The sequence below is a fragment of the Zingiber officinale genome, chromosome 8B (assembly GCF_018446385.1).
Source record: "Zingiber officinale cultivar Zhangliang chromosome 8B, Zo_v1.1, whole genome shotgun sequence".
NCBI lineage: Eukaryota > Viridiplantae > Streptophyta > Magnoliopsida > Zingiberales > Zingiberaceae > Zingiber > Zingiber officinale.
The window spans coordinates 20,855,364-20,926,591 of record NC_056001.1 but is presented as its reverse complement, the minus strand read 5'-3'; the positions used below and the strand labels follow the sequence as shown (position 1 = coordinate 20,926,591).

The 71,228-nt window shown below is 40.1% G+C and overlaps 4 protein-coding genes across 8 annotated transcripts; all 4 read left to right on the top strand.

Annotated features, from left to right (window-relative positions):
- The first annotated feature begins 11,040 nt into the window (after positions 1–11,040).
- Positions 11,041–17,586, top strand: LOC122014589 (epoxide hydrolase A-like). Of its 3 annotated transcripts, none has more exons than XM_042570875.1 (5): positions 11,041–11,177; positions 11,289–11,408; positions 11,509–11,691; positions 16,562–16,803; positions 17,176–17,586. In XM_042570875.1, the coding sequence occupies exons 1-5, from the start codon at positions 11,127–11,129 to the stop codon at positions 17,420–17,422; spliced, it is 843 nt and encodes a 280-aa protein (XP_042426809.1). In that variant the 5' UTR covers positions 11,041–11,126; the 3' UTR covers positions 17,423–17,586. The 3 variants fall into 3 exon arrangements, with proteins under 3 accessions (XP_042426809.1, XP_042426808.1, XP_042426806.1); XM_042570874.1 differs by having other exon boundaries at positions 11,042–11,408; positions 17,176–17,453; positions 17,524–17,586; XM_042570872.1 differs by having other exon boundaries at positions 11,042–11,408.
- Positions 17,587–17,723: 137 nt separating this feature from the next.
- LOC122014590 (protein RGF1 INDUCIBLE TRANSCRIPTION FACTOR 1-like) lies at positions 17,724–22,721 on the top strand. Of its 2 annotated transcripts, none has more exons than XM_042570877.1 (5): positions 17,724–21,218; positions 21,318–21,509; positions 21,574–21,648; positions 21,722–21,862; positions 21,941–22,721. In XM_042570877.1, the coding sequence occupies exons 1-5, from the start codon at positions 21,162–21,164 to the stop codon at positions 22,229–22,231; spliced, it is 756 nt and encodes a 251-aa protein (XP_042426811.1). In that variant the 5' UTR covers positions 17,724–21,161; the 3' UTR covers positions 22,232–22,721. The 2 variants fall into 2 exon arrangements, with proteins under 2 accessions (XP_042426811.1, XP_042426810.1); XM_042570876.1 differs by having other exon boundaries at positions 21,315–21,509.
- Positions 22,722–37,674: 14,953 nt separating this feature from the next.
- On the top strand, positions 37,675–48,854 carry LOC122014677. 2 transcript variants are annotated; one of them, XM_042571032.1, is made up of 8 exons: positions 37,675–37,904; positions 37,990–39,120; positions 43,424–43,536; positions 44,589–45,179; positions 45,262–45,571; positions 47,579–47,744; positions 48,247–48,349; positions 48,430–48,854. In XM_042571032.1, the coding sequence occupies exons 2-8, from the start codon at positions 38,005–38,007 to the stop codon at positions 48,545–48,547; spliced, it is 2,517 nt and encodes an 838-aa protein (XP_042426966.1). In that variant the 5' UTR covers positions 37,675–37,904; positions 37,990–38,004; the 3' UTR covers positions 48,548–48,854. The 2 variants fall into 2 exon arrangements, with proteins under 2 accessions (XP_042426966.1, XP_042426965.1); XM_042571031.1 differs by having other exon boundaries at positions 37,678–39,120.
- Positions 48,855–49,872: 1,018 nt separating this feature from the next.
- On the top strand, positions 49,873–59,708 carry LOC122014369 (clathrin light chain 2-like). The gene is made up of 3 exons (XM_042570585.1): positions 49,873–50,488; positions 58,898–59,051; positions 59,131–59,708. The coding sequence occupies exons 1-3, from the start codon at positions 49,998–50,000 to the stop codon at positions 59,548–59,550; spliced, it is 1,065 nt and encodes a 354-aa protein (XP_042426519.1). The 5' UTR covers positions 49,873–49,997; the 3' UTR covers positions 59,551–59,708.
- The last annotated feature ends 11,520 nt before the right edge of the window (positions 59,709–71,228 follow it).

Below are 71,228 nucleotides of genomic sequence, written 5' to 3'. Positions count from 1 at the left end.
CTTGATTATGAGTTTGATTATGGGTTTTGTCAAACATCAAAAAGGGGGAGATTGTTGGTGCAACCTTAGGTCAAGGTTGACCTGGTTGACCCGACTCGAGTTGACCTGACTCGAGTTGTATTTTGATGTTTGACGAGAACATGATGGGAGATTGTTGGTGCAACCTTAGGTCAAGGTTGACCTGGTTGACCAGACTCGAGTTGACTTGACTCGAGTTATATTTTGATGTTTGACGAGAACAAACTTGGGAGATTGTGGGTGCAACCCGTGGTCAAGGTTGACCTGGTTGACCCGAGGTGAGTTGACCTGACTCGGAAAAGTCCAAGCAGGGAGCTTGGCATGGGAAAAGTCCAAGCGGGGAGTTTGGCATGGTGAAAAGTCCAAGCAGGGAGCTTGGCACGGGAAAAGTCCAAGTATGGAGACTTGGCACGGAGAAGTCCAAGTATGGAAGCTTGGCACATGGGAAGTCGGAGAGGGCTCGGTAACTCGTTCTCCGGACTGTGGTCAGAGAGGGCTCGGGAGCTCGTTCTCTGGACCGGATGGAAGTCGGAGAGGGCTCGGTAGCTCGTTATCTGGACTGTGGTCAGAGAGGGCTCGGGAGCTCGTTCTCTGGACCGGATGGAAGTCGGAGAGGGCTCGGTAGCTCATTCTCCGGACTGTGGTCAGAGAGGGCTCGGGAGCTCGTTCTCTGGACTGGATGTGGAAAGTCCTGGTGAGTGAAGCCAGGCAGACGGAAAAGTCCTGGTGAGTGAAGCCAGGCAGACTGGAAATCCTGGTGAGTGAAGCCAGGTGAAAACCCTAGTGAGTGAAGGTAGGTGAAAGTCCTGGTGAGTGAAGCCGGGCAAGGGAAAATCCAGATGGATCAAGGGTGATCGGACATCTGGTGTTGAGAAGGTCAAGTAGGTCAAGGGAGTGACCGGATACTTGACACGAAGAGAAAAGTCCAAGTGGGTCAAAGGGATTGACTGGACACTTGGTGGGGAGTCTTAGCAGGTCAAGGGAGTGACCGGATGCTAAGCATGATGTACCAACAGGTCAAGGTTGACCAGATGTTGGTTTGGAAGGTTTGGGACTTGGTTTGGACAAAAATCAAGCTCTGGATCGATCAATGGATCAATCCAGTGATACACTGGGTATCTGGATCGGTCTGGTGAACGATCAGTAACCAAACAGTAGCCTACTGAGTGTTATCTGATCGGTCTGCAGACCGATCAGGAAACAACGATCAGAAGGCAAGAAGTTCGGGAGAAAAGCATGCTGATCGGTCCCTGGACCGATCAGAGGAAGCTCTGATCGGTCCCCGGGATCGATCAGGGTCTTCCTGGACCGATCAGGAGATGTTCTGATCGGTCCAGCCCTAGCCGTTGGCTGACAACGGCTAGTCTTCTGTCTTCTGTTCTTCGCAGGTGAGTGTAGGTTATAAAAGGAGTTCAAGGGCTACAGTGGCAGCTCACTCTTCTTCTTCCTTCTTGAGCTGCTGTTCTTCTGAAAGCTGTGCTTGAGCTTTGCTGAGCTCCGAAGCTTCGGGGGAGCTTCTTTGACTGAGTTGCTTGTTGGCATTCGTCCGTGAAGTTGGTGCTTCATCCGGGACTTCAGTCGACGAGAAGGCAAGCGAGTATTTATACATTCATTGTGTATTTTGTTCTTGCTCTTCTTTGTATCTCCTGTATTGCTTTTGTAAAACATTGTGGCGAGGTTTCTCCACCCATAAGGAGTGTTACATTAGCCGGTTTTCCGGGGACTCATCCACCGACGGATTGATAGGCTTCGTCCACCTTACGGACACGCCGAGGAGTAGGAGTTTCATCTCCGAACCTCGTTACATCGACGAGTTTGAGGTTTGCTATTCTCCGCTTTCATTTCTATTTAGTTATTTCCGCTGCGCTAACCCTAATCGTAGGAAGAAACGAGCAATTTGGGGTCGGCTATTCACACCCCCCCTCTCTAGCCACGATCATCGATCCTAACAACTTGGACTAGTCACCTCTTGTGAGGTGGATACCAAGTAAAATCCTATTGTTAGCATTGTTGTAGTTTGTTTCTTTGTATTCCGCTGCGCATCACTTTGAAGAAACAAGCAACAAAGCACGACGAGCACACGCGAAGCTATTCCCCCCCCCCCCCCCCTCTAGCTACTTTTCGGTCCTAACAAGTGGTATCAGAGCGAGGTCGCTCTTCACCGGAATCATCGCCGGAAGGGTCAAGCAAAACAAGAAAAGCTAGAGGGTGAAGAAGTTGGAGAAAATTCTTCAAGTTCAAGATTTTATCAAGCTCAACTTCAAGATGCAATTCCAAGATGGACTTGGATTTGATACAAGGGTGGCTCTACCATACACATCCACAAGCTTCGATTCTTGGAAATCAAGAATCGAAAATTTTCTTATGATGGAGATAGAGCAATGGTTCGCTCTTATGGAAGGCTTCAAGGCTCCAACAAACTCCAAGGGCAAGCTTCTCAAGAAAAGCAAATGGAGCTCGGAGCAAGTCCAAAGGTGTGAGGCAAATGACAAAGTGACCAAGCTTTTGGTAAATTTATTGCCAAGCACCATCCTTTGCAAAATTGGAGAAGTTGAAGATGCAAAGGAATTATGGAGTAAATTGACCAAGCTTCTTGAAGAAATCCCCTCCACTGTACAAGAGCAAGAAGTATCCAGAGAGGGTGACTCTTTGGAGCAAGACCAAAAGGAGCACTCCGAGGTTGAGAGATGCTCAACCTCCGAAGAAGAAGTCCAAGAAGAAGCTTCATCCTCAAGGGAATGCATCGAAGGGAACAAGGAGGGAGCATACTCCTTGTTTCATATTCAAGATGATGAAGCCTCCACCTCTAGGATTGAGGGGGAGCGATCCTTGGTGACGCCGGATCAAGAAGAAGGAGAAGCCTCCACATCCGGGTCAAGAGACGAAGAAGAGGAAGAAGATTCTACCTCCACAAGTCAAAAAAAATCAAATGGAGGGGAATCAAGGTCCGATCAAGAGGAAGTTTCCACCTCCGGATCCAAAGGAAAAGATGTCACCCCTACAAGCAAAGGTATAAATATTTCAATTAATAATAAAAATCATATTATATGCTTTGAATGTAGGGAACATGGGCACTACAAAAGCAAGTGCCCTAAATTGGCCAAGAAGAAGGGCCAAGTGGCACCAAAGGGCAAGGAGAAGCCAAAGGAGACCATCCCCGGAACAAAGAAGAGCAAGGAGCACATTGTGTGTTTCTCTTGCAATCAAAAGGGGCATTACCGGAGTCAATGCCTTAAGGGGAAGAAGATGGTCAAGGCTCAAGGAGGAAGCTTAAGTCAAGGGGGAGCCTCTAAGGTAAAAAGGAAGGTAACTTTTATTGAGCCTACCCCTTTACATTATGGTAAAAAGCATGATAGTTCTAATTTTTATCATTTTAATGCAATTTACCATAAGAATAGAAAGCATAAGGGCTTTAAGGAAAAGCATGTGGCCCTACATGCCAAAACTACCCAACCTAAGGTTAGGAAGGTAGATAGACACTTGGGCGGGAACACTAAGGATAATAGATACATGCCCAAGAACAAAAATGCTCATAGACTAAAACCTAAGGATTTAATGATAGAAAATCAAGTCTTGAGGTCAAGACTTGATAAAATGGAAAAGACCCTAAAAAGGATGAAAAATATCCTACAAGGGCAAAATGAGCAATACCTAGGGCTAGGAAAATCAAAGCCATCAAATGGCCATAGAGGGTTGGGATACAAACCAAAGGCTAAGAAGGATGTGCCCTCTTACCATAGGGTTCCATATAGTTATGGAACCAACCCTAGGTCTAGTGATCAAGCCAAAAATACAAGGGAAGTTATCCCTAAGAGTATTTTTACAACAAATGTGACTAAGACTTCTAAGAAGTCTAAGAAAGTCACAAAGAAGGTTACAAGGGAAGCAATCCCTAGAGTTGACCTAGAAAAAGTGACCAAGACTTCTAAGAAGCCAAACAAGGTCACTAGGAAGGTATCTAGGGAAGTTATCCCTAGTGAATACCTAGAGCATCCAAGGAGCACCAATAGTTTTGGGTTCCTAGGAGCATTTTCTCTATCCCATAAATGGGTTAGAGAGTGTCAACTCTGAGAAGAAGGGTAGTTAACCCAACTTTGAAGAAATTAACACTCAAGGAGCATTTTCGAGGTTTTTGTTAACCTTTGAAAATGAAATGGATTTATTGTTACTCTTGGAAAGAGTAAAATGTGCTATAAAGGAAGAAATTTGAGATGACTTTAAATGACACAAGAAATCAAGTGTTAAGAAATACCAAATTGGGACTTTGGTATTGTCTTAGGAATTTAAGGCAAATCTAAGCCTTAGTTAAAGTGATTACTCTTATGGGAAAATGAAATATACCAACATTTGAGGAATGTTTTAAATTCTTAATTGGCATAATTAATTCAAGAGATTAAAGAAATGTCAAGTTGGGTTTTGACATTTTCTTAAGGAAATTGGGCGATCTAGGGTATATGCTTTTTGATTTAGCTAAGTGGTTAAGGATACTTAGATAGGTAATCTAGGTATATTTTATTTATGCTAAACCTTATCATGATTGTTTGCCCATCATATGCCATGACATCATGTCTATTTTTGCATTCATGTTTTATTATGAAAAATCCAAAAATACCATGTCATGACATTCATACATCATGTAGTTATAGGATATTTTCTTTTGAAAAATTATTTCCTTTTGATGTATGCCATAACATAATCATGCATTAAGTTTAATTCCTTGTAATTAAGGACAAATGACATTTAACAACACTTATTAACAAGTGACATCCTAGGTGGATGTCTAATATCTCTAAAATGCCTAGATAGATATGCATGATCCCTAGAATATGGCAAAACCAAAATCTCACATCTCACAAGGACTATAAGGTGACTTGTATGTGTTTTAGTGCACATTAAATACAAGTGAGATGTTAGGATGATGAACAAAACTCAAGATGTTGATTTAGTGCATTCGTTTGAGTTTTTAAGTTCATCAAAACACATAATTATGTGTTTTCCTATCATTGGGAAAGCTAATGTACAATTCATGTGCATTAAGCCCAAGGAACATGGTGGGATATTGGTTTGAAAATGTTTTCAAAATGATTTTGGAAAACCTTGGTGAAGACTATCTTTTGATAGTAATCACCATTGAATAGTTAGACACAAACTTAAAGAAAACACTAAAGTTTTTACAAGTTTTCAAGTTTGTGTCAATCTTTGAAAATATGAAGTATTTTCATAGAAAACTATTTTTACTTGATAGTAAATGCCCTAAATAATGCCTACACGAAATTTCGTGATTTTTGGATTTTTGTAGAATTTTTTAGGGATTTCTGAAGTTGGCTGATTTTGAAATTCAGCAACTATCAGAGCTCCGATCGATCCATGGATCGATTGGAGTGCCTGAATCGATCCATGGATTGATTCAGAAGGCAAGTCTCCCGCGAGCAGAAGCTCGCTGGATCGATCAGCCGATCGATCCAGGAAGTCTGAATCGATCAGTGGATCGATTCAGAAATGTCCAATCGATTGGAACCCAACTCCAATCGATTCAAGTTGCTGATTTTGGCTGGGAAAGCCTGATTTCAGCATCTTTAAACCTAGTTTAGTCTAGGTAACCATTCCAAACCCCTCAAAATACATTTGTATACATAAAAAGTGTGTTTTCGTGTTGAAAACAAGGATGGATTGGTTAAGGAAGACTATATTGAAGTCTAGGGTGAGGTTTGTTTCAAATTTTGAATATTTGAACCTCAAAGCTTCTAAATTTGGGTTTCATAAAGGATTAGGGATTCCAAGTCATTGTTGGTGCAATGACAGAAGTTACCACCATGTCTTTAGGGGGAGGGACTCTTTAAAGGCATGAAAATTATTTTTCATGAACCTTGGAAGGTGGTTAACCTTCCGTTAAGTGGATAATGCTCAAGGATGGGCATTGGCCTACATTGAGGAAGAATGTAGGGTTAAGGATAAATGAAGGGTATGAGACCTTCATTTGGGTCATTAGACCATGTTAATGCTCCAGAGCGAGCATTATTTGAAAATGAAGGGAATGGGTCCTTCATTATCGTGTTGGTCACAACGAGTGAAGTTGTGAACAACGATGAACAACTATTCAGGGGGAGAATTTTCAATAATGGGGCATTTGTTGAAAAGTGCCCAAAATTAAGGCACGGGTTTATGTGTGCTCAAGGATGGGTTGATGTGTGCCAATAGGGGGAGAATGTGTAGTTTAAGTTAGGCCTTCATTACCTATGGGGGAGGTCATAGGGGGAGAATGAAGGGAACCAACATTCATACTTTGGCATGAATGGAGTTAAGGCTATGGGATTAGCTTAACTCAGAATGGTCCAAACTTAAAGGTATTGTCAAACATCAAAAAGGGGGAGATTGTTGGTGCAATATCCCTTAGGTCAAGGTTGACTGGTTTGACCAAGCTTGAGTCTTGGTCATAGTTTCGATGTTTGACAATACATGTAGACACATGGACAATGCAGGTGTAGTTGTTCATATGGGGAGATTCTGATCAGGGACTGATCAGTGTGAATGAAGAAGAGTCAAGTAGGTATACTTGACTGGAAGGAAACCCTGGTGAGTGAAGCCAGGTGAAAGTCCTAGTGAGTGAAGCTAGGCAGATGGAAATCCTGGTGAGTGAAGCCAGGTGAAAGTCCTAGTGAGTGAAGCTAGGCAGATGGAAATCCTGGTGAGTGAAGCCAGGTGAAAGTCCTAGTGAGTGAAGCTAGGCAGATTGAAAACCCTAGTGAGTGAAGCTAGGTGAAAGTCCAAGTAGGTCAAGAGAGTGACCGGATACTTGGCATGAAAGAAAAGTCCAAGTGGGTCAAAGGGATTGACCGGACACTTGGTGAGGGAGTCCTAGCAGGTCAAGGGAGTGACTAGATGCTATGCATGACGGACCAACAGGTTAAGGTTGACCAGATGTTGGTTTGGGAGGTTTGGGACTTTGTTTTGGGCAAAAACCAAGTGCTGGATCGATCCGTGGATCGATCCAGGCTCTGGATCGATCAGTGGATCGATCCAGACCTTTCCCAGCGAACAGAAAGCCTCTGGATCGATCAGTGGATCGATCCAGAGGTCACAATCGATCAGTGGATCGATTGGGACGCTGCTGCTTTGCGCGATAAGCGCTGGATCGATCCAGACGTTTTTCCATAGCACAGAGGCACTCTGGATCGATCCGTGGATCGATCCAAAGCCTCCCCGATCGATTGGGAATAATCGAATCGATCGGGATCAGACCGTTGAGTCGTATTTGAGCCGCAGGCGAGCGTTGTCTTCGGCACTTCTTCACCGATTCATTTCAGATCTTCACCAGCTCCTCCACAGCTCTTCTCAAGCTCGAGATCGCCAGTTCTTGAAGGTTCTTGGAGGCTCTTCCAAGTCAAGAGGCGGATCAAAGCAAGAAGAAGAAACTAGGGTTAGGGTTTGTGCACTCATTGTAAGCTTGTAAACTTGTATTTCTTTACTACCCTTTCTTCTTCTTGTATTGAGTCTTGTAGGGCTTCTCCGCCCTTGGTAGTTACCATAAAGGAGAGTTTCATTAGTGGAGGGTGTGTGTGTTGGTGTGGATCCTTGGACTAGTCACCTCTTGTGAGGTGGATACCAAGTAAAATCCTATTGTTAGCATTGTTGTAGTTTTTTTCTTTGTATTCCGCTGCGCATCACTTTGAAGAAACAAGCAACGAAGCACGACGAGCACACGCGAAGCTATTCAACCCCCCTCTAGCTACCGATCTGGAGGATCGCACTGGCAACAGGTAAATCTCCTGAGTGGAGTAGGTGAGGACACGTTCCCCGTAGAGGAAACAGTAGGAGTCGGGTCGACCTAGGGTTTCCGGTTGGAAACCCGAAGTCAGACTCGGACAGTCCGGAGACTGTCTATACTTCATTTATCATATTTATTGTGCTAACTTTATGTTACAGGATAGTGTTTGGGACTAACGTATCTTGCAGGTACAAAGGAGCAACCTAAAGCCTCGGATGAACAGTGTCTGAGGCGCCTCCATGGAGCTTGGAGGCGCCTCGAAGCACCATTGGAGGCGCCTTGAAGAAGGTAGAAGGCGCCTTGGAAGGCGCCTTGAGTGAGGTTTAAGGCGCCTTAAGCAGATGAACTTCGACCAGTTCAAGCTTGATCCACACGGAGGATTCGGCAGCATGGAGGCGCCTTGAACAGCCTTCAAGGCGCCTTGAACACCCTTTATAAGGGGGTTTCGACCAGCACTTCAAAACAACAAATACTAAGTGATCTCTCATCAACGTGCTTCTCCAAAAGACGTTCCGAAGTGCTGCTACAAGTGCCCGACGACCCGAAGCTTCAGATTTAGCATTTCTTGTTGTCGGTATAATACTTATAGCTTTTTGTACTCATAATTGTAATCTTTTAACGAGCTTATAGTTGTTGCCCATGGAAAGCGATCAAGGATCGCGGGCCTTCGAGTAGGAGTCGCCTTAGGCTCCGAACGAAGTAAAATCTCTCGTGTCTCTCTCTGTGTGTTTGTTCTTTATTCCGCTGCTTGTTTTAAACTCCGATAGTCTTCCGATTTGAAAAACGAAATAGCCGCGAGCGCTATTCACCCCCCTCCTCTAGCGCGGTCTCGATCCAACACACTCTGGAGTTCTTGGGAAGGCGTTGAGCGCATACCGGATGGAGTCTCGATTTGTTATCGTTTCACCGAGATTTGTTAGTTGCATTATCAGCTCTTTGATCCTCGCTTAGAGTTGTGCAACCTTCTCGTCGTTGTTCATCCGAAGATTTGTTAGTTGTGTCCGGAGGACGTCGCGCCTTGCTAGCTTCGCTTCTGAGGTGCCCTCATGGAGCTCCAGGAATTTATCCCAGAGGTCTTTGGCGGAGTCGTAGCTTCCGATCCGACTTACCTCCTGGGGCGGCAGAACACTGAGCAGGTGAAATTCGGCCTTTCCGTTGGCCACGCAATCAACCCGCTTCTTCTTCGTCTAGTTGCACTTTTCTTTATCTTTTGGCGCTGCATATCCATACTTCATTATTAAAAGTATATCAAATTCAGTTTTAAAGAATACCTCCATTTTTCGCTTCCATGTGGCGAAATCTCCATCGAACTTTGGGGGATGAATGTTAGCGCCGACCATTGTCCTGATCTTTGTGCTTTAGACGACGGTTAGTCCTTCTGAGGCTGTTGGGCTCTGATACCACTTGTTGGCGCAGCGGGGACCGGCAAGAGGGGGGTGAATTGCCTGCAATTCAATAATTATACCCTCCTCAAACTTTCAACTCTAAAATAAAGCAACACTAATAATTAAAGTAATTAACAAAAAAGAAAAGAGAGACGACTCAGCTATTTGACTTGGTTACAACCAAGACGGTTGTTAATCCAAGGCGGTGGAAAGACGCACTAAAAGTCGGTCTTCCGCTCGACTTCCTGCGCTCCTAAGTTCCTGCCCACTTAGACACAGAGATCAGACAAACATGACCTAACCTAAACTTGGTTGATCACATCAAAACAAACACGAACATAACCAACCTACAATTCAACACAAATGATATTGCAAGCAATTAAACTAAAACATTGCAAAATTCAATGAATCTAATGTAACAAACATTTCTTCAAACACTTAACATGCAGGAAACAAATGATGCAAAATGCATGCAATCAAAATAGGAAATGACAACTCCATTACAATTCAAGACTTGAAAGTAAAGAACCAACAAGTCACACAAGGAATCGAACCAATGTTATCCGGATCTTGAAGGTTATTGTTGGAAGCTTCAGATAAAACTGATATGAGGAGCTTGGAAGGCCTAAACGGAGAGACGGTTGTTGTCCGATTCTCGGAAGAAGAGCTACAGATGAGAGCTGATTAGAGAGGGAATGCGAGTGTGATCCGGATAGAGTGGGTTGATCTGTGCTGGTGAAAAGAAGCTGTGTGGGATGGTTGGATGAAGCTTCTCTGGCAAGAGATCTGCCAACGAAGAGGTTGTGGATTGATGAAGCCAGTTGTAGCACTTCTCCCGATCGAGAGAAATTTGTAGCATGAAGAGATGATGACTCCTGAATCCAGAAGTTGGATTTTAGGTTCAGCGGGGGAGGGATTCAACAGAGTATCATTACACAGAGAGGAGTTCAGAGGAGAGGTTCGCAGAGAGGGTTCGCCGAAGAGGGGTTGGACAGAGAGGACATGAGATGAGGAGACAAGTATGTACGCGTGAGAGGGATTCGGGAGGAGAAGACTATGCATGAGAGGGCTTCGGTAGGAGAAATTCGGGAGAAAGGTGGATGTCAAAGTGAAACCTAGGTCTTGTCTACTCCTTAGTTGCATCCAACGGTTTAGATCATCCCAGATTTAGATGAGGGTTTGACAATAGACAATGCTTTTAAAAAATCATTGTCGTAGATACTAAAAAATATTAATAGACAGTACTTTTCAAAAAGCATTGTATTTGACCCATAAAATTATTAATAGATAACGATTTTTAAAAAAACATTGTCTATTAGTAAGAAAATAAAGAAATAAACAATGTTTTTCACTAAAAGCGTTGTTAAAAAAAAAACAACGCTTTTTTAAAAAAACGTTGCCTTTTAAGTGTTATAAAATCCTAATTTTCTTGTAGTGTACCCAATCATCCCCAGATCACATCTCCAAGAAGATGCTTATTTAAGATGTCAAAATATAAGTTTCCATGACCAAGAGGGGAGATTAGAAAGATTTTTTTTTTTTTTTGACATTTTTTCAAAATTTAACAAGTCAAACAAAAATATAGAACCGTCATATCAACGATCTCCTATAACTCAAAGTAGGGACGACAATGGATCATATTCGGATCAGATTCTATATCCTCCGTCTCTATACCTATCAATATCTTTTATAGTTATAATTTTTTTTCTTTATATCTAATTATTATTATTTAAAACAATATATTAAAATTAATATCCTATTAAAAAATATATATAGTTAAAAAAATAAATTAAATACCTATCCCCTCAGTATAACAAAAATAGTAAGTTAGAATTTAGAAAGAAAATTTTCTTGACTACGAAACCATGCGCAGCTGTGCTACGGGTGGACATTTAACGAGTCAAACAAGAGTAGCTTGATCGGGGAGAAGAGAAGAGACGCCGAGAAGCAGAGGGAGGATGGAAGGTATAGGCCATCGTACGCTGCGGGTGAACGGAATCAACATCCATGTCGCGGAGAAGGGCGACGGCCCTATCGTCCTCTTCATCCATGGCTTCCCTGAACTCTGGTACTCCTGGCGCCACCAGATCATCTCCCTCGCCGCCCGCGGCTACCGAGCCGTCGCCCCCGATCTCCGAGGCTACGGCGACTCAGACTCCCCTCCTTCCGCCTCCGACTATTCCATCTTCCACCTCGTCGGTGACCTCGTCGCGCTAGTCCACGCCCTCGGCCAAGATCAAGTCACCCTCATCCATCTCTTACACGATGATTTCCTTTAATTAGGTCCACTCCACATTTATACCGTTGCGAATCATCTGGATGATCGATTGACCGATGCAGGTGTTCGTGGTGGGGCATGATTGGGGAGCGATTGTGGCTTGGTGGCTGTGCGTGTTGCGACCGGACATGGTGAAGGCGCTGGTGAATCTTAGTGTGCCGTACAGCCCCCGGAATCCTAGGCGGAGGACGGTGGAATCCTTGAGGGCCATTTTTGGGGACGACTACTATATGTGCCGCTTCCAGGTTAGTATGTATTACTTCCTGACCATGGTACATGTAACATAGTTTGCTGTTCTAAATTTCGTAGCTGATCATCTTTGGGTTGCGCTCTGTTTAGGTTATTCAGCGCAAATGAATCATGTTTAGGTTTTTGCATCTCCAATGGTTAGAGCTCTACAAAAACCTTTTTTATGATCCCAATATGCCACATCATGCCACATCAACATTCTAAAAATCTATTAAAACATCTCCAATAGTTAGAGCTCTAAATGTTTTTTTGTGTGGTCCAATTCATGAAATGTAATTGTATGGCTACATGCATATTGCATCAATTTCAAGACAAAAAAGCAATTTTGAAATTTCACTGCTGTTCTTGAACTATAGACTTCAAACCTTGTACCCACAATGGTTATAACTTTTTTGTTCAGTTTTTTCATTTCACAAACCTCGATCATAGTTTTTGCCTTTTTGGTCTCGTTTTTGAAGGATTAATTTATATCACCGTGGTGATTGGGTCCCCTTGAAAGGAAAGGCTGGTGACTATAAATCAGTAAGCATCCTTATGCTAACCGTGGCACAAGTAGCAATTTATTATTATTATTACTACTACTATCATTATTATGCGATGCAGACCTCTTTATCTCTTTTGTTTAGAATGCTAAAAGTGCGCATTATGATGCAAAATCATATTTTATCAAGACATGATTTTAGATCTAGAGGAAATAGCATAAATATGATAATGGGCTAACTATTTTCTCCAAAAGCTTGAAGTAGCTCAAGCTGCCCCCGAGGCATGCGTGAGTTGGCTACTGTGGGTAGATATTGCTACAAGGGCAAGGTGTCGAATCTAAGCAAAGCAAAGAAAACACCACCCTCGCAGTGGTCAATTGCAACTTCGCGATTTACCTCCTCACAGATGGCCGTGGGGATGGCTGTGTGGGGCCGTTGGGTGGCGGATTCCACCTTTTTTTTTGTTGCTACAATTGAAGTAGATCAAGTTGTCCAAAGGCATGAAGTAGTGGTAAGTGGTAGAGTGCTTTTCCCCAAGAAATCAGGATTTAAAAATCACGCAACGCATGCATGCGACGTTCGTCAAGAGGCTTCTCACTTCCTGGATTTACTTGGTGGTCGGAATATGAAGTCGGACCAGCCACCCTTCTTTATTTGAAGTAACTCAAGCTATTAGTAAACGAGACAATTTATATATTTGTATCCTTAATACTTTCCCTTCATATTTGGTCCAAGTACCCATTGATACTTTGAATTTACTTAAAAATGCTTTTTGATATCTCCTAACTTATGTCTAAATCTATGTTTATGTTTGATCCCATCTGGAAGCGGTGAGCTATGGACTACTAGTGAGCTGGTGGGAGTTTGACTGGGGAAGACTTTGACTTGGGAGTGTCGGAGAACACCTACAAGTACAAACGAAGAGAAAAGGAGGTTGACCAAAAGAAGGCTTCGAACTAGGAACGCCTGCGAGCAAGAGCAGGAGGAGAAAAATCGCTAGTAAGTAGCCCAGGGTCCTTGGCGCAGCTACTCCGACGATCAAGTCAGGATCCTAGGAAGAAAAAGAACATTGGAGTAATTGAAGAAAGGCGGTAGATTTGCATACCTATGTCAGCGGAGAGGAACCCCTTTTATAATGCCTATATGATCTCCATACTTAATGATGCATCACGTCATTTCTAAACAACCCGTTTAATCACCATTCTTCCACCATATCCGGCGATCCCATTGTAGGCATGGGTGAAGTATTGTGTATCTGTGCAAAGATACAATTCTTTGATTTTTTGACAAACTTGCGTGTTGTATTAATGGTGAGACGGGCTCATGGGTTCGAAGGCCTATTGGGTTGCTAGGTGGGCTGTGAACAGGGAGCCCAATCTCTCATGAGAAGTGACTAGTGGGGGGCTGGACCCTAGAGAGTATGTCCGATCGGTTATTAGTCGATTGGGATGTGATGAGCAGCAAAGCCCCGTAAGCATCTGGCTGAGTGGGGAGCAGAGCCCCTGAGAGTATGTTCAATCGGCATTAGCCGATCAAGATGTGATGGGGATCAAGCCCCGTAAGCATCTGACTAAGTAGGAAGCTGAGCCTTAAGAGTATGTCCGATTGGCATTAGCCGATCGGGATGTGATGGGGAGTAGAGCTCGTAATCATCTAGCTGAGTGGGGAGCTGGATCCGTTGGGGTGTCCGATAGGCCTTGGCCGATCGATGTGGGGAGATCCCACCGGGCATGTTGGACTTTAACCTACCTTGGACTTTGACAATTTGTCGACCTTTGAACCTCACTTGGGGGTCCCTCCTTGTTCGCCGTATCAATGCCTATTATTATATTCAAAACATGAACTTAGTTCTTCTGTGGTACAATGAAGGGTCAAAAGAATGAGTTTGGTGATGCTTTTTATTGATTGAGTGATTTGCATGTTTAAGACTCGCTCTTGAGGTTTTTTTTTTTTTTTCCAGTTTGACTTTCAAGATTCATATGACTTTAAGATCTTCATATCTAACATTTACATCTCTCATAACGGCGACAGTATTTCCCACCCTCATCACTATCGATGAAAGCTTTTGGACATGAAAATTATTAGGGCATCTCCCATAGTTAAACCTCTAAATGAGTTTTTTTAACCTCAATATGTCACATCAATGTCACATCAAAAATGAAAAAAATTACTATTCTATCTACAATGAAAAAATCTCTTTACAACTTTTTTTGTGGGCCCTACATTACTAATCATATATCTCTCTACATCACAAATCACAATGTAACACTACTATATCATTAATTGCAAGCTCAATCTTCAAGAGGAAAAAACAGGTTTGAATTTTTAATACTGCTCTTAAACTACAAACCTCAAACCTCACCTGTACAATGGTTCAAACTTTTTTATTAAGGTTTTTTAATTTTACAAACCTTGAACAAACCTTATATTGAAGATGCCCTTTGACAAAGTGCATGTGAGTTTTGACGTACTAAAAGGGGTTCTTTTGTGGACTAGTTATGGTGAATTTTTTTTGGAGGTAATGCATGGTGCTTTTTTTAGAGTAGAGTTGGATGAGTTTTTTTTGGTTGTGTATTTTGGATTCTTTTTACTTTTTTGAGAAAAATTAATTAAAATTTAGATTTAATTAACCAAGTGGAAACTAAACAAAAACAATTTTAAAAAAGAAGCTAGACTCTCAATTTGAATTTTCCCATATTTGAAGTTATATGCGTGAGATTTTTATCAATAATCTGATTATTCACTCCATCATAAGTTTCCCTCTATGCTTCAACTTGCAGTTTTTTTGTTGGATCGGATCCCTATTGATTTCCAAACTGCCTTTTATTGGCAATGAATATTGAACCAAAGCCTAAATTCCTGAGGAAGCTCTGTGGCAAGGATGACATAGAGGGAGGACAAGTATCAATTGACAGTGAAAGGAAGGTCTTTCCCTCTTTTAGGAGGCTTAAGAGATTTAAAGCTATGTGAGCCTAAATTGGTATGCTTTAGCTTGCGATCTTGGAGGATTGCATAGCTCATAAATGAAAATTGAATGAAACAAGAAGAGGATAGGTGGATAAATTGCGAGCTTGATAAGGGTTGAGCATGGATTAGGTGTAAACAACTAAATGTGCAAGGGAAAGAAACAATCTGTTAGTGAATTTTTTAGATCTTGCCATGGACAAGGGAAGAACAACTAGTGAATGCTCAAAAAAATAGTAGGGTGATTTTTAATAGACAGTACAATAACCCAGTTTTTGTTTTTAAAATAGAAAGTTTTGACCCTTTTAGATGCCCTTCAATGCCAGTTTTAGAGTTTGAATTATCAATATTTTGGAGATCGGCCTTTAAGTGTGCATAAGTTATGCACTGAATTTACCAAGTAGGCAAGGTTGTTTACCTCTAGTCAGGTGAAGTCCGGACACCTACAACAGCCGCCACCACCACCAACAACAACCAAACCTTATCCGAACACCTAAATTATCAAAAAAAGAAAAAAGAGTTGGGGCATTTGAAACTCCCAATGTGTTCCTCAAACCGGATTTGATTTAGGAGTACAGAAAATGTCCCACCAAAACTTCCTCCACCAGCGCGAGGGTCACTTTTGGCCTTCCATGGCCATGAGGCCGGTGATACTAGACTGTTTGGGTGAGTGATGTCACCTTTTGCTCCAATTTTTGGCCTTCCATGAGCCCTGACGAGATGCAAGGGACACTTTCAGCCTTCCACTAACTGCAACAGGAGGCAAGGATTAAGGTTTTATTATAGGGCTTCCTCGACAAGCTTTTTCAATTAGATGACTGGGGCGAAGCCTCTTCTGGTGCTCCTCAAGCCATGACTGACAGGATGCAGTGGCTTCTTCCAGCCTTACTTCCAGATGCAACTGGGTATTGAGGATTGTTTTGCTTCCCGCGAGCCGTAATGGGATGCACCACTCCAAGATTTGAACCAATGTTTGATGATGTAAGCCACTGTTTTCTTCCACTTATTGGTTCCACCCTCCTAACTGGTGCCACTGACACCATGGTGTTGGCATGCTCACACGACAGCAAAACAGTATCCTTTTTGACTGAGGATTGATACCACAGGTCAGAACAATATTTTACCTTGTTTTGAACACTGATCATTTTTGTTGCACTCTGAATGCATGGCTGTAATCAATGGGTAAATGTTTCATGAATGTATTTTGTACGACTATTGTTTCTCTGTTTTTCCTTGTTTGCTTAATCTTTTATTAGACAATGTCTAGGTGGTATGTTCCCTACTTGAAGGAAAAATAGTGGAAGAATCTTAAATCAAAAAACTTAGCTATCCATTTTTTAAAATCACACTGAAAATATGACAATGTATTCATCAGTTTATTTATCTTCTATTAAATGAGATTTTCATGGTGTTGTATCAGGAACATGGAGCAATAGAAGCTGAATTTGAACAGATTGGTACTACGTCCTTGATCAAAAGGTTCTTAACATATCGCACTCCAGCAGCCATTATTATAACCAAGGAAAAAGGTATTGACGGTTCCCTTGAAGCACCTGCTACCTTGCCTTCCTGGCTATCAGCCGCGGACGTAGAGTATTTTGCCAACAAATTTGAAAAGTCGGGCTTTACTGGAGGACTGAACTACTATCGGTGCATGGACATGTAAGTTCTAGATCCATATTACTTTATTTGTTATCAATTTGAGGCAATTCAACTGCTTTTTATACTAGTATATTTAAATATTAATACCTTGGCCAACCTTTTCTTTCTTGATTAAACAGAAATGACATAATCTTGATATTTCATTTTTTTTTCATGGTTTGCATCTTCTCAGCTTTAAGATGTCGAGTTCAACATTTTCCCCTTGCCTAATAGTGACTTCAAAAGCTGTCTCGAAACAGTAAATTGATATGTAGTTTAGAAGAAGTTGAGAAATTATATTTCGTTTGTTTTGCATGTTCCATTTGCAACTTTACCCACATTTCCATGCCAGAATTAAATTGATGTCTTTCCCATTTCACTGCCGGTATTCAGGAATTGGGAGCTTACCGCACCTTGGACTGGCGTCCAAATAAAGGTACCGGTGAAGTTCATTGTCGGGGATCTTGATCTAACATACCATACGCCAGGCGTGCAGGACTACATACACAAGGGTGGTTTCAGAAAACGGGTTCCGTTTCTTCAAGATGTGGTGGTGATGGAGGGGGCCGGTCATTTCATCAACCAGGAGAGGCCACAGGAGATTTCTGATCACATTTACGACTTCATTAAAAAGTTCTAATAATTTAGTCAAGATCACTTTTCCCTCGAAGGTTCTTGGTATCTGACTCATCACTTGTATTTAAAATAAACTGTAAAATCGACAGAATTAGTTTGTTGCAGGTTCAGCTTTTTCTGATTGAAATGGTGGATCGGGATTCAACTCTGGAACTCCTTCCTTTTCAAGATGGCAATCCGATTCTGATGTTGCTAAATATTACTCATGATTAGGTGAGATCATTCTCGACGTGCAAAGTATGAAGGTATGTCAATTAAGCACTTTGAGTTTGACTTGGGCTGTCCCTTGAACCTTTCATCTCCTACGGTGTCTTGAGTGGGCATGAGAAATTAGAGATACTGCAACAATGTGTGAATACAGTATAGGTTCATCAGGTATCAATCTAGGATGTCTTTTATCAGCCCCCAAATGGTATTCAATAGCTTAGAGGGTAATGAATTTATTATAATGAGACAAGATCAATTTCCGATGGATGTATATTTTTGGAAGAAAAAAAAATCCACCCCTAGTCATTTGATAATTGGTTAAAAGTTGATTTGATAATTTACCTTCCTTCCTGAAGATAGACTTATGAGCAACGTTTAATCATTTTTTTATTATATAGGATGTCTTTTATCTTAGATTAATCCTTCACCTCTTCTTCGTTGGTACGGTCTATTTGTTTCACAAATGCTACAAGAAAGCCAGAATATGGCACGAGTCAATCTAGGTGGCAAGATTGACTCGTGCCATGTTCGGACAAACCCTTACAATTGTTATTGGTCCGTAGGCCTTAGACATGTGACTTCATTAATAACTATCCTTTAAAACTTGTCATACCTCAAAGTAATTACAATGTGGTACTACTGCTTATGGATCGACATTGGAAAACTTACCCGGAACTAAAGTACAGTAAAGTATGTTAAGTTATTATACAGATATTTATAGTTCAATTTTTAGTTAGGGTATATTTATAATGATTTTTCCTCTAAATAAGATGTGTAATCATAGAATGTTGGACTTCTAGAACGTCCATTACAAACGCTTCTTGATTTATCCTAATAGTTTGGTGAGAAATATTTATGGGGTTAGATTGATTGTCCTAGATTCGGTGATACCTGATTCATGCAAGACATTGGAAAACTTCATTAATAAATATCTTATAATTTTAAATTAATGCTCTCATTGATGGGTATAGTTAGTTAATGAATATGGTGTTGTTGTAATAAATCATGAGATCAATTCCTAACATATGTGAATTGTATCTTAGGTCACTTGATCCCGTATGAAAAACTACTGTACTGAGTGAAGCCTCCAATTGGTTAAGAAATACGGTGTTATTGTAATAGGTCATGTGATCGATTTTCAGCATATGTGAAATACGTCGCAAGCCACTATGCCTGGTGACCAAGCTTTTCATGATTTACTTTCCTTCTAAATTGCATAGGACAATCCTCAAGGAGTCCTGGAAGAGGTTCAGCTTGTAATGCAACATTGAACAACATTTAAAACAACAATAAATAACTAATAAGTAGAAGTTGTTTAGATACATTCATTTTGTTCAATGTAATAGAAGAGAGTACAAGATAAAATATGAAAATATTAAACAAATAAAATGAAAAGTATGATAGGTTGGAGAATGGGTGATATCTTTCTTCTAACATGTCTAATATTATCGGCCCACGATAAAATATAAACAGATAAATCATGAGAGATTTTATCCTAGCACAACGATATGAAGAAGGTCAGATATCTATTGAGATATTTTGTATTCATTCTCAAGACCTACTAGAGTAAATATACAGATACATCAACTTAGGCAGCTAAAAAGGCATGATAAATGAAACTAGATAGGGTATATATATATAAATTAATCTTCTTTCAATTATCATCTTTTAATCATCACTCAGAAATTCATTAACAAATGAACCACTAAGTAACATCTTTAAAATATAAATAAAAAGTGCTTTTCAATTTATTTATCCGAACAATATATAAAATTTTTTACGAGACGCCATCAATCGTCTAAATTGTTCAATGTTATTTAGCTCATCGTTTATTTTTTTTACACATGTAAATAAAGCCATTTGAAATATAGTTTAAAGCTCTCATCCCTGTATATAAAATGATATATCTTCTTTACAAATAATTGTACCATAATAAAAAGTTAAATTTATAGTTCTCTCTCTAAAAAGTTAAAAAATAATAATAATTAAAACCTCATAACGGATTAAATATGAGCGTGGAATCAAGATTAGAGTATATAGTTCACTCAAAAGAGTCTCAATAATATGATAATCTTGATTTGGATCAAATTTGATAAATTTAAAGTTGTTGTGGTCAAAATTTATTAATGACTTTAGACATATATAACATGCATGAGTTTTTAAAATTTAGATAATTTAATATGATTTTAATATAAGTCACTATTAATTTAAATCTATCATATTTACTCATACCAATATGTTTTTGAAATTCTTCTAACCCTAACCATGCTAAAATTTTTAAAATCATAAAAACTGCTAGTCAAGCTCACTAATAACCTGCATTAGAATCAATCCAAATTAAAATAAAGTAGAACAAGAATTGAGCCATTAAAACATGAAAAAAAAAATGATTAATTATGTTAGGTAACGTCGAGTTTGGATGATTGGTCTGGTTTTACGAAAATTTTTCATCCGTTATGAGGATAAATCGGGAAGCGCTCGTAGCGTGCAGCGTAGGAGTCCAACATCTTTTAGTTACATGTCTCATTTGGAGAATTTTTTTTTATAAATTTATCATAATTAGGATTCGAATCATAATTTGAATGTCCTGTCGTTACACCATAGTTCTGAGACAATTAAAACACGAAATAAGAACAATAAAGTAGAACAATGAGTGAGAACATGTGGACTAATCAAAACTCAAGCAGGAATAACGCAAACCGCAAAAATACAATGTCTGGTATGAAAACAAAATACTAGATTTGAAACAAAAAAACTTCAAGACAACTTGAAACAAAGAGATCTATCATCTAACTTGATCTTCCAAGCTGCCAACTCACCTTCCAGATTTTAATTAATCGCAACAGTCGTTTTATTTTTTCCATTTGTATTATTCATTATATTCCAGAAGGCAAAATACTTATTTCAATAGGCAAGTTGGTAGACTCGATCGCTTAAATTCACATAAAAGGAATGCGACACATGAGAAAAGGTTGTCATTAAGATAAAGACGCAACGTTAATGGTGTGTGTTGGGGACTGCGAGCAGCAGTTCCCACATCCAACCACACCTTTGCTGTCCTCTCCCAGCACTGCTTCGTATTCTTTCTCCGAGATGGAGAGAGAGCGAGAGAGGAAGGTCGCCGTCTCGGGTCTTGTCACTCAAGCTTTTATATCCATGGCCTCTCCATCTTCCCATGCATCCCATTGTTTTTTTTTTTTTTCCTTTCAGAAAAGAAAAAAAAAAAAGAAAATGTCTGCAATTTCGTAGTATTTTTTTTTGGTCCTTTTCTTGTTGGTGAGGACTGAGGTGAGGAGGGAGGGGAATGGAAGGCAATAATATAGTAAGCCTTTTGGTTGCCCCATTAAAACCAGCCACCGCCATCCGCCTCTGCTTCTCTTTTGGCAGCACTTCCAAAATCCTCCGTGCCGCTTCCTTTTTCCTGCTTCCCTTCTTCTCCGCCGCCCCATCACCATCTCTACTGTCCTATCGCGCGCCTGTAGCTTATGGGCGACGAGGTAGAGCTCTGACACGCCACTCCGCCGTGTTATTGTGTTATGTCTCGCATTGAAGGCCAGTCGCTCGCTGAAATGCTCAAACGAGGCGCCGCCATGGTACCTCATCATCTTTTCCAACCAAAGTTGAGATTTTGGGACGAAAGATTGCATCTTGTTGACGTTTGCTTGTTGTTTGGGTTTGGTCTACCGAAGCAGGTGGGGTTTTCGAGCAGCAGCAACAGCAGCATGCCTCGGTGGCTTGAGGTGATGCTGGCGGAGAAGTTCTTCAACTCGTGTATGATCCACGAGACCTCCAAGAAGAACGAGAAGAACATCTTCTGCCTCGATTGCTGCTCCAGCTTCTGCCCTCAGTGTCTTCCTCCTCACCGCCCTCATCGTCTTCTCCAGGTATTCTTCTACTGCAAGACCGAACTCAAAAAGATTCAACATTTATGGCGATTTGCGGGTGCAGGTAAGAAGGTATGTGTACCACGATGTCGTGCGAGTGGACGATTTGGAGAAGTTAATCGACTGCTCTTCTGTTCAGGTAAATGAGTCAACGGAGTCTTCTGTTAATTTGTTTTATCGATCAATGCGCTACTGTTTTTGCTTTCGTATAGTCATACACGACCAACAGCGCCAAGGTGGTGTTCTTGAACGAGCGACCGCCGAGCCGCCCGTTTCGCGGCTCCGGCAACGCCTGCCTCTCCTGCTATCGCCCTCTCCAAGACCCCTACCTCTTCTGCTCCCTCGCCTGCAAGGTATTCTATCGTGCTCCCGAATGGCAGATAAAAAAAATTGCAACTTTGTTTCCAATTGGTTTCTTTCCGGGAGAGCAGGTGAAGGAGCTGCTGCAGAACGAAGGCGGGCTGTGGAAGGAGCTCCGGGAGTGCGAGTACCTCCCTCTTCCGAGCTCCTGTGATCTGGACGAGGGGCAGCTGACGCCGGACTCCATCCTCGAGTCCGCCACCTCCTCCGCCTCCAGCGGCGGCGGCGCGGAGCTCGGCGTCGCAGATACTGAGCCCGTATCCTGGCGGAAGATGCGAAGCGGCCCCCGACGTGCGGCTGCCGCGGCGGAGGTGGCGAGCCGGAGGAAGAAGGGCGTCCCCGTCCGAGCTCCACTGTTCTGATTCCGGCGCGACGGGGTAAAATTGGAAGAAGAAAAAAACAAAAATTTGAATCGACACAATTTTGTGAACCAAAGCATTGCAGCGGGCGAAAGCGGTTCGGTTCGATTCGGCATTAAATCTTCTCATTGGTTTTTGTTTCATTTATATTCACTTGTTTGTTTCGTAAGAACCAAAAAGGGCTCGTGCGTTTCTTCGTCGTTTGGATGCTATTTCTCTGGAGTCGAGACAAAGTTTGATGATATGGTTTGACCGGCTATTTACGATTCCAACCCGTAATTTTTAAAATTCTCAAAAAGGGAGTCGGACTTTTGTGAAAAGGGCAGCGTTGGCAAGAGCATAAAGAAAAGTATCTTTTTGGTACGTCGCTTTTGTCAATTTAACAAAAGACACGTCGCAGTTAGCTTCAAACGATGATGTGTGTTTGGAGTTTTACAGGGGAGGGGGTTCAGTGGGTTAGATGGCGTCAAAGTGATTGTACCAGATAGGAATTAATGTTTGACTGACGTATTACTTTTAAAAAAATAGAAATTTATCGTTTTGGATGATTTAGCGGATGATTATAAATTGACATGATTTATTTTCCTTGTAATTATTTTTTTATTACCATGTTGATGAGTGTTTGGAAAATTACTTGCTGTTGTGGCTCAGGGCAAGAGTATTTTATTTTATTTTTAATAATTTAGGTATTAGATTTTTTAAATCAATTAAGTTTTGGAGATGATTGATCTAATCTTCTAGATTTTTTTTTATCTATTATTAAGATAAATCTAAAAACATATGCGACTTCTCGCCTAATAGCAAATCGATTAAGAGCATATCTTCTCTAAGGCTTGAGTTGGCAGAGAAATAGATGGAGATTGAGGTAATTGGTGAGGTGAAGCGATAATGATAAAAGATTCTCTTTTTTCGTTTGTTTCCTTCTCTAATTATTATTGTTTCTTGTGTAGATAAAAGACTCCTTTCATCGTCTCATCGGAGCTTTACATTAGCAAGGTTGTCGCTTGTAAAACCTCACAACTTAATGTTTGGAGATTATGAGTATATAATCATTAGTTTGACAAAATTGGAGTGAATTCAAGCTTAAGTTTTGATATTTAGATAATATCTTATTTGATCTTATCCAGAAGTTGAGTCAGATGGACTATCGGGTGAGGTAGCGGGGATGTTGACGGAGTCGCGGTGTCTCGGAGGGGGGTGTGCTGAGATGACTTCTGTGTTGACCAAGTCTTCAAAAGTCCTCTGGTCAACGCTACCTGCATCCAGTGACCGGATCCCCCGGTCGCTGGTACTCCGAGGCTCGAGGCGGCTCCAACGAACATGTGAGTAACAGGCTGATAATATAATAATTAAATAAATGAGAGACGAGTACGGAGATGTACCCTGGCCCAGGGGGGCGCCCTCGGATGAGACGCTGCTCGAGTTGTCTCGACCCGGGAGAGCAAATGACTCGGAGCCGGATGTGGAGCTGGGTCTGGCGTCATGGAGCCGAATACGACCTGGATTCAGAAGACGATACGCGAATTAGTAAGCGAGATCAGCACGTAGGCCGGGAAGCGAGATCGACATGCAGGCCGGGAAACGACACACAAATCAGATCAATGCCAAGGTCAGGACATAACACACACACAAATTAGTGCGAAGGCCAGAGCACAACGAAAAGGCCAACAGATCAGCCACTATAGGGCCTACGCCTATGGTGGACGGACCTATGCTTGGGAACAGCGGCAGGAGGGGAGGTTCCGGCGAAGCCGGTAGCGAGGGTGTGGGTTCCGGCTGTCCATGTAAAGGGGAAGTGGTGTCTCCTTGGCTAGCTCCGGCGAGAGGAGGAGAAGGAGAGGAGATGGTGGGGGGCAGTGCCGAACAGAGAAGGCCGGTGGGCGGCGGAAAAAACCCCAACGACGAAGGCCAGAGAGCGTGAGAAAGGGGGGTGGCGCGCGTACGCAGGTAGAAGAGGAGGAGGTGATGACCAGCGCTGTTGACATGGGCAAGGAAGTAGGCAATCGTCGCCGGAGGCCGTCGCTCGAGGGAGGTAGCGAGAGAGGAAGCTGCTCTCCTCCTTCCTGTTGGCGTCGGAGCCCAGCACGCCGAAGCCTCCCGGCGGCGGAAGGGGCAAAGAAGCAAGAGAGAAAAGAAGAGAGGGCTGCTGGAGGGGAGCATCCGGTAGTGAGCATCCTCCTCGGCAAGGAGTCGAGGACTGTCCGAAGGCTAGCAGAAGGTGGCGCCCGAAACGATAGCGAGGAGAGGGAGTCCGGCAGCGGTGTCGCGAGGAGAAGGAGGAAGGAGTGGCTGTCGCGAGGAGGAGTGGGAGAGGAGGAGGCTGGCGGCCGGCGCCGACGTCGGTGAAGAGTGCGAGAAGAAGAAAAATGGCCTCTCCTTTGGCGGCGACAGAGCAAAAACGCCCCAGCAGAAAAAAGCCCCTCTTGCTCGTGGTCTACAGTACCCTAAAAAGGGTGCTACAGCGATTTGACCAAATTACCCTCCCCTTTCCTCCAAATTCCTCCCATGTCCGTAACACATATCCACATCACAAGCCTCCCCTTCAAGTCTAGTCGAAGGAGGCGCAAGTCCGACTGACTAGACCTAGCCCAAAACAGAATCGCTATCGAATGCGGAATCAGACCACTGGTGCTCGCCTTATCACGTCGAACGAGTAGCTGTGGCAATGTTGGGCAGGAAATCGAGCGATATCGAGCAGGCGGTCGAGCGATGCTAAGCAGAGCGATCGAGCGATTGTTGAGCGAGAAGTAAAAAACAAGTGTCGATCGAGCGACGAATGGGGGCAAAGCGAAAAGTGAAATATGAGCAATGAGTGTATGACAAAACGACGAATGAGACGCGGACGACGAGGGTAGGACAGAACGACGAGTGAGTCACAAACTAGAAACGTCGACCAGGCTATAAGTGTCGGATAGAACTGCAACCAACCCAGAATTTGATCGAACATCTAAATGGTACCCGGGCGGTAAAACGACTACCGAGCGGGTCGGAAGACGATGGGCGGGCAATAGTGAGTGGGCGATCGAGAAAATGTCGTCCGCGTAAATCGCGATCAGTACGAGTAAATTCGTGAGCGTGACCGAGAAAGTGTCGACCGAGTGACAGTAAATCGCGACCGGGAGAGCGCCGACCGAGCAACAGTAAATCGTGATTGACCAATAGAGAGAAGGATGAACGAGCGAAGCTGTGAGTGCGATTGAGAAAAATGTTAACCGAGCGATAGTAAATCGCGACCAGGACGAGTAAATCCGTAAGCGCGACCGGGAGAATGCTGACCAAGCGACCGTAAATCGCGACCTAGCAATACAGAAAATGGACTAGCAAACCATGATCGTGATCGAGTGAGTGCCGACCGAGCACCAGTAAATCGCGACTTGGTGATAAAGAAAATGATGGACGCGCAAAATCGTGAGCGCGACCGAGCGAGTATCGACCGAGCGCCAGTTAATCGTGACATGGTAATAAAGAAAATAATGGACCCGCAAAATCGTGAGCGCAACTGAGCGTCAATAAATCGCGACCAGGCAATCGAATAATGTCGATATCGCAATCGAAAAATATTGAGCGGGTCGAAAGACGATGGACAAGCAGAACCGTGAGTGCAACCGGGGAAATACTGATCGAGCGTCAATAAAATCGTGATCGGGTAATAGAGAGAGTGATGCCTGGACAACAGGGAGAAACCCAAGCTAGCGGAACGACCATGGGTGAGCGGTGACAAGCGCGCGATGGAGAAAAAATGTCAAGCGATAGATCGATCGGCATAAAACGAGCAGTCGAGTGGTACCAGTGAATGGCCAAGCAAATGACCAAGCCACATCAATGAGCGAAAACGCGAACTGAGAGTGCCGGGCAGGACGGTAAGTGAACAGTAAGTGCTGATCGAGCAACAATGGTGAGCGAAAACGCGACCTGAGAGTGTAGGGCTGCAGGTGAATAGTAAGTGCCGACCAAGCAACAGCGATGAGCGAAAACACGAACTGAGAGTGTAGGTCGGCAGGTGAATAGTAAGTGTCGACCGAGCAACAACAATTAGTGAAAACGCGAACTGAGAGTGTAGGTCTGCAGGCGAACAGTAAGTGCCGACCGAGCAACATTGGTGAGCGAAAACACGAACTGAGAGTGCCGAGCAGAGCGACAAGTGAAGCAAGTGTGATGAGTGCCGGGCAGAGCGGCAAGTGAGGAGTGAGTGTGGTGAGTGTCCGGTAGAGCTGTAAGTGAGTGTTGAGCACCGACTGAGAGGTCGTTGGGCGTGAGAGCATGCTCACTTATAACTCGCACTGAGGCGAGAGTCTGGGACCTGACCTGCCGGTCATTGGGCGTGAGAGCCTTGCTTACTTATAACTCGCACTGGGTCAAGAGTCTGGGACAGCCGACCGGGAAGGTCGTTGGGCGTGAGAGCCTTGCTCACTTATAACTCGCACTGGGGCGAGAGTCTGGGACAGCCGACCGGGAAGGTCGTTGGGCGTGAGAGCCTTGCTCACTTATAACTCGCACTGGGGCGAGAGTCTGAGACAGCCGACCGGGAAGGTCGTTGGGCGTGAGAGCCTTGCTCACTTATAACTCGCACTAGGGCGAGAGTCTTGAGGCGTGAGAGCAGAGCTCACTTATAACTCGCACTGGGGCGAGAGTCTGGAACAGCCGACCGGGAAGGTCGTTGGGGGTTGGCGTGAGAGCAGTGCTCACTTATAACTCACACTGGGGCGAGAGTCTGAAACCCGACCAGTAAGGTCGTTGGGCGTGAGAGTCTTATTCACTTATAACTCGTACTGGAACGAGAGTCTGGAATCCCGACCGGGAGGTGTTCTGGAGGCCTGACCAAGAAATGCTCTGGAGGCCTGACCAGGAAATGTTCTGGAGGCCTGACCAGGAAATGTTCTGGAGGCCTAACCAAGAATTGATCTGGATGTCTGACCAGGACTTGATCTGGAGACCTGATCAGGAATTGCTCTGGAAGTCTGACCATGAATTGATCTGGAGACCTGACAAGAAAACAATATAAAGGCTTGACAAAAGAGCAATCTGGAAGTCTGACCAGACATTGAGCTAGAGGTCTGACCAGAAAACAATCTAAAGGCCTGACAAAGAAGCAATCTGGAAGTCTGACCAGGCATTGAGCTGGAGGTCTGGCCAGGCATTGATCTGGAGGTCTGACCAAGAATTGATCTGGAGGTCTGGCCAGACATTGATCTGGAGGTCTGACCAAGAATTTATCTGGAGGTCTGGCTAGGCATTGATCTGGAGGTCTGACCAGGAATTGATCTTGAGGTCTGACAAAGAATTGATCTAGAAGCCCGACCGAGAATTGGTCTAGAAGCCTGACCGAGAGATCGTTAGCGATACTCCGATCTGAGATCTGTGGTGATACTCTGGTCCAAGACCAATGACGATAACTCAACCCCGACCGCGGGAGGATAAGCCTTGAAGTCCATAAAAGCAGAGCCCGTAGCAATATGAGGGAATAAAGCCTTTATCATACATGATCGTGAAGTGATGTCAACCGGCTAGCTTTAATCCCAAATGCCCATACAGTCAATGAGAAAAATAATGTCGATCCCTTGACTCCCAAATGTCCGCGGAGTCAGGGAGAGAATAATTTGAACCTTGACCGTCCAAGAGAGTGAAGCTCATAGCCATACGAGGGAGCAGAGTCCGTAACCATAGAAGGAAGCAGAACACCGCAAGTGTAGGTAGCAGAGCCTGTAGATGTAAGAGGATGCAAAACAGGTGGAGGATGCAGAGCATATAATAATAATAGAGTGCTTATATCAGTATAGCAGTAAGAGAATGCTGAGCCCCATGGTGAAGGGTGTAGAGCCGGTAGTAGTAAGAGGATGCAGAGCCTCATGACGAAGGGTGCAGAGCCTATAACACACCTGATCGGGGAGCTGAGCCCCTGGTCCCTGATCGGAGAATAAGGCCCCTAGCCTGTAATCAAAGAGCGAGACCCCTAGATCCTGATTGGGAAGTGGTACTGCGAGTCAATGATCGAGGAGTTGTGCCCCTAGTGTATGAGCGGGGAGTTGTGTCCCAAGTGTATGTGCGGGGAGCTGGGCCCCTAGTGTCCGATCAAAAATCGAAGGTCCTGGTCTTTGATCAAGGAACTAGGATTTTACTCTCTTATCATGGAGTTATATCAGTTCCTATAATCGTAAAAAGGGAGCAGAGCTTGTAGCGTACCTGATCGGTAAGCCATGCCAACCGGCTAAGGGTTTGTCTCGGTCCCTTAACTCCCGAATACCCGTGGAGTCAGGATAAAAACACAACGGAAAAACTAACCTGTCAACCAGTTGAAGCTCCACTCAATCTCTCGACTCCCGAATACCGGTGGAGTGAAGATAGAATATAATATATGCGTCGAGATCCTCCGGGATTATGATAATAGCAGAGAACCTCCCGACGTCGTCCATCTTCACGTCCAGAACAGGTGAAGGATGTTCCCACAAACGGCGTCAAATTGATCCCATCCGGAAGCTGAGTCAGACGGACCGTCGGGTGAGGTGGCGGGGATGTTGACGGAGTTGCGGTGTCCCGGAGGGGGGTGTGCTGAGATGACTTCTGTGTTGACCAAGTCTTCAAAAGTCCTAGGGTCAACACTACTTGCATCCAGTGACCGGGTCCCCCCGGTCGCTGGTACCCCGAGGCTCGAGGCGGATCCAACAAACATATGAGTAACAGGCTGATATATAACATAATAATTAAATAAATGAGAGACGAGTACGGAGACGTACACTGGCCAGGGGGGCGCCCTCGGATGGGACGCTACTCGAGTTGTCGCGACCCGGGAGAGCAGATGACTCGGAGCCGGATGTGGAGTTGGGTCTGGCATCATGGAGCCGAATCCGGCCTGGATTCGGAAGACGATACACGAACTAGGAAGCGAGAACAGCACGCAGGCCGAGAAGCGAGATCGGCATGCAGGTCGGGAAACGACACACAAATCAGATCAATGCCAAGGTCGGGACATAACACACACACAAATTAGCGCGAAGGCCAGAGCACAACGAAAAGGCCAACAGATCAGCCACCATAGGGCCTACGCCTATGGTGGACGAACCTGTGCTTGGGAACAGCGGCAGGAGGGGAGGTTCCGACGAAGCTGGTAGTGAGGGTGTGGGTTCCGGCTGTCCATGTAAGGGGGAAGTGGTGTCTCCTTGGCTAGCTCCGGCGAGAGGAGGAGAAGGAGAGGAGATTGTGGGGGGCAGTGCCGAACAGAGAAGGCCGGTGGGCGGCGGAAAAAACCCCAGCGACGAAGGCCAGAGAGCGTGAGAAAGGGGGATGGCGCGCGTACGTAGGTAGAAGAGGAGGATGATGACCAGCGCTGTTGACATGGGCAAGGAAGTAGGCGATCGTCGCCGGAGGCCGAACTCGAGGGAGGCAGCGAGAGAGGAAGCTGCTCTCCTCCTTCTTGTTGGCGTCGGAGCCTAGCACGCCGAAGCCTCCCAGCAGCGGAAGGGGGAAAGAAGCGAGAGAGAAAAGAAGAGAGGGCTGCTGGAGGGGAGCATCCAGCAGTGAGCATCCTCCTCGGCGAGGACTGTTCGAAGGCTAGCAGAAGGTGGTGGCCGAAACGTGAGCGAGGAGAGGGAGTCCGGCAGCGGTGTCGCGAGGAGAAGGAGGAAGGAGTGGCTGTCGCGAGGAGGAGTGGGAGAGGAGGAGGCGGCGGCCGGCGTTGACGCCGGCGAAGAGTGCTTGAAGAAGAAAAATGACCTCTCCTTTGGCGGCGGGGGAGCAAAAACGCCCTAGCAGAAAAAAGCCCCTTCTTGCTCGTGGTCTACAGTACCCTAAAAAGGGTGCTACAGCGATTTGACCAAATTGCCCTCCCCTTTCCTCCAAATTCCTCCCATGTCCTTAACACATATACACATCATCATTATTATTATTTTATTAAAAATCTCCCCCCTTTACTAATTGACTTTGGTGAAGCCTAAAATGAATTTACGTTAATATCCTTTTTCTATTCACACTAAAAATAATTCCAAGGTTTATTAGTAATTCCACAAGCGAAACAATCAGTGATCTAGAGTCTGCGGCATATTATTATGAATTTTTCTCATCGTTAATTTTCTCTGGTTGTTTTATATAAAAAAAATATATAGTTCTTTTTAGTCCCACATCTTAGAATTGATAATACTATGATCAAAGAAGATTCTATAAATATTTTAGGCTGACAATGTTAAAAAATATACTTTTCTTATTTTTTTTACTAAGATAAGTATAATATTAAATTAAATTAGTTTTTTTTCATAGGGAAGCCGTAAGGGTGACACTAGAAAATCCAAACAATTCGGATTTTCAAAGACCCAAATAATTCAGATTTTCAAAAGTTAAGTACTTTACCCTAATGACTCTACTTTAGTATTTTAATGCTAAAATACTTTAATTAATATAATTTCATTATAAAGGGTCAATGTGATTTCATTATATTACACATGCGACGTGTGTGCATGATCACTAGTATTTAGAAAATATCTGAAAGAGGTCAAGGTTAACCGGATATTTGACGATATGTGAGAGGAAAGTTAAGTAGGTCATGTAGGATACTTGGGAAGTTCTAACTCCAGAGTTAGACAAAGGAAAGTCCAAGTGGATTATGGAGAATCGTACGTTGGCAAAGGAAAAGTTATAACTACGGTTAAGCAAAGAAAATTCCAAGTTGGTCAAGGAGGACCGTGCGCTAATAAGGGAAAAGTCCTAATTGCATTTAGGTAAAGGAAAGTCCAAGTAGGTTAAGGAGAATCGCATGTTGGTGAGAGAAAAGTCTTAACTGCGGTTAAATAAAAAGAAGTTTAAGTGGGTTAAGGAGGATCACACGTTGGTAAAAGGGAATCCTAACTATGATTAGGCGAAGGAAAGTCAATCAATGAGAATCATATGTTGACAAAAGGAAAGTCTAAATGTGGTTAGGTAAGAGGAAAATCCAAGTGAGTCAAGGAGGACTACACTTGGTGATAGGAAGTCCAATGGAAAATTGGCATAAGATGGAAAGTCTAAGTGAGTCTAAGGTTAACAGGATACTTAGTGAAGAAGTCACAACAGGTCATAATTGACAGAATATTGGATGAGGGAACCCTAGACTCTGGTTAAGTGAGTTAGGATTGGATAATCGATTGAGAGTTTTTTTTCTCGCGAGAATAGAAGGTTGGGTAATCGATTGGGGCAATCAATTAAACATTCTTTAATCGATTGGTTAATTGTTTAGGGCATTTGTAGCAAGACCACAGAAAGTGTGTAATCGATTACGCATATCCTAATTGATTAAGAAGGTTGTTTACAAATTCTCGTGATGAGGGCAATCGATCAGGTGATCGATTGAGAGAAAATGTGAGTGAACAGTGGTTTCCCAAATCGATTGGGTAATCGATTGAGAGAAGCTTTCTCGCAAAGATGAATCAATTGGGAAGGTGCCCAATTGATTGGGAGCTTTGTCGCGAGAAAACAAGGCTGGGTGAATCGATTAGGTAATCGGTTCAGTCAAAGCGAATCAATCATGTAATCAAATTTGGACAGCTGAATTTACTCGGATTTGATATGACAATCGATTGAGAGTAAGACCAATCGATTGAGAACCCTAATCCATGGGATATAAAGGCATTTGAATATTCTTCTCCAAACTTCTTCGTCGGTTCTTAGTGATTCTTAGCAAAGTGCTATATTTCCAAGCATCAAGAGACAATCCGTAACAACTAGAAATCAAGAATAAAAGTCTTTTATTGTCGTATTTATTTTCTGGTTCTTGTTATATTTCTTATTATATTTTTTGTATTTATTTGTACGAGCTTTCTCTATCTCCTAGAAAGAGGTTTTGATAGTGTATAAAGCTCTATCTCCTAGAAAGAGGTTTTGATAGTGTATATTGTGAGTGAGGAGAATAAACCCTAGGATTACTCACCTAAAGGAGGTGAATAGCAAATAAAATAAAGAATATTAACATTGCTTCAAATTTTTCACTATAAATCATCATCAATGAAACAATTGGAGCTAATCATGACTCTATCTAACTACTAAAATATCCTAGCACTTGAACTATTAGAAAATAAAGTAATGCTAATAAATTATTTTAATATAGTCTTGAGATCTTTTTTCCAATAAAAAAAATCTTACTATTAATCGAATCAAGCCAGACGCTCTTTACTTTTTTGTGCATACAACGAGCCTCACAAGTCTCAAATCCAATTTAAGAGAATAAGAACCTCTAAATTAAAACTTTGATAATCTTTTTCAAATAATATATAAGTACCAAGAGGGCAAAAGGAAATCATTCGAACTCATCCTAAATAAAAATAAAGAACATAGAAGAGAAAGAGAAACTAAGTAATTTGCTTAAAATGAAAGAGAATGTATGTTCGAAGCAAAGACGCTCAGTGATGCATGTGATAACATTCACTCCAAATGTTTTTCATTATCTGTTCTACGGTCAGATGAACACAATATTGCAAGAGCTCGTAAGAAAAGAGTGGAGTTTTTGAGAGTGACTCGTTGAAGAATCAAAGGTTGCAGAGTAGGAATGAGTATTTTAAACAACGTACTTTGTGTGTTAACACTGTTTGTGTTTTCCCCCTTTTTTTTTTATACTTTCGTTGCACTAACTATTGTAATTGGCCTCGCTGAGTCATTAGCAAAAGCTAGCACAAGTTAACATTGTAGATAGAATCGTTATTCATCCTCTCTAACTATCCGAGCACCCATCTATGCTAGTGATGCAGCTCAACTTGTCTAATATGACTCTTCAAATTTCAAATAGACATAACTTTTAACTCGAGATTTAGAATCAAACTCTATCGGTGGGTACACGTACAAAATTTGAAAATCCACCTTTTCAAAGCCTTTTCGCTATTTTTGGTCATTTTCATTTAAGGGTATTTAGGATAATTTTAATATTCTTGGTATCTATAGGAGAAGATTTGTTTAAATCCGTCCTGTTTTGAGTTAAGATTGTTATTTTCTTTTTAAGGTAAAAGATCTATTTCTTTTTTTACAAGGTTGAAATTAAGACATGTTAATTGTAATTTATTTTCTTTTCGGATAAAACATCTATTTCCTTTCTTTTCATTATTTAGATCTTATGTTATGTTGTGTTCTATATGAGATTATTGTTTACATGTTGAGTAATTATCATTTATTCATAATAAAATTTCTTATTATTGTAAAACTCAGGGAACTCTTCATTTTAGTAGGATCTTCTTCTTGTTTTCTTTTTAATTTTTTTTCTTGGTAGTCCGTAAGATAATCGCTATCCTATTCGACGTTAGCTTGTTAACAAAGGACTTTAGTAGCTACATCACACCTCTCAAACTAAGGCACTCGATGACTACATTATGCTTTTGGGATAAACAAACTCCCCCAAAATAAGCAAACTTTTACCAAGAAGAAAAATATGTTAAACTTAAGTATCATCTTAGCATTTAACTCACTATTTTTTTTTAATGTTCCAATACACAAACAAGGCCAATTCATTTGTTCTTGAGTGGAATGTGAGTTCTCATCCTAAGATTATCATCCATCCACGCGGGAACAAAATCACTCAACAATTTTAACAAAGACTGACGAATTGACCGGCAATACTCTACATGCACCAAGTTTCAATACTCTAGTATCCAATTAATTGCTTTAATTTTTATGCTAACATAGTAGTCATAAATAACTACATCTAGGGGGCTCTCAACTAGTGCTTAAAACTTAAATTCGTATAATGACACCGTTGACAAGAATTCAACCTTATCACTTTCGCCCTAAAACAAAAACAAAAACAAAAACAAAAAATCTCAAGAGATTTCATGATCAAGTCCAATGTAAGCTCAACATTTCGTCATGGTTGCAATGGCACTGCGAAATCATTCAATTCGTTCCATATCTTGCAATTTTCTCTCCTAGTATGATCCATTGAACTTGCAACACAACACAATAGGTCCATTGGCAAAGGCCACTCATATACACCAAGGTGAGTGGTAGTGAGAATGAAATGAGGTCCTCCTACTAAAACTATTATTCCTTGTGCCACAAGAGACACAAGCAAAGCTCAAGATGATGAATCTGAGAAGTGATGGAGATATATGGCGACAGGGCACCTGTGCCCTAAAGTGAGCTCTCCCCGACCCTAATGTTATCGGAGCCACATGATAACGATATCATCTATGATCGCATCAAGGAAACTCCCAAGCTAAGTGGATGAATGAAATGAAGGTTGTCTCTTTGGATGCTAGCTTAGACTTAACTTCGTAGACGAATGATTGACGTTAACTATTAAGGGGGCCATCATATCCTCGTTTTCTTAGTGGTAAGCAGCATACATGTGTCATCTCTATTCATTCAACTATTCTTTCTATTTGTCTCCTACTTTCCTACTCAATCAAGTAGAAGATTTTGTTGTTCGTATATAAATTTAAACACCATGAATTTTAAAGGATTATTTGTGTCTATAAGTCATTTATACTGTCAAACTACATTATAAGTGCAACAATATATATTGTCTTACAAGAGTTACAACATGTATAGGTCTCAACTCAAACAAAAGAACTATGTATGTTTGAGCGACAAAAAGAAATTCTAAATCAATTGTTCATCATCTTCAGTCATTATCATTGAATAAGAAGCACTTTACGAGCACACTATCATCTTATTCCTCGCTCAAACTTAATCGATAATGAGTTTAAGTTAGAAGATAAAAGAAAAGAAAAGCTAACTGTAAAGATTAGGGAATTGAAGGATTGGTACGGTCTTGGTCCCTTACATATCCTGCCTACCTCATTAAGGGATTAGCAGAAACATGGCACATGTACAAATTGATGTACTTCCAAGAGCCACACAGTAGCAAGGATAAGGACGGATGATAGCATTTTCCTTCTCTTTCCAGACAGATCTACTATACATGCATGCAACTTAGTGGGTGTTTACTTTACATTTAGCACGTCGAATAAAGTTTGCAGACGATTTAGCTGCGAATATAATGGCGCTGCACAGTCGCTGATCGGATGCCTCTGCTTTTGGATCATTCAATTGTTGTCTCTGCCACATTAACGCAAACATGGAGCATGCATGCGCAAGGCTGATAGCTGCTCTGAAAGATGCCACTGATTCCCGTAGGGAACACTTGAAGGAGTGGTGGAGATCATCCGCAGTTAGCCGGGTCGAGTAGGGAAGGTTGGAAGCTGAGCCCTTGCTGCTCGCTCGATCGAGGCCCTCCTCCGGGGCCCCCATCCTTAGCGCTAGCTGTTGTTTATCCAGAGGGATTTAGGGGGAAAGAAAGAGCAACATGCTTTGCAGAGCTGCTTCCGTACCTAGTAAAATCTTAGTAATTCTTTTTTTATATAACTATTTTGATCTGTTAATTTTGGAGGTAACCTATTTGATCTTACCAATTCAATCTCGTGAAATTTTACTGGCCACGAGGATAAATTCATCAATGCTTGAGGGACTACATGAACACTCCACAGACCAACAACTCAAAATCCTAGAAAATGCATCATTATTAGAGATAAATGATGTTTGGGAGACTATATTGATACTCTACCTTTATATTGTAGCCCAAGGATAATAATCTCTTATAATATAAAATAAGACTACTTATAGTATAATAAACTGAATTATATAAAGTTATATATAGTAAAGTAATAAAGAAAAATTAATTTGTATTTATTTTAACGGCGATGAAAAAGTAACGACGTGTAAAAAAAAATCTTAAGAAAATGAGATAAACATATAAATTCATGACTCATCATTTCATTTTTTTACCTGTCCTATTATTTTGCATGCCTATCCTTTGTATTTTCTTAATTTTTATTTTCGTGCATATCATTTTTAGTCGGTGAAAATTTACTTGGTTAATTATTATTTTAGAGGGTGTTTGACTAAACTTATTAAAAATAGCTTATAAATTCGTACATCTTATAAGTTGTTTTAGGAGCTTATAAGTTGTTAGATCTTATTTTAAAAATAAGTTGTTAAAGTGTTTGGGTGAACTTATTACAATCAACTTAAATGTATTGATGTGTTTGGTATTATAAGATCTTTTTATTAATAAAATTACCAAAAAGGGTATAATACTATTAATAGAGGATTTTAAGATTTTTATTAATAGAGGGTTTTGGACGAATTTTTACACCGGAGGAGAGAAAATTGGAAAGAGACATTGACCGAGAAGATGACACAGCGTTGGAAGAAAAGTCGGCGGAGATAAAAAGATATTAGGCTTATAAAAATTTATGGAGGATAAGATGAGGATTTATGAAATTATATAAGGATATTTTAGAGAAAAAAATATTAAAATAAGATCTTTTTTAAAAAAGTAGGGCCTTCCATACTTTTTTAAAAACAGCTTATAAGCTCCAAAATAGCTTATTTTGACAGCTTATAAGCTGTTTGAAAAAAAATTTACCAAACAAATTTGAAGAGCTTATAAGCTCCAAAACAGCTTATAAGCTGTTTTAGAGAGCTTATAAGCACAGCCAAATACCCTCTTAGTCAAAGAATATTAAAAAAAAAGAATAAATAAAAAATTGACACTTATAATATTTTTCATAAAGAAAATTCTCTTATTTTTAGGAAGATTATAGTAACTACACCAGTAACATTTAGTAGTTATTGTGAATTAATTTCCTTTTAATTTAATTTGGTAAAAAATACATTATATAAAGTCTCTTTATATATAAAAAATTATATCAATTTAGTTAAAATTATTTAAATATGATTAAAATAATTTTAACATAATTAAAATTATCATAAAAATTTTATAGCGGTCATAATAGTTATCTAATGGTTGCTATAACAATTTATGATGCCTTTACTCAAATTTAAATAATTTTAATTAACTTAGCAAAAAGATTTTTATATATAATACTTGATATTAAAAATAAAAATATATTAAGATGTTATTTTTTTCTCGTTAAAAGCAAAAAAGTTGCCCTTTTTAATAATAATAAAAAGGGGTGTTTTTTAGTTATTTTTTTATTTTTGAATATAACTAAAGAAACTAATGAATAAATCTAGTCATTAATATATTTTCCTTTTCTCTTGCAGGAGAAAGTAATGAATTAATCTCACATAAAAATTAGAAATGACGCAGAAGCTTATTGATAAATCGAGGGTATTATTTTATTTTATTTATGTTTTCACATGATTCAGGCTGAGATCATTTAAGACTAATTAAGAGGCCACTAACCAACGAACGACCCGTAAGAGTAAAAGAACAGGCTTCACCAACCCATCCACATCTACGACTACTTACCCCTACAACAAATCTCAGCCGCTGGATCGGCAACTGGAATGTCTACATCAATCCATACCCGTCCACGGCACCACGGTGTTCTTCGTACGGGAGGCCCGCCCGGCATGGGGCCATACGGACCGTCGGATCTCCATCCCACCACGTGATCGCCCTCCATATCTTTTTGTTCCCTTCTCCGGAGATCAACGTGGGACGCGAATAAATATTCATTGTTTTTTTTTTCTGCTCCTAAAATCTAAATCGCCGCTTCTCCCCGTCGTCTTCCTTCTTCTGGCTTCTGCCTGTTTCTTCGTCCATACCTCTCTCGCCAATCGCCCTCTTTCTCTCTGATTTGGACTAGGCGAATTTCGATCTTTCTTCTATAAGAATGCCTCCGAATCTCTGCTCCTTCGGCTTCGATTCGAGGCGTCGACCTTGTTATTCCGCATCCATCGTCCCCAGACCGATTGAATTGGGGTAGGCATCTGATTAGGGTTTCCAATCGAGAGGGTTTGGTGACTTTTTGCTTGATTTCTCTTTGATTTTGTTGAGGGAGTTGCAGAGTTGGAGATAGGAAATGTCGAATTTCCGGCGAGGGCTGGAGGAGCTGGTTCGTGGCCACATAGATGGGTGCATGACTGCGGCCCTTGCGTCTTGCGGTTCCTCTGCGGATGCCGGTGAGGGCGAGGACGACCAACTCGCCGCTGGTGGCAGCGAAGGATCCGACCAGCTCGCCCGTCGCCGAAGGAGGAACGGCGACGACCAGGAGGAGACGTCCGCCGCTGCCCGTCTGCACTCTCGGATATTGAGTCGGTGGGTCGCGCGGCAGGCGGAGGAGATGATTACCACCATCGAGAGGAGGAACCGGGAGTCGGAGCTCATGGCGCTCGCCCGTCTCCACGCTGTGTCCATGCTTGACTCTTCGTTTCTTCGAGAATCGCGGCGGCCGCAAACTACCGTTGAGCGCCCCGCCGCGGTCCGGGCTTCCTCCGTTCTACAGAGGTGGCGCGAGCTCGAGGACGCGTCGGCTGCAGCTAGAGAGCGTGAGACCATGCGCTCTCCGTCCCCCGCCGCTACCCCACAGAACCTCCGGACTGGCGTCGAAAGCCTTAGCCGTGATGAGTGGATTGATAGCTCCGGGCTCGGCAGCAGCGTGAGCGATGACAACGGCAATGAGTTCCGCCGAGAGGGCAACCAGCCGTCTGGAATTGCAACCATACAGACAGAGGCCACTGGTAACAGGGAGTCGAGTAGAGAGCAGTCGCCTGATTTTGGAGATGTTTTCAATGGCGAGCGGGAAAGGGTGAGGCAGATTGTTCGAGGGTGGGTGATGAGCACTGCAATGGCAGCCAACACAGCCTTGCGAGCCACACAACAGAGCAACGAGAGTCCCGGCAATGACTGGCTTGGGGAGATCGAACGGGAGAGGGTGCGACTGGTGAGAGAGAGGGTGCGTATGGTGAGCCAGGAAAGACATTCTCAGGTTAACAGAATAGGGGAGGCAGAGAGGGTTGCTTTAGCAACTGACCGAGTGGATCCACAAGAGCAAAGCCGGAGGGAGCAGCCAAGGCTACGTGGTAGACAGGCTCGACTCGATCTGATCATGAGAATGGTACGTGAAAGGGAAAGAGAGCTTCAGGGCTTGTCCGAACATCATGCAGTCTCTGCCTTTGCTCACCGCAATCGGATTCAGGTGGGTTTTACATACTCTTTTGCTTCAATGAAGTAACTTAGACATCTATCTTTACAAAGAAAATCATGTTTAGTTATCCTAACACGGGACCATCTATTCCACAAAGCCATCTGCGCAGACATCTCTTGATAGACTGCCACTATACCAAAATTCAAAGAAATGTAACTTCACAACTATGATCTGGAGAAATTTTCTGGGTTTTACATTGTTTTGCAATTATTGCAGGTGGCAATAAGTGTAAAAATGTCCTTGAGTTACTTCACAAAAATTGACAATTTCATCCGTGTTCTATATGATACTATCAATAAAGTCTTACATTAAAACCATTGGCTGGATTAAGTTCGGATAATTGACGCTAATAGTTGGAACTCTGGAACTACTGCTATTATATGCTCTCTGTACAGTAACGAAATTAGAAATCTGTTCTCCCTAGATCTGATATTATGAGTCAATTCACCAACTTCGACTATGCCATAGTCATATAGTAGAATGTCAAAATACACTCAGGGAACAAATATCTTAATGGTAATTTGCTTTCTTTTCTCTTGATGTGAACATAAATGGTTGAAAAGACAGGATATTATTGGATATAATAGTTTGTATAGATATCAAAATACCAGGACAATATATTATTACATACAAGTCTGCTCCTCATTTGCATGATAAATCTGACACATTTAAGCACATACAACAAAAATCTATATCTAGAAATTGACCAAGTTTACATTTGAGGTTGATGTGATCATTCAACTGGAAAAATGATTTACAGTGGGGAGTGAAACTTCCCACGTGCTTTTGGTTCACCACATTTTTGAGAGAGCAACAGTGTATTAGCATATCTTGTCCTTATCAGAGAAGATCTAGCTAAAACTTAGAATTTATTTATAAGTATTTATGATGTTTTAGGGCTGCATAGTCTTTCTTGTTGGTAAGTTGGTACAATTTTTCATCATTACAATTTGAGTAGTTCAAAAATGCTTAAGTCTGCTATTTCTTGATTAAAGACGTAAAGATCTTGCAAAAGTGAATGTAGTAACTTTAGAGTTAAAGTGATATTTGTTTCCTGTCAAGCTATTATAATAACAAAATTTTAAGTCAATTTCAAAGTTCTAGTTGTTGTAGAAGAAATTGAAGTAACAAATTTATATTCAATGCTTTGGTAGATTTTGTATTCACTAATGCTAAAGTTATTTGGATGCCGTCTTTGTAAGAAGACAGTCGCTGTAACTGTAATTTTCATACTACTGTAGTTCTATCTTCTTTTTATTCAAAGGGTTTGACATAACGGCAATTCCAAATGGATCTTGCATACCTTTTGGTCATCCTATTCTTCGCTTTCTCATTTTTTTTCTTCAAAACTTTGTGATCTTATTGCAATAAACCCGCATGACTTATCTACAAGGATAAGAGTGAGACCTCATTTGCACAACCCCTATGATTCAAACACCATTTTTTCCATGTTTCTTCAAAATGATTCATTGGTCAAGAACATGAATGCATGCAGGTTCTCCCTTTAGCTCCCTTTAGTATTTTAAGTAATAAAACATGTGATATATGTCTTCCCTATTTATGTAACCAAAAAGTGTTTATTATTTGAATTTCATAGAAAAATTGTAAGTTTGCTGATATGATAATGATTTGTATCTCTACAGTACTCATTAGTAATTTTTATGTCCAATACACTTTTGAAGCCCAAAGGTCAAACTTGGTTCATTCAACTAACTCATTTACTCTACTAAAATAACCTGAAATACGAACATGGTACCAGGACATTTGACTGAGATTTCTGTCTATGATTCAATCTTTATAATCAAGGAAAAGACTTCTGATCTTATCACCATGGCAAAGAATGTCATATTAAGTCAATTAATTTCTAAAGTAATTTCCATGAACTTAATGTAAATGTTTGGTGATGTTTATGTTGCATTGACCAAAAGGTTAGATTGCAGTTTGATGATGTTTCAAACAATGAGTGTTACATTTTGTTTTTTTAAGAGTACATTTTCATATCTTCAATTTTCCTATCAAATAAATCATTCCTAATAGTTCAGAGGAAATACATAAAGAGTTTATTAGTGCAATTTTTTCTTGCTGTATCATGTAGGAGTTTATTGGCGCTATTACTAGTGTTTGTTAGATGGTGAGGACTGTGGCCAATTGAAAATATTTTCAACTGAAATTGAACTTCCTTTCTGCAACTTTTGAAAAGACTAAAACCTTTATCAGGCTTTGGGTGGGAACCTGTTTTTTCATTCAATTTTTGTTGAACAAAACCTCTGGATGGGTTTTATAGTTTTTTGTTATAATATGAAGATTTGACACTCTCTCCAGAAGGAAAATTCTCATGGAAAATGAATTTCCTTCTTGAAGTAAGTTATTGCTTTCCTAAATCATCTGGCAGCTTTACTCATTTCCTTTTTGACTGTTTGCTTTTTGTTCAACTTGCTTCAACCAGTTTGATTGTTCTATATTAATATCATTAAAATGAAATAATAATAACAATAAGCACTAAAATTTTTGTAAAAAGATGCATCAATGAAAAGAAGAAAAATAAAAAAAAATGTAATAGCATTTAGAGATACAAACCCACCACATCAATTAATCTTAAGTTGTGTTTAACATAAAATTTGAACAAGAAAATATGTAAAATAAAAAAGAAATGAAAATAGTAAATTTATATATAATAAATATAAAAATATATATAAGATAGAAAATACATAAATCTACAGAAATTTATATTGATATTATGAAAATATTTATATAATAAAATATAAATAGAATGAGCTCGAGATTGAAGGTGCCAAATAGCTCGGCTGATATGGGCCTTGGAAGTTGTTGAAACCTACCCTTATAAATGGTGGCTAGAGGGCTTTCATATATGTCATCAAAAGGAGAAAAAAAGAACGGGCTCAAGGTCAGTCCATATGTGCTTGTCCCATAGTTATTTGAGGCATGAGGCGCTCAAAAGCGCATAGGTGTTGTGGGGCCTGAGGCGCTAGGCGCAAGGTGAGGCGCATACCTTATCCAAGTAAGTCACTTTAGGTATAAATTTTTGCAATTCAAACATATATAGGGAATTTTTGCTTAAAATATTTACTACAAAATTCAAATATTTCACCAACTATTAAACAATATTGTAAATGTAAAATTCACTAACATTAAAATATTGAAATAGTTTATCTTTAATCAAAATCAAACTTCAAATTAAAGAAAAAAACAAAATGCATGAAAATTCAAAACTAATTTACAATTTGAATTTGTGAGGAATGGAAAAACAAAATTATTATAATGTAAATTTTGAACTAATTTATAATTTGATTCTATGAGAGAAAAAAACAAAACCGATAAGAAAACTTATGAACTTAAATCCGTGAGGAAAAAAACATACCGTTATGACAAAAAGAAAGTGTAGCCAAATCTAGAAGACCGAATCTAGAAGACTGACGTTGATGTTGATGTTGTAGGCGAGAGAAGAGTTCATGTGAGAAGAGAGGGGAGGGGAGGTTGATGCTGATTTTTTAGGGGAGAGGAAGAGTCATGCAAGAGACAATCAGTGAAATAAGTTTGCAAGGGGCTAAGAGAGGTTAATGTTCATTTTCTAGGTTAGAGGAAGAGTCAAGCAAGAAAAATGTACTACATGCATGCAAGTTAATGCAACTTAATTAATTTAAAGGGTATTTAAAGACATGGGTTGGACTTTTTTTTAAAAAAAATAAAATAAAATTTCAATACAGTGAGGACAATCACACCTTAAGCTTGCCTTAACCTCTCAAAAGGTGCTTGCTTAAGCGCGTTTCATTCAAGTACTGTGCTTGGGTCATTGCTCAGGCGCAAATGGCGCGCCTGGCTGGGCTCGTGCTTTTCACAACTATGGCTTGTCCATGTATCTTAGTTTTTCTTTTGTTACATTAGCAGCCAGACACTACAATCTCATTTTATATGAATATTTGGAAGTATTATATTTGAAATAAAAGAGACTTATGTAGATAGTATGCCCAAGTTTCATCTAGTCCCAGACAATTATGTGGTCAGGATTTTGATATCTAAGAATATAAGATGTGGATTTTGATTTCTGCTACCCTACTGGTTGTGAATGAATCTATCTGTTTTTCATGCTGTAAAAATAAAGAACACGCCTTTTAGGACTTGACAACTGTGATTGCTCACACATTACTTGCAATTATGGATTACATGCCATTCTTTATTGTGGTACTAATTTTTACATTTTGAGGTTACTTGGATATTTTGCAGTTAAGATGTTTTCTAATATGATGCACTTTTTGTGTATGGTCATCATACCCAGGCTTTGCTTGAAGAAAGGTTCTTGAGTAATTTTGCACAGAGTGAGGAACAATCTTCTGTGGCAGGTAGAGAATTCCGTCTGCTCGGCCAGTGTCCTCCTTTATCTGGGTTGAGGTATGTTATTCTTTTCATATAAGAGTTAATATAATCAGTTATTTTACACACTTGGATCAGAATCCACAATTTATTACATTTTTACTGAAATTTCTATTGAAAATTTAGTTAGTATTTCATTAGGAGATTACCTGCAACATCACTCTATTTTTGCGTATATTTTATGTTTCGGAGATTTTTCTCTATAAAATAAAGACAATTCAGAGAGGCAAAATTCTAAGGTGGGTTTTTTATTTTCTCCAATATCTGATTTTCCTTGCATTCAAGGTTATCATAATCATGGATTCACTAGGTTTCTATGACATACTGAATCTGCAGCATGGAGCTGATTAAATTAACAAATTTGTGGACAAACAAGTACTCATGAATTAAGAGAGTGTTTTTGTTTTTAAATTAGCTATTTGATCCTAACAAAGGAGACCAATGTAATCTAATCTGGTCCAAAAAATAAACCAAGGTCTGAAGTACATTTATGCTATATTTCATGGACTTTGAAATATATTTTTGTTTTTTTTTTGTCACGATACTTTGTTTAAGCACAGTTTATTTTGTTTGAATTATGTTTAGATCAGGTTATTGTAAAATCCAATAAAAGAGACTCCATCTCATTACATTAAGTCAATTGATTATGCATGTTTCCATATAGTTGTGTAACATCTATAGAAGATACTTCATTTATTTTAAACATCAATTGAGTGCCTTTATATTGTTGTGGCATCATGATCGGTTATTTAAGGTTCCTATGAAGTTAAATCAGTTACCCCATATTTTTTATTGTTGAAGAAAGTTATATATATATATATATACACACCCCACCTGCGCACATGTGGGCGACTGAATGAGATTCCGAGTGCTCGGATCACTTCCCGGCAACAGTGCCCATCCGGAAGTGATTCGGGCGCCTGGAATCCCACTCAATTGCCCACATGCACGCAGTCAGGGTATGCAGCATATCAAAACTTTATATATATATATATATATATATCACATTTATTTGACTTATATCTGGAATGCTGGAAGGGTAGTTAATGGTGAATCCTTTTTGTTACTAGGGAAGGATTGCACTCTCAAGAAGATCGAACAATCAGTCAATCTGGTGCTCTGAGTACTCAAGAAATTAATTACAATGGAAATGGTTCATCGTCTTCGAGTATGGTGGAAGTGTCAAATAATGACCTTGATCAAGACCGTGTGGATGATGAAAATGAGTTGTACGCATCGGCAAACCGAGTAACAAATCAGATGGAAAATGACACAGAAAGTGAAAATGCAGAATGGACAGAAGATGCAACCCAAGCAGAGGATTTGCAGGAGGATGCAGAACACGGAGAAGAGATCTGGCATCAATATACTGAAGATAGGCTAAATGAGAGTAGTGAAGATGATTATGAAGAAAGTTGGCAAGAAAACATAGACTATATGCAACCTCATGACACACCTGAAGGGAGTGCAGATAATACTCATGAAGAAGTGCATGAGTATTGGCGAGAAGATGACTCACAAGAGGCAGTACCCATATGGCAGGATGAATCTTTGGATTCACTACAAAATCAACAGTCCTTTACAGTCAGAAGAGTTAACAGATTTATTTTGCCTGATGATGATAATGTATATAGCATGGAGCTCAGGGAACTCTTAAGAAGGTCATTGTTAATCATTAAATATCTATGCAGAAAACATGCACACAAAATAATATATGCTAATTCAATTACCTTTATTTTGCAGGAGAAGTGTCTCAAATCTTCTCAGTAGTGAGTTTCGGGAAAGTTTAGACCAACTAATAGAGTCTTATGCTCAACGTCAGGAACAAAATCCATTTGATTGGGATTTACAAATGGCATCTGCATCAGGTTCGATAGAGGTAGATCAGGGACAACAAAGAGATGATTTAGTTCAAGATCAAATTTCTGTTAGTGTGGCTCCACCTACACTACCATCTCCACCGGTGCCACCACCTCCACCCCCACCCCCACGACCATTATGGCACTCAACTTTGCGCCACACAAATTGGACTCGACAAAGCTTTCAACATTCAGTAATTTCTCTCCCTATTGACTTACAAAATTTGCTTTCAAAACAATCAAATTTTAATCATTTTCAATATTCAGGATTGAAAATATTCATATGCACTTCACATGATTCATATTCCAATAAATTTCAAAGTATTATCACAGATGCTTCTTTTTAAACTAAAAAATTTGAAAGTATTTCTGATATGGTAGTTCAATGTCTTCAATTGCTTTTAAATTCTGTCATGGGAAAAATGGTTCTTGCCAAATTACCAAATATAACTTAGTGATTTTCACTGAAAATGAGTCACATTGAGTTCATGTGATTGTTTTGTCTGAAACATTGATGGCTTAGCAATTTAGGAGTATTGACTTGACTTGTAACAGGCTTCTTGAATAAAGAAGCCAAATTAAGGGTATTTAAAATCATGATGCTACATTAAGAGAGATGCTAAGAAGTCATAGAAATTTGCACTATACGAAGTGAGTCTTTAAAACTTGGGAAAGGTAATATTGTAGAAATAGTTAAGTTTATATTCACATAAAAATGAAACAAAACTTAAGTTAATGGAGCACGTAGGCAACAATTCCTTTCACCTTGATCTACGTAGAGATAGTTGAAGTAGTTCACTGATAGTCTGATCATGGATAGAGGCTAGTAGTGATTGTGTTTCTGCCCGCATAAGGTATTATTGTTGGTAGGCTGTTGGATCAAGAGTGGTGGTTGTTTGTGGTACTGCCTGTGTCTGCATAAGCTCATGGTTGAGTTGCAAACAGAGACTGGTAGTGGATCTTCCAAAAGTCCTCACACGAGTTTTGGTGGCGGGGTTATGATCAAAGACATGCTCCTCTCTGGCTTGTTTTGCCATTATGTTGCAGTATTTTTGGTAATCAGGTTGTGAGCAGAGGGGCATTCTATCCACTTAGTTCTGGCATTAGGTCATAGTGGCTTTGGCGGTTAGGTTTTGAGCAAAGCCCCCCTCTGCTTAGTACTATGGACAAATCTGGACTCTCATATTTGAAGGGTCCTTGAACTGTTTGAGAGATCATGAAAAAGCTCAATCTTCGTCTACCCCATTTTGTTGAGTGATCCAATTTTACTGAAGAAAGTTGAGATTGATCCTCTTCGACTGTAGAAAGTGAAGCTGGTAAAATAATTCTGAAAAAAACAAATGTGCTGAGTCTTCATATCTGGTGAGAGGGTGTAGCCAACCCAATCCCCACAGTAAACCTTCTGTTTAGAAGAGGAGGTAGAGATCTCGGCTTCTTGGGTTGTGAGCCATTGGTTGATTGGTCACCTGGAGGGATAGTGTGTGGGTTGAGGTTGGTGTCATGTCATGTGGTGCAAACAAGCATGTTCCCTGCTTGCATTAGATTGCTGGTGACTGTAATCGAGGAAGGTTTCTCTCCCTTTTGATATTGCTACATTTTGATCAATTATTTCTCCTTTGAAATGCAGATAGGTTTTAGGGAGGCATCACCGCTCAATCTCTTGTCAGTCATCTTTCTGCCCTCAACAGCGATGGCATTGTGTTTGTGCCTCACGTGGTCAACAATTTCCATCTTGGCCTCGTGTAGGCAGCAGCCAGCAGGAGGCAACAACTGGGAGAGCATGAGAGGAGAGTGAAGATAAGGATTGAAAATATTGTTCTATATTATATTGTATAGAACTACAATGTATATTTATAACCCACTATGTCTATCTAAACAACCAATTCAATATAAATATAAGCATGAGATTAGGAATGTCTTAGACTAGTTTTCCTATGTCATCTGACGAAGGTTTCTTTTTTTGAAACATTCTCAGCCTGTCTAAACGGAACTAGAAGAGCTTTGTTATATCTTAACATACAATCTTCGTTGATTTTTCTCTGGATAGCATTTAGTTTTGGATCACTTTTCTTCTTATGCATGCTGATGCCTAATGAGTTTGATGTTTTTATCATTTACTCAAGCTCAGTGTAACATACTTATGATCCCTTGTTTTCTTTGGTTATTGCCGAATTGATGATTCTCTAGCATTATTTATGCAGGAATGGGATGTTATTAATGATCTAAGGTCTGATATGGCTAGGCTTAAAGAGGGAATGAATCATATGCAGCAAATGGTGGAGGCATGCATGGATATGCAGCTTGAGTTACAACGTGCAGTCAGACAGGAAGTCTCAGCAGCTTTAAATCGTTGCACTGGAGGACAAGGTTAGTAAAAGCTTTTTTAGTAATGAAGCAAATCTATTTCTGTATAAAAATGAGTCGTCATGCCATATAAACTTACTTTTTCATAGTTGAATTTCTAGTCATGTAAAAATAATGATATGATTCAATGTAAGCATCAAATCATGTGAAGATGCCAATCGGCTTTTCAGATTCAATATCTTTTACTTGGATTGGAGTAACTCAGGTTCCTGATCTGCTAGTACGAGGACAAATTGATATATGTAACTAAGAAAATAAATCATTGCAAATATCTGAAAAACAGGAGTCAAGGGTCGTAATTCAGAGTAGAAGTCAGGTTAAGCTGTGTGATAATCTCTATAAATATGGAGATGGATCTTGGTTGTTGTTAACTGATTTCTTGAATTACTAAATATGGCCTCAGGGGATTCCTGTTAAATCCAAGATCATTCTACTTTAGAATGGTTATTTCCTATTATAACGAACCATCTACTACACTCAAAAAGCTGTGAATATGCTTTCATAGGGGAGGAACAATTGCACTGGGAAGACACATCCAAATGGGGACAAGCAAGACGAGGAACTTGTTGCATATGCTGTGATAGTCCCATCGATTCTCTTCTTTACAGGTGATCATTGTCTTTTCATGCGTTATGAACATTAAACCCTAATGCTTTAGTTTAATCACCATGTTGCTTCTTTGCATCAGATGCGGGCACATGTGTGCTTGTTCGAAATGTGCTAATGAGTTGGTTCGTACTGAAGGTAGATGCCCATTGTGCCGAGCACCGATACTCGAGGTGATTCGTGCCTATTCTGTATTGTAAAATAAAACCTAATCGCAGATGTAACAGCCCTGAGGTTTTTAGGAATTAGGAGTCGGTGGCCTATCTGTATATAGTATTGAGAATTCTTTTGCGCTAGGCACACACTGATCATTAATTTTGAGATGCGGCAAACTTGAGTAAATTTGTTAAAAAGGGTCATTGGTTTTGCAATGTGGGAAGGTGGAGCAGACTTGTAAAGGAGCGGTCACTAATTTTGAGATGTTCCTAGGAAGTTCTGTAGACTTGTACAAGAGAAAAGGTTAGGCCATCATTGACATACCATAATGAAATTTATATTCCTTTTCAACATCCTTTCTCTCTGGGAATCAAGAACATTTCTGATATGCCTCCTAATAGGAATAAGCATGTTAATTCAGGCAAGTGATGATTTTATATGACTTGATTAGTTCATTTACGTGTTTATTCTAATTTTTGTTCGATAGTGTTTTCTTTTGCATTGTTTTCCCCATTGCAAGTGAACTTGTCTAGTTATTGGCATCCATTTGTAAGTTTAAAAAAATTAACATCATTTCTAATCCAATACTTTTCTGCAACAGCTAAAGTAAGGAAAACAAGTTAAAGATATTATGATAATAAATTTTTTAATAACAATGAGTTGAGTGAACCTAATAAATTTGTATTTTCCTTTTTTTCTCAGATTGATAAAACTGAGCAAATCTAATATTATTTGATTTATATTTGGATCGAATCGTAACAAAAATGGTAAGGGAAGGGGTCTGCTCAGTTCCGATTAGGTTGTACAGCCCCAAACACTTAAAGAAATATTTTTAAACAGCTAGAAGGGGAAGGGGAGGGGGAAGGTAGAAGGGGAAGGAATAGCACATCATTTTCGAGGCTAGATCCTCTAGTCTAGAATTTTTTGGATCAGAGGTCTTACATGTTCATTGATGGGATGAACTGGACCTCACCTATTTAACATAAAGGGTACAGTTCACCCATCCAATGAACATCCAGGGATCTTGAACTAGAGGATCTTCCCTACCATTTTCAATATACATGGTGCTCTTAATCTATTTTTCTATTTATCCCCTCTGATAAACGGGTAGAGATCCTCAAGTCCTCCTATTTATTCATTGGTTGAATAAATTGGTTGAATAAATTGGACCCTTTTTATTTAATAGATGAGATCTAATTAATCCAATCAATAAATAGATAAGACTTCTTTGGTAAAAAAAAATTCTGGATAAGAGGATTTAACCTCCTCCTGATAAACAGGGCCAATAGAAAAATTGTATCATTAAAAAAAAGACAAAAGAAATCGATGCAATAGCCACATCAAATAGGCAACCGAAGTTGACCTTCCACTTCCCCTCTTCTGTCACCGCCTCTCTTCTACGTATAAAAAGACGACGAGGTTCCTGCAACGACTCCTCCACACGAAAACAGATCTCGAGCGAGGGAAGAACCGGATCTCGATCCCCATCCCGCGATGTCGTCTGCCTTTGACAGCCTTAGCCATGACGGCGACGACGACGCCGCGGCAGCGGGCGGGAGAGGCGCCACTAACGGCCCCTTCGACGACGGTTACCTCGGCTACAACCCCCGCCTCCCCTCCCAGCGTTTCGACTCCTTCTCCACCTTCTCCCCTTCCGAAGACGCCGACGACCCCGCTCCGCCCTCTCATGCTTTCCCCGTCGACGTCGCCTCTGGCGGCGCTGGAGACGGCTTCGTCTTCCACTCCGACGACGCCTCAGTTCACGTACAACAACTGGCCATGAGCGACGACCACGGTATCCCGGTCTCCGACGAAGGGTACGGCTTCTCGACGGCGGCGGCGTCCCCCTTCACGATGCCCCAGGCAAATGGAACGGCGCATGGCGTGGAGGAGAACGGCGAGATCTTCAGGTCGGATGGCCCTACCCTTCCCGACCTCGATCAGATGCAGATGGAGGAGGGTTTCCTCCTGAGGGAGTGGCGCAGGTAAGGACCTTTCTTTTGAGATCTTATTGTTTCTCGGACGTCCTTTGTATTCTTCAGATCAGGTCTTCTTGATGTTTAGAGCTGATTAATTGAACATAGATTACTTACTTCAAATGCCTGAATTTAGAATGGCTAAAATCTTGCTAAACTTTGAAGGTCGGATCATTCACGGTAGATCTCTTTAATTACTCTCTTCAGCTGGTGCTTCTTTTGATCCGAGTTCTTCATGGTCTTAAATAGTTGTTAGTTCGAGCACTTTAACGAAGGGCAAAAACCACAACCTGAATGTGCGGAGACGGGAGAAATTTGGCTTCTAGCCATTAAATAGTCTAAACACCGTTAGATAGTAAACCTATCTTCACAGTTTAGGTTTAATGAACCTTGATGCTTATCACTTTCTGGGACGAGAATGTTCATGCAGTATAAGCGACATATCAATTCTTTAGCCTAGAATTATTTTCTTTTTAGTACTAGTAGAATATTTGTTTCCTCTAGAATTACTGATTCCCTTATTTATCTATAGAATAAATTGTTTTTATTAAAATTAGTCTTTTAAATTGTTGACAAGGCATCTTGTAAATGTTGGATATATGTAAATGGAAAAGAGGTGGGGAGGAAAGATGTTCCATTGTGAATGAGACTTTAATTTCACATTGGGAATTTCAAGATCTATTTATTGGTTTATATTGATCTATATATATATTCACCATTCCCCAAAAAAATATATATTACCATTTCTTAAAGCACTAGATGTCTAACGTAAGTCTGAACTTTAAGAAATATTCTCTCAACATTAGGCATTACTTTTATCTTGCTGCCGGAACAGTGAACATTGCTTGTAAGGCTCATAGGGCATCCTGTCCGTAGTCCGCAACCTTCCATGCGCAAGAAGCCAATAAGTGAAGTGATGTTTGGGCAGAATGTCAGGTTGGACGTGACTCCGCATGACCCGAAGAAATCGTAGGCGTTGGCTGCACCATTCCACTCCCTTCAAACCACTCGAGCAGCTTCACGTTGGCTGAAGCTGTACCTCCTGCTCGCTGAATGAGGAAAGATGTTCCATTGTGAATGAGACTTTAATCCCATATTAGGAGTTTCAAGATCTGTCTATTGGTTTATATTAATCTATATATATATTCATCATTCCCTAAAAAAATATATATTACCATTTCTTAAAGCACTAGATGTCTAACGTAAGTCTGAACTTTAAGAAATATTCTCTCAACATTAGGCTTTCCATCCTCAAAATGATATTGATTCCTAGTTTACCAAATGAGAAAAATCATGCAAGTCCTTATGATGTTACTTTTATCTTGTTGTCAGAACAGTGAACATTGCTTGTAAAGCTCATAGGGCATCCCGTCCATAGTCCGCAACCTTCCATGCGCAAGTAGCCAATAAGTGAAGTGATGCTTGGGCAGAATGTTAGGTTGGACGGTGACTCCGCGTGGCCCGAAGAAATCGTAGGCGCTGACTGCACCATTCCACTCCCTTCAAACTGTTAGGACTCTTGGTGGCCGGTTAGAGAGGGGAGGGGGGTGAATAGCCCCTGCACAAATTAAAATAAAAATACCTTTCTCAGCTTATAACTTAAATAAAATAAATACTTGCATAAGAGTAAATAAAAGATTAAGAGGGAAGAGACATCGATAATTTACATGGTTACAACCGGGAAGGTTGTTAATCTAAGGAAGTTGAATCGCACTAAGAATCTCCTTCAGGTGGAGAAGCCTCTTATAGCAATGAATGCACAGAAAATAAGCTAAACAAAAAACTAGGAGCGCACAAGTGTAGTTTCTTTGTATTTCACGTTGTTCTTAGCTTCTGGGAGCAGGGTTGCTTATATAGCCCTGCTCGGGGCGCTTGGAAGCGTTCCAGGTGCTTGGAATGAGATAAAACCTTATTCTCGACGCGTTGGTCAAAGTCCACGTCGATCTTGATAAAACTTGCATTCTGGGCGCCCAGGGGGAAAGTCAACATTTTGTTGACTTTCTCTCCAGGCCTCCAGCTTTGGCTTCGCTTGCTTCGGTCTGGGTCTTTTGCTTCAGCTCCGCTCGCTTGGGTGATTTCGGCCATCCGAAATAGGGCTCACCCGAACCTAACTTCCGGCCTTCTCGAGCAAGCTTCCGCTCCGGCTTCTCATCCCTCGGAAATACCGCGCACCTCCTTCTCATCCGCTTGCATATTTTTTCACAGCACCTCGTCCCTCATACGCACCGAGCCTGTCGGCTCTCTCCCGTGTTGTCCTTCTCGTTAGCTGCGTCTTGTGCTCGACGTCCTGTGTTCCTAAGTTTCTGTACACTTAGACACAAGGTTAAACACTACAGGACATAACCTAACTTATTTGATCACATCAAAACAACCTTGGGGTACCAACCATCTTCCCCTTTTTGATGTGAGCAACCCAAGTTAAGTTAGGGTAAACATAAAGTAAAAACAATAAATTTACAATTAAAGTGTAAAAATTTAAAAAGATTAAATTACCTCCCATAGACTTAATCTTCCCTTCTCCCCTTTTAACACATAAAAAATGGGGTACCAAAAGAAATCTAAGGGTAAATTTTTTAAAAAACAAGAAAGTTTTTATTAAAAAAAAATCTGATTTTTAACATTTTGAAAAAATTATCAAGTTTTTGAAAATTTTTAAAATAAGTTTGATAGCACTTAAAATAATTTTAGAAAAAAAAAATTAAGTCAAAAATATTTTTGATATCACCAAAAAAAATATCAATAATTTCCTATGTTTGCAAAAGCTAATTTTGTAGAAATAATTTATGTAAAGTAAAACTGATACTTCCAAAAAAAACTTAAAGTATCTTTTTTAAAAAAAAAAAAAAATCTAAGTTAAAAATAGTAAAAAAATTTGAGAAACTATTTAAAGAATTATTTAATTACAATTAAATGCTAAACATTTTATTTCATTAATTGGCTTCCAAGCTGTGGCGATGCACTGGGTTTTCTTGGTTATTGGAGCAACAACCACTTTCTAAATAAAACCTCTTAAGGAAATTCAAACATTTAATTTTCTCGCTGAAAGCGCTAAGTCTAATTAAAGTTCAATTTAGACAAGACTTTGGAATCTAATATAAGTTCCAGCCAACTGGGTTAATTAAAAATCTCTTAGGAATATTTTTCTGGGAAATTTTCTTAATTTGTCCCTTGTGGAAAGTAAAATACTAGTTCAATTTATTATATTTCCTAATATTTTGATTTTTAACATTTAAGCAGGCATGATTTTTCAAGTTCTTTATTTCTTTTTGTAAATTATCATTTTCCAATTTTATTTTATCAAATTTTTGTAATGGATAAGATTTTGCTAGAATTAATTTTAACTCTTTAATTTCTTTTTCTAATTTGCAACAATCTTTAGATAATAATTTAACAAATTTAAATAACTTATCGGGAGAAAGAGATCGTACCTGACTTACCTTGTCGATCTCGTTATCTGTAGCTCCCCCTGAACTGCTGCTCTCTTCCGATGTCTCTCCCCCTTCATCGATGCTCTTGATTCTCATTTCAGACGAGCTTGCTTCGTTTTCGTCGTTTTAATGACTTGCCATTAACGCAAGTCCAGCAACAGCTTCAACTTTTGATTCGGACGATGTTTCGTCCCATGTCGCCTTTAGCGTCTTGTACTTGTTCGATTGGACATGCTTCTTGTTCTTTCATTTGTTCTTGTCCTTGTTCTTTAACTTAGGGCAGTTATCTTTAACATGTCCTTCACTGCAGTGGTAGCATCTGATTGTTCTTTTCTTTCTACCCTGCAGTTGTTAATTTTTCTAGATTTAAATAATTTTTTTAAATTGTCTTACCATCATTACCGTTTCTTCGTCGTCGAGAGAAGATTCTGAATCTTGATCGTCCAGTCTTGCCTTAAAGGCAACGTTGTGCTTCGGCTTCTTCGGATCTGCACATCTCGTTTCATAGACTTCAAATATTGAAAACATTTCTTCTAAGGTAACAGAGTCTAAATCTTTAGAAATATAGTAAGCATCTACTAATGATGCCCACTCAGTAGATCTAAGAAATGCATTAAGTGTGTACCTTAGCAAATCTTGGTTTCTTACCTTATCTCCGAGATTCGTGAATCCGGTGATTAATTCCTTCATTCTCGAGTGAAGATGTGCAATGGTTTCTTCTGCTTCCAGTTTTACGTTGCTTAACTGATTCCTTAGTAGATCCCGTTTCGCAAGCTTGGCTTCGGACGCCCCTTCGTGTAGCTCAAGAAACTTCTCCCAAAGCTCCTTTGCTGAATCGTAAACGTCGATCCGGTTGACTTCTTATGGCGGTAGGACACTCAGCAGATGGAATTCTGCTTTGTCGTTTGCCACGAAGTCGGCCTGCTCCTTTTTCGTCCACTGGTATTCTTCCTTGTCTTCGGGTTCTACAAAACTGAATTTCATTATTAAAAATAATTCAAAGTCGGTTTTAAAGAATACCTCCATTTTCTTTTTCCAGCTTGCGAACTCCCCGCGAACTTTGGTGGACAAATACTTGGTCCGGCCATCCTGTGTGTTTCGTTCGCCAGTTAGTCCTCCTGAAGCGTCCTGGCTCTGATACCACTTGTTAGGACCCTTGGCGGCCGGCTAGAGAGGGTGGGGGGTGAATAGCCCCTACACAAATTAAAACAAAAATACCTTTCTCAGCTTATAACTTAAATAAAATAAACACTTGCATAAGAATAAATAAAAGACTAAAAGGAAAGAGGCATTGAAAATTTACTTGATTACAACCGGGAAGGTTGTTAATCCAAGGAAGTTGAATCGCACTAAGAATCTCCTTCAGGCGGAGAAGCCTCTTACAACAATGAACACACAGAAAAGAAGCTAAAAAAAAAACTAGGAGCGCACAAGTGTAGTTTCTTTGTATTTCACGTTATTCTTAGCTTCTGGGAGCAGGGCTGTTTATATAGCCCTGCTCGGGGTGCTTGGAAGCGTTCCAGGCGCCTGGAAGCATTCCAGGTGCCTGGAATGGGATAAAACCTTATCCCCGACGCGTCGGTCAAAATCCACGTAAATCTTGATAAAACTTGGGTTCCGGGCATCCAAACTGCTCCAGGCGCCCCGAAGGGGAAAGTCAACATTTTGTTGACTTCCTCTTCGGGCTTCCAGCTTCGGCTCCACTCGCTTGGGTGATTTCGGCCATCCGGAATAGGGCTCACCCGAACTCAACTTCTGGCCTTCTCCTCGAGCAAGCTTCCGCTTCGGCTTCTCGTCCCTCGGAAACGCTGCGCACCTCCTTCTCCTCCGCCTGTGTACTTTTTCGCAGCACCTCATCCCTCATACGCACCGAGCCCATTGGCTCTCTCCCGTGCCGTCCTTCTCGCTAGCTACGTCTTTTGCTTAACGCCATGTGTTCCTATGTTCCTGTACACTTAGACACAAGGTTAAACACAACAGGACCTAACCTAACTTGTTTGATCACATCAAAACAACCTTGAGATACCAACACAAACTACTCGAGCAGCTTCATGTTGGCTGAACCTGTACCTCCTGCTCGCTGAATGAGCTGGTTACAAATGAGAACCAACCTTTTTGTCAAAGGGGAATCAGATGACTTGCCCACCCATTGCTAAAATCTGCGTCCCTGAGGTAATGGTGATGAACCCACCATACCCATAACGTGTCAGTCTTACTCTGTATTTTCCACAATGTCCTGTATAGTAGAGCAGTATTCCAAGCAGACAAATCCCTGATTTCATAACCACCCTCATCCCTTGATAAACACAAGGTCGCCCAAGCAATTGGTGGGTTCTTTTCAACTTGGTATTTTATCCTTCACCACCACCAATTACCTTTACATTATCCTTCCACCACCATGATTACCATCACCATCTCCCTATGCTACAACTTCTATGTTATATATATTCTTCTACACCATAAAGACTTCACCGCTATATCTTTATGTAATTATCATCGTCATTCTATACCATCACTCATATCCATTGACAGTGTTGGAGTTGTCAACACCTTAAGCCTCGCTATAATTTTCTTTATAGATGTTTAGCCCTTTCCTATCTCGTTATTCATTTATTTATTTATTTATTTTATTAGAACAACAAGAACAACCAAGTTTTATCCCACTAAATAGGGTCGATTATATAGATCCTTTTACATCATTAAACTCTATCTCCTACTATATCATTATCTATACTTAAATAAATTTTATCTTATTTTATTGTTGCTAACGATTTTTTTGGGTCTTTCTCTTCCTCGTTTGATATGCGTGTTTGTCATAGTTTCACATCACCTAACTGGAGTATTTATTGGTCATCTAAGTACCCGTACCATCTTAAACGTCTCTCGGAATTTTTCTTTAATAGATGCAACTTCGACTTTCTCTTTAATACTCTTATTTCTTATTCCGTCCATCCTCATATGTCCACACATCCATCTTAACATCCTCATCTCTGCAACTCTTATCTTCTGCTTATGTTTTTGAGTCATAGTCCAACATTCAGCTCATATAATATAGCAGGTCTAATTGTGATTTTGTAGAACTTTCCTTTAAATTTTGGAGGTACTTTACGGTCACATAAAACACTCAACACTCTCTCCATTTCAACTATCTTGTTTGTATTCTATGTAAGACATCTCTTTCAATCCTTTCATCGTTTTACAAAAATGATCCTAAATATTTAAAACTCTCTGTTCTGGGCAACTCGTCATCTCTTATCTTAACAATTGTCTCATTAAGTCTAATATTACTAAAATTAAATTCCATATATTTTATTTTTATTCTACTAAGCCTAAAATCTTTCCCTTCTAGTCTTTCTTGCCAAAATTCTAGTTTAACATTTACTCATTCACGTGTCTCATCTACCAAAATAATATCATCTGCAAACAACATGCACCACGGTACTGTCTTGAATGTGTGCAGTGAGTTCATCCATAATTAGTGTAAAAGGATAGGGACTTAGAGATGATCCTTGATATAACCTTATCTTTATTGAAAATGCTTCAGATACTTCGCTTAAAGTCTTTACTCCAGTCGTTACATCCTTATATATATCCTTAACTAGTTCAATATATGCTAACACCTCTCTTTTCTAGAATTCTCCATATAATTTCTTTTGGGACTCTATCATAAATTTTTTCTAAGGCAATGAATACCATGTATAAATCTTGTTTTTGCTCCCGATAATTTCAATTAATTGTCTAAGAAGATGTATAGCTTTTATTACTGACCTTCCAGATATGAACCCAAATTGATTTTTAATCACCGAGGTCTCCTTCCTTGATCTTTTTTGTATTATTTTTTTTCAAAGTTTCATGGTATGACTCATTAGTTTAATACCCTTATAGTTTGCACAATTTTATACGTTTCCCTTATTCTTATATAAGGAACTAGAGTCCTTATCCTCCATTGATTAGATATTTTTTTCGTTTTTAATATCATATTAAATAATTTTTTAAGCATTCAATATCTTATTTTCCTAGGCATTTCCATACCTTTATCGGAATATCATATGGTCCATGGATATTTTCATTGTGCATCCCAATTAAAGCTTGTTTTATTTCTGAAATTTGAATTCTATGATAAAAATTTAAATTTTATGCTCATTTGACTTACTTAAATTACTTAAGTTAAATTGTTCATCTAAACTTTCATTAAAAAAATTAATGAAAATACCTCTTCCGTCGTTCTTTTATTTTTCATCGTTTACTAGTACCTTATTACATTCATCTTTAATACATTTTATTCGGATAAAAGTTATTATATTCCTTTATTTCACTTTAGCTATTCTCTTACTTAAGTTATTTTATTAGAAGAACAAAACAAAACAAAATATTACTTCAGAAAATATGCCCGTCAATTTTAACACCATACAAACACAATGGTAGGAAAATGTCATACATTAACAAACTGGAGATCCATCTAGAAATTCCTTCTTGGAGAAATAGAAATCCTAGGGGATAGATTGTGAGAGTTGAAATATTTTCTCTCCTACTTGGATTGGTGAACTTGGCGTGTTCTGTTCCCTTAAATATTCTGATTAATTCAGTTTGCACTATTTATTGTTGGTCATATCAGTTGCTTTTTTTATAATGTTATAGTTTGCTATCATAATGCTCTCTATAACCTTTAAAGATAGTATAATTTGTTTTAACTTGTTGGATATATCAGACCAACGTAGGTAATTTTCAACTGTTACAGATTTATGTTGACTATTGAGGATGGCAATTACATGGCATTTGGCATTGCTTGATGGCTGTTTTGTTGTTTGGCCATGATTTAAACAAGGTAGTATGTTCTCATCAATGTTGTGATATCTGTTTTTGCATATGGTACAAGTATAAAAGCAAGCTCATTAACAATAAAATGTGTGTTTTCTTTGAGTTATTGAGTTCGATGGCTGTCACTGATGCTTCTTTCAGTTTTATCAATTCTTTTGTTCACTATTCACAGACAAAATGGAATTCAGCTGGAGGAAAAAGAGAGAAAGGAAAAAGATTCTAGAAATGAAATCATTTCTGAAGCTGAACAATACATACAAGCTTTCTATGAGAAGAGAAAAATGAACCGTGAAACAAACAGGGTGCAGAACAGAGAAAGAGAGAAGGCAAGTCTTTTTTGCTCTAATATTGATTTGCCACACATGTCAAAAGAATATTCCATCTAAGATTTTCATTTGTTGGCAGCTATGTCTCGCCAATCAGGAGAAGTTCCATGCAAATGCAGATAAGCAATACTGGAAAGCTATTTCTGAGCTCATCCCCCATGAGATAGCCAGCATTGAGAAGAAGAGAGGAAAGCAAGAACAGGAGAAGAAACCTTCCGTTGTCGTGATCCAGGGACCAAAACCTGGGAAGCCCACTGATCTGTCTAGGATGCGGCACATTTTGGTCAAGCTGAAGCATACTCCTCCACCACATATGAAACCTCCAACACCACCACCACCACCACCACCGGTAGCTGCTCCTGCCAAGGATGCAAAAGATGGTGCAGCAACACCTGCCTCAGATGCCCAGCCTAATGGTGCTGCAGCTATAACAAAGGTTGAAATCCCTGCAACTGAAAGGCAAGGAATGAAGGCACCAGAGCTAGTCGCCACTGCTTGATCCCCCACCCAATTTTATGTCATACTGTATTTTATTCACTACGAGAACCAACTCGTTGCAGTGCGAGTTCCTTCAATGGCCACCCACCTGTATTTTCCGTTCGCGAATTGGTTTTTAGCTGTCTCATTATTCTACTCCTTTTGATAATTTTGATTTCAGCATCCTTGCATTCTCCACTGTGCTTGATTGTGTTGTACACTCAATCAATCAATCAATATCTTGGTAAAGTTAGACACTTTCTGAAATTACAATGCGTAAATTTGTAAATTAAAATTTATGAAAGGCGAAGACGAAGAGGAGAAAGATTTTTTTTTTTAAAAAAAAAATGGTTGGCCATGCATCGCATGTCCTTTCATCTCGTCCACGGATGACACGTAGACACTGAACCGACGCGATAAGGCAACGGCAGCGGCAGCGGCGTCGTTGTTGGGTTATCGAATTCGAATAGAGACATGAAGGGATAAATGATAAGCACAAGCACAGCCCATCGTTTCGATTTATTTTAATTTAAAGGGAGGGGACGCCTTCCGAATCCCGATGCTCTCTCTGCCACAACCGCAGCTGTCTGCCACTAACGTCCTTTTTTGACCTACTTAAAACTTTGAATAGTCAAAAAAATAATATAATTTTAGAACGCAGATTTGATTGTTTGTTTCTGAATGAATAGATCTTCCTTTCGAAAATCAAAACGCTTGAATGTTTGAAATTTCAAAATCTCATTTTAAATAATATATTTATTTTGAGGTCTTGATTTATCTGGGAAAAGAAAAAAAAATCTCTCCGGAGGGGATCCGTATCTGGCAAGGAGAATATTCTTGTTAATTCTTTTAGTTTTAGGAAAAATCTAGCGCAGACCGCCGCACTAAAAATTCCATAATTTTTCCTCGTCATTCTTTTCTTTTTCTAGTTTGTTCAGATTCCGTTTCGCAATCTCGATATCATCTTCGTATCGGAATTCTTTCCGCTCCCTGACTACGTCGTAACGCGACGCTGGTACGTGCCAATCAATCCCCGTGTCTGTACCTGTTTGTGTCTGTCCTTGTCCAGCAATTAAACCGAGGCTACGACCGCTACAATCTCGTACCAGTGGCGTTACGGATGGGTTGGCGCGACAGTGTTGCCCCCACTGCACATTTAATTAATTAATCAATCAATTAATTAATTAATTAATTAATGTGGTTGAACTCTGATCCGGAATAAATAAGGTATGATTTTACTAATGCATTAATTTTTGGTCAATTAATATCCAACTATAAAATTTGGAATCGAATTATTTTGGATTGTTGGCTTGGAGGGCCGCCAACCCATTCGAGAAAACGCAGGCAAGTTTGATAGCGTGGCGGTGGGGCTCCAAGGCTACTTACTTTTTTCTTGTTAGATTTGTCAAACATGTCGATGTCTAGTCATCATGTTGACATATTCGTGTCAATCTTGTCCCAATTCCAATCCAATCCAATTGATCTTTCAACCATTTCACCATCATGTTTTGCTATTCCAATTTCATATTTAATCGACTATTTTTTTATTTTCCATTTATTGCATAATGATGCTTGTATAAGATAGTTACATTACCTAAAAGTAAAATTTCCAAAAAGCATTTTCTTAGATGAATCAAATCCCCCTACCAGGGTTAAAGATTTTGCCTTCTTTTCTCTATTTTATATATATATATATATATAAAAAAGAATTATTGATCAATTTCATAATCTTTTATTTATATGTAAAAACCAAAATAGTGTCCCTATTTTTTTAAAATTATTAGGGTGCTCGCAACTCTAAACCTATGAATTCAACTTCATGATGAGACCGTCTGTGTTACATCACTCCCATATCAAAAATAAAAAATCTAAAACTTTTATAAATCGTCGATCGTCGTCGTCGGTCACCGGCCACTGGCCTCTGCCGCCGGTCGCTGCCGACACCGTCGCTGGTCGTCGGCTGGTCTTCGGCCGCCGTCGTCGGTCGTCGACTGGTCGCCGGCCGTCACCGGTCGTCGGCCGCCGATGACTGCAAGTTCCGACAAATGTACAGTGACCGTCGGTAGAAGTCACAGGATATTTTTGTCATTTTATAATAATATGAATTATATTCCTTATAAAAAATAATGGATACCAAATAAAAGAATGTAATCACCCTTGTAATAAAAAATTACATATATTATATTATCAAACGTAGTAATGTAATCAAGATTACATTACATTACATTACAAATTTGATTACATTACAAACTCGATTACATTACACTCAACCAAACGTAGTCTTCATATCAATCCGAAATAATTTAATTATTTTATCTAAAATTAATTTTAATTTAAAAAAAAACAAAAGTAAATTCAATCAACAATCAGTCGACGGATTTTATTAAAATTATGATATTTTAACACAGAGTTAAATTGATTTGACTATTCTAAATTATAATAAGGATAAAATTAAAACATAAATAGATAATTTTAAAATTTATCTACATAATTTAATCATTTTGAAAATTTATCGAAGTGGTTCCATAAAAACCAGTTGTTATTTATTTATCCCGAATTTAAAGTGAATAAGGACGTGAAATACTACGCGAGGAGATGTTGCGAGAGAAGGGTGAGTAGGGACAGCGGACAGGCACGTGATAGCCAATTGCTATTTTCGACAGTTTCTCCACCAGCTCTGTACGACTGCTCATTAATAAGGAGGAAGGTGACAATACGATGGGGATGGTACGGAACACACTTTACTCGCGGCCTTTAAATAGACCCACCTACTCATCCTCCACGTGTCTGGAATTTTCTGCTCGTCAATCTGTTAACGTTCTTTTTTTAAATTTAAAAAAAAAAATCTCCAGTTTTTTTTTTCTCCATGTTTTTTAAAACTCAATTATCACTGTTATATGATATCCAAACTAACCTAATCGGATCGAATAATATAAAATATTAATATTAAAATTCAAATTTCAAAATATATGGAATATTCGAATTTGATTTGGATGTTGGAAGATATAAATGATTAAGATGAAATCCGAGCTCCAATTCAAATTTTAATTGGATCAAAATTGAACTATAACTTAAAATGATTTAAATTTAAATTCGATTGGAGTTATTCAAACTTCAATTTAAGAATATTTATATTAAAATGAATAAGTAGTGTTCGCTGTGAGTGTGACTCACGAGCGACCAATAAATAATTAAATAAAATTGATCCTGTCCGAAAGTTGAATTAACGGACGCTGGATACGTGGCGCTCTCCTTGTCGCTGATGTAGATCTCCGGCCGGTCGTACGGTGCTCCGGCGAACCTGCAAAGAAGTCGGGCCGGGAAGGGGTTCCTGGCGACAACCCTCCGACGCTCAAGTTAGGTAAGTGGGCAGCAAAGAAGTGGCTCCGAATATCTCAGAATGCATACCTCCGGCGAAGTATAAGGCTCCTTATATAGAGCTGTGAAGGTGCTCACGCACACCTACCGAGGTAAATACGTGTTCTTAGCCCATACCTCGGTATGTGCTTGTCAGACAAGCTTACCTGACACCATACTGCTACAGTCCAAGCATGTCTATGATGTGACAAGGGAACCCGCTGTCATAAGATCCTGCGTATGGTCTAATCGTTGAACATGCTCGCGGTCAGAATATGCTTCTGTCCTTTTGTATCTTCTGTTTCCTGCACCGAGCGTCCTACCGGTCGGCCGTCATGGGCATAGTCTGACCGGTCATTTGTGTTGGTCCACTTGGAGCTTCCCGGTAATGTGCTTTGTGGAGACTGTTCGCAGTATCCGCTCGACCATATGCCTCTGTTCAACGAGCGTCGGAACCCCTAGTCCCGTCGGGTCGTCTTTGGTTCAGCTGTGACCCCGTTCGGTCGACCGGTCTCCGCTTCTCCAGTCGGACGTCGGATACTTTGACCTCCCCGTGGCGTTGACTTCCCAAAAAAGGGGTCCCCCGTTCTTACCACCGGATCACTTGCCTCCCCTTCAAGTCTAGTCGAAGGAGGCGATTAGTCCGACTGACTAGACCATCAGTTGGGCCGAGCGGCGCCATGAAAATACCATCCGCTAAAAAACAAAGGGGGTAGCCAAAACGCCAGACAACGCCAACTTTCCTCAGCGTCTCTTCGAATTTTCCGCCAATCTCCATCATTAAGGTCGAGCACGCGCTCATTAAATGCATCCCAGTGGCTGAATGCCACGTGGCGGTGCTGTCGTCATCGTACGGCGACGGCGTGGGTCTTGATGGGATCGAGGCGGTTTGAAATGAACGGTGCGATGCGTGCTCCGATTCTCGCGACCTGGATCCAACGGTGGAGGCCGCTTGGGCTCCACCCTATAAAGGCTTCGTTTTCTTTCCTTCACCTCACGTCGACTGCTGTCGCGTGCCTCCCAATTCCTCTTGCGCTTCTATTTCCGGCGGTCTCCGGTGCTCTTCCCTCGATCCTCTTCTCCGTTGTAAGGTTCTGCTTCTTTCTCTTTGTTTCTGGCATTTCCGTTGCTTTTCTTTCCCAAGTTTCCGTTCCTAGGCTACTGTTTCTTTGCCATCTTCTTCCTTCTCTTTTGATTTCGTCCGTCCGGATCATGGCCCAATCTTCTCAACCCAACGACCAAACCCTTGGCCCATGGTATACTACCATGGAGTCGCGATTCGATCGGCGTGACGCCGACCTTCTAATTAATACTTTTGAGATCCCCCCCCCAACCTTGAAATCATCTTACCCACAGATTCCGCTTGGCCAAACAAACCGCTGCGCGGCGCGTTTTGTGTTTTTCGTGACCAGTTCACTGCCGGTTTGCGACTCCCCATTCATCCCTTCTTTGTAGAAGTTTGCAACTTCTTCGGCATTCCGCTCGGCAGCCTGGTCCCCAATACTTTCCGCCTTTTATGCGGTGTAGTCGTCCTCTTCAAAATCCATAACATTCCCCTCCGGCCGGAGGTCTTCTATTACTTCTATTACCCCAAGCAATCTGAGCCGGGCACCTACATGTTCCAAGCTTGGCCCGGCTTGGTCTTCTTCAATAAACTACCTTCCTCTAATAAGCATTGGAAGGAATTCTACTTCTACATTCGCCTTGCCGAACGGCCTACCTTCCGAACCCAGTGGCAGGTCGGAAATCCACTCTCCCCCGAACTCAAAAGATTCAAGACCCGACCGGATTATCTCCACGCCGCCAACATGCTATCCGGTCTGCGGCTTGACATCCACAAGTTCCTTCCAGAAGGGGTTATGTACATCTTCGGCTTGAGTCCGATCAGAGCCCCACTACCGAACGGCTTCGGTAAGAATTTAACTTGGTAAATTCACTTTAATTGCTAACTGATTTTCTCTGTTTTCCTTTGCAGCGAACACCGTCATGGATTCAGTGATGGCAGGCATTCTGAAGAAAAAGGCGGCGGCGCTCGAAGCCGCGGCAGCAAAGGAGATGGAAGCGCTCGGCATTCAGCCGGTCGGATCGTATGAAGGGGAGAGCGGGACCCATGCTGGGGAGTCGGCTGCTCAAGCTTCTCTTCCAGAGCAAGTGACTGGCGCAACTGCTAGTCGAGAGCCTTCCGCTCGGGAAGAGGGCTCGGCCCAACAGGAAGAGCGGCCCCTCCGACAAAAAAGAAGCCGGGAGGAAACGCCACTCCGCTCGGCAGCTTCAGCTATACATCCATCCAAGCGGGTTATCGCCGCTTCTCGAGGTAAAGCTCCAGAGATCGAGGCGATTTCGTCCGATTGGACTCCCTCCCAACTTGACGCGTCCGCGGACCCTCTCGAGGCAGTTCCAGTCAGCATCCTTCCGCCCGCTCCCCATCAGGTCCATCGTTCTACAATTTTGTCCCAATTTTCTGCGTCGGCTTCTGCTCCTTCTCCGGCTTCCGCCCAGACGACCCCCGGTCGGCGCCGCACCATCCAAGTCTCACTCCACCTCCCGACCGAAGAACTGTTGCCCGAGGCCGACCGACCCACAGCGCCTGAGCACATGATCACGATGAAGGGGCCCCTAGCTGAAATGTGGGCCGACGCTCGGGCGCGTGTGGCACTGATTCCGCTCCACAACTTGGCCGATAGCCACATGCAACAGGCCACCGGGGTAGGTGTATTTTCTCCAACTCCATCGCACCTACCTAGTGTCCACTAAGACTTCTTTGCCTAACCTCAACTAGGCTTTTCACCTTATCTAAAATCACTTAGGACTTTTTTGTATACTTAGTCAAACTTATCAATACAACAGCAAGATTTAACTTTGAATCCTTTGTCAATATCAAAACTCAGGCTCGATCATCTGGTGCTCCTTGCACCAACTATCTCCTCCCCTTTTTGATTATGACAATATGATTCAAAGTTAATCATAAAAATAAAATTCTAACAAGTTAATTACATAACAATAAATTTTACAAGATTATTTTAAAGTATGAAAAACTGCTTTTACAAGGACTTAGAAATATTTCTAAGTTAAGCTTTCCAAAAACTTTGATTCTAAATTTCCCCCAAAAAATAATACTTCATTTAAAAAAAAATACTTAGCTTTTCTCTTTTTTTTTTTTTTTTTTTAATAATTAGCTATGAAAAGAATTTCTTTGAACCATGCTTAGCTAAGTACTTAACTTTAAATTTTTTTAAAAAACATTTACTTAAATACTTAAATTTAAAATGAAATTTATCTATACATTTTAGATATAACTTTATTTTTTTAAAATACTTAACTTTTTAAAAATACTTAAAGGAATTTAGTTATACTTTTTATATATAACTTAAATACTTAAATTTTTTAAAATACTTAACTTTTAACCCTCTTTTTCTCCTCCATATATATAAAAAATAAATGGTATTCTTTGAAAAAAAAATTCAATGGTTTGAAATTCCTCCCTCTTAATTTTTACCTCTCTTGAAAGATTTTGAAAACAATATTACATAAGATTGGAAAAAAATTTAAAATGTGTTTCAAGATGAAAATGTTTTAAAGATAGGAAATTTTGAAAAGTTTTTAAGGAAAGAAAAAATTGTGTAACTAAAATTAATAGGTACAAAAATGAAAGACTGAGTAAAATAACAGCATAAGTATACAACCTAGAATTCAAGCATGATTAAGAATACTTAATTTTCCTATCATCTCACTTATTTTAGATTTTCAAACATGATAGCCTTATGTGTTTTTGAGAGATGCATAATTTATATAATGTAGAATTATATAGGATCGAGTCTATCATTTTTGGTAGGTTTATCAAATAGGATTCGAATTGATAGGATTTGAATTAGTTGTTAATAAAATCATATTTGATTTAGAGTTTATCAAATAGGAATCTCATCTATTTGATTTGATTTGATTTAGAGTTTAATCCAAGTTAAACTTAGATTAAATTTAAATCATTTTTGGATCAAGTTAAATTAAATTAATTATAAATTAATTAATGTTGAATTAATTAAAATTTCTTTTGATATATCTAAGTTTAAAAAATTGAATAAAATTCGGATTACAAAAGTTTAAATTGAATTAAGGTTAATTAGATTTAATTTTTAACTAAGTCAAATTAATTAAGTTAGGTTTTTAAAATATTAAGTTTAGCTTTGAAAAATTAATTTAAGTTTAAATTTTGAAAAATATTTATATTTAAAATTTGAGTTAAGTTTGATTACGTTTGATTAGGTTTTGATTTAAGTTTAATTTAGGTTTGATTTAAATTTGATTAAGTTAAGTTTGATTAGGTTTTATTTGATTTAACTAGTTCTCGTGATATATATATATATATATCCATCTCACCCTTTTCTAGATTTTCAAACCAGAAACCTTTTAGGTTTTATGAGATGTTTAATTTTATCTTCAATTTAAATTGAAATCTAAAGATTGATTTACATTTGAGTTAAACTTAGGTTTAATAGTTAGTCGATTAAATATCCATTTTGATAATTGGCTTCCAGACTGTGGCGAGACACAGGAGTCTTCTTTGGTATTAGAGCAACGACCGCTTCTAGACAAAATCTTTTAAGAAATTGAATGTTTAACTTTCTTTTTAAAAATCATTGGTCTAACTAGTTAAGTGTTGATCAAGCCTTAGTCATTATCTAATCATCATAATTTAAGCAAAAATAAGGAAAGCAGTAAATCAAGCAAACAACCAAATCTATTTAACAACAAAGATGGTTTCTTCTATTTCATCCCCTTGGATTATAGTCTTGATAAGATCTATTAAGGCAATAGAGTTGATCTTTGGGGATCCAAAGTTGATTGAGTCCAACTTGATTAGTTAAGTTAGACTTAGGGGCACATGCTTGGACTATGTTTCTATTTGTTCAATTCACTAAAGAGAAGATCTGAATCGATGTTTAGCCTTGTATCCAAGTTCGGATCGATTGTATATGATCCTTTATTTTCTAAGAATCAAATCAAGGTTCTTGGAACCCAAAGTGAACCGTTCCAATATGTCTTTGAGTTCCTTGACTTGACTTTTTAAAGTGGAATTCTCTTCCTCAAGTTGTTGGACTTGAGTCGAGGTTCCATCTTGAACTTGGTCGGTCAAGGAACTTAGGTTAGTCATTTCCTTAAGGGATATTACCTCCTTTTGGAGTGACTTGACCCGGATTTGAGACTTGGCTAACTTGCGCATCAAATAATTATAAAATCACACATAACTTATCTACTAGAGAAGAACTTACAATGTTATTTAGCCCTTCGGAAATAGATATGGATATGTGGCTTCTCTCGGACTCGACCTCTGATTCGATCTTAGATTCCAACTTGGATTCAATCTTAGTAATGTGAACTTGTACCAGTAGAGCAAAGAAGCTCGCTTGCTCATGTTCTTCGTCGGAGTCTTCCAAGGAAGATTCATCCCAAGTAACCTTTATGGTTTTTTTTTTATCCTTTGCTTCTTGTTTGGACATTATGGCTTGTAGTGCCCCTTCTGGTGACACCCATAGCATATCGCTTTTGATTTGGGCTTCGTGGTTTGATTCGGACCTAGCTGCTTGCTCTTGAATTGGATCATCTTTTTCTACTTAAGCATTTTTTGAACTAGGTTGACTAGTTCGATGGTGATCTCATCTTCATCTTAGGAATTCGATTCGTGTTCAGATTTGGGTTCAGGTTGGTACTTGGCCTTCAACTTCTTAGCCTTGAATTTTCGTGCAAGCAAGGCAATATCTTTCTTGGCCGAAGTAGCATTAGATTGTTCTTGTAACTCAAATCGAAATCGAAAAATAACTCGTCTAATCTAATAGATGAAAGATCCTTGGAAATTTTGTAAGTATCTATCAAGAATGCCCACAAAATATTCCTCGGAATGACGTTTAATGTGTATCTTATTATGTCACGATTCTCCACTTTTTGTTCGATCTCGTGGAGACCATTGAGCAGGTCTTGCATCTGAGCATGTAATTGGCTCACCGATTAACCATCCTACATTTTAATATTATACAGTTTATTTAAAATTAAGTCTCTTTTTGATACCTTAGTGTCGGAAGTTCCTTCATACAGCTCGATTAGTTTCTTCCACAGGTCCTTTGCACTTGTGAATGAACCGACTCGGTTCAACTCCTCTTTGGTTAGTCTGCACTGTAGGGTCTGAGTGGCTTTAGCGTCGACTTTAACCTTCTTTATTAGGACAGATCCAGGTGCCTAGACTATGATGTAGGCTAGCGAATCATAGTGCGCCACCTCAGCCCGTTACCTTGGTGCCTTATCCACCTGTCTAGGCGCATGGAGCAACTCTAGACACTTGGATTCCTTTTTCATCCTTTTGCTTTCCTGCATCATAAGGTTAGGTTAACAAGCAATAATATGTATAGAAGAGTAATATTTGATAGTCTTCGGATTATCCGATCATGACTTTGAGTTTTATTGAAACTCTAGGTCAGACCGATGCCTACTGTTCCCTCTAGGAGAACGCGTCCTCGACTACTACCTTTGGCAAAATCGGTCCTCCAAACCGTTTAAACTTTTGATCAACGTGCGAGACTTCAGGACTTTTCGCTGGACGGCCGATCCCCAACCCGCCCAGTCTTCCGCCTGGTGTCTGCGACTCCCAGGGCTTTCACCTAGTATCCTTGACCCTAAGATTTTTATCCATGTCCTCGACCTGTCAAGACTTCACCTAGTCCCCCACACCAGGACTTCCTTGCCTAGCCGTAACTAGAACTTTCCACCTGCCTAGTTTCTACTAGGACTTCTTTGCCTAGCCTCAATTAAGACTTTTACTTTACTTAAGATCACTTAGGACTTTTCTACACACTTACTCAAACTTGTCAGTATTACAGTAAGACTTAAGTTTGAATCCTTTGCCAATATCAAAACTCAAGTTCAATCATCTGACGCTCCTTGCACCAACAGTTTTGTAATACCCAAAGATCAACATGGAGTAGAGAAGGAAGAATATCTTTGAAACAAGAAGGAGCAAGTTGACTTCGTAGCCAACGGTAAAGCATAATTCCATCTGGTTATCGTACTATTGTCCTAAGAAATCAACCGGATCGGAACCTATGACTCAACAAAAGAACTTTGAAAGAAGTTCCTGGAGCTGTACGAAGGTACCTCAAAAGTTAAACTGGCAAAATGGGACCTACTCCAAAACCAACTAAGTAACTTCCAGATGGAATAAGTTGAAATAGTAGCTCATTTACACATGAAGATCAAGGAGTTGATCAACGGACTCAACAACCTTGAAGAAATGATAACGAATCGAAATCCAATATGGTATACTCTAAATGCATGCATTCTTGAGAACACCGGAATGGACGTTGATAGTCGATCTCTACTATATCTCCAAGGACTTAAAGGTAAGTACTTTAGAAAATATATTTTCTACCTTTAAATTACACGAATCTAGATGTATAGATTCAATAAAAGAAAAGGAGACGACCCATAACCAAGCATTCAAAGCTGAGAAGATCAAATCAGACTCCAATACATCCCTGGATGAGGATGAAAAAGCTTACATGGTAAGAAAAATTTTAAAGTTCTTTCAAACTAACAAATTCAACAAGTCTTAGGCTAAGAAGCTTCTATAGAATAAAAGAAAAATACAATGCTACAATTGCAATGAGGATGGACACCTAAAAGACACCTTTCCAAAACTAAAAGTCAAAGACAAAGGGTCAAGAAAGCTCAAACAAATGAACCTCAAAGCAACAAGGGATGAGTCATTATCAGAAGAGTCCAAGCTGGAAGAGTATGTCAAATTAGCACTAATGACAAGTCACCAAGAGGAGAGCATCGATGAAGGATGAGCTACTTTAGAGGAAACAACGACGAAGGGGAAGAGTCAAATTTCGAGACTGACATGATAAGTGAAGTATGTCTTCTACCTCCTGACGAATTATATAAAGACATTAAACTCATATCTAGATCTTTATCCAAATTAAGATCCAAATATATAGATAAAAAGAAGAAATATACACGCCTACAAGAAGAGTTTGATAAACGTAAAGATGGAAATGAAAGATTACAAGATCAAATAGAGTTATTGAAAAAGAATTTTGTATGCTCAAATTCAAAATTTTCAAGCTATAGAAATTATAGACTTAATTGGTATTTAAAAAATTATAGGGGTCAAAGTATAAAAGTTTCTAGAAGTAAAATTCCTATAAAATACTTGATAAATCAAGTAGATAAGAACTTATTTTGGATTCCCAAAATATGCCCAGTTTGATTAAAATTAATTTTCATGCTTGCCTTAAATTGAATTTATTTTAATTTTTAATATTGTTTACAAAATTAAGGGCGCATTTGGTTTGC

Coding starts and splice junctions, on each gene's coding strand:
- LOC122014677 (XM_042571032.1), top strand. CDS start 38,005: ATGTCGAATTTCCGGCGAGGGCTGGAGGAGCTGGTTCGTGGCCACATA. Junction 39,121..43,423: donor CTCACCGCAATCGGATTCAG/GTGGGTTTTACA, acceptor CATCATACCCAG/GCTTTGCTTGAAGAAAGGTT. Junction 45,180..45,261: donor CTCAGGGAACTCTTAAGAAG/GTCATTGTTAAT, acceptor TTTATTTTGCAG/GAGAAGTGTCTCAAATCTTC.
- LOC122014369 (XM_042570585.1), top strand. CDS start 49,998: ATGTCGTCTGCCTTTGACAGCCTTAGCCATGACGGCGACGACGACGCC. Junction 50,489..58,897: donor CTCCTGAGGGAGTGGCGCAG/GTAAGGACCTTT, acceptor CACTATTCACAG/ACAAAATGGAATTCAGCTGG. Junction 59,052..59,130: donor AGAACAGAGAAAGAGAGAAG/GCAAGTCTTTTT, acceptor ATTTGTTGGCAG/CTATGTCTCGCCAATCAGGA.
- LOC122014589 (XM_042570874.1), top strand. CDS start 11,127: ATGGAAGGTATAGGCCATCGTACGCTGCGGGTGAACGGAATCAACATC. Junction 11,692..16,561: donor ACTATATGTGCCGCTTCCAG/GTTAGTATGTAT, acceptor GTGTTGTATCAG/GAACATGGAGCAATAGAAGC. Junction 16,804..17,175: donor TACTATCGGTGCATGGACAT/GTAAGTTCTAGA, acceptor GCCGGTATTCAG/GAATTGGGAGCTTACCGCAC.
- LOC122014590 (XM_042570876.1), top strand. CDS start 21,162: ATGTCTCGCATTGAAGGCCAGTCGCTCGCTGAAATGCTCAAACGAGGC. Junction 21,219..21,314: donor TCAAACGAGGCGCCGCCATG/GTACCTCATCAT, acceptor GGTCTACCGAAG/CAGGTGGGGTTTTCGAGCAG. Junction 21,510..21,573: donor GCCCTCATCGTCTTCTCCAG/GTATTCTTCTAC, acceptor TTGCGGGTGCAG/GTAAGAAGGTATGTGTACCA.